Source organism: Ochotona curzoniae, unplaced genomic scaffold (assembly GCF_017591425.1).
Source record: "Ochotona curzoniae isolate NIBS_2020 unplaced genomic scaffold, NIBS_Ocur_1.0 contig_3819, whole genome shotgun sequence".
Taxonomy (NCBI): Eukaryota; Metazoa; Chordata; class Mammalia; order Lagomorpha; family Ochotonidae; genus Ochotona; species Ochotona curzoniae.
This window is the reverse complement of record NW_024466004.1, coordinates 16,483,354-16,554,850: the sequence shown is the minus strand read 5'-3', so window position 1 is coordinate 16,554,850 and position 71,497 is coordinate 16,483,354. Positions and strand designations below refer to the sequence as shown.

General features: G+C 45.2%; 1 protein-coding gene across 6 annotated transcripts; it reads left to right on the top strand.

The window, feature by feature from the left end:
• Positions 1-16,895: 16,895 nt before the first annotated feature.
• Positions 16,896-62,975, top strand: GCLC (glutamate-cysteine ligase catalytic subunit). Of its 6 annotated transcripts, none has more exons than XM_040983561.1 (16): positions 16,896-17,415; positions 39,959-40,071; positions 40,934-41,116; positions 42,387-42,500; positions 44,261-44,319; positions 44,405-44,538; positions 47,395-47,469; positions 48,243-48,359; positions 50,312-50,450; positions 50,871-50,983; positions 51,544-51,636; positions 51,954-52,058; positions 58,671-58,752; positions 58,829-58,932; positions 59,008-59,128; positions 61,635-62,975. In XM_040983561.1, exons 1-16 carry the CDS (start codon positions 17,266-17,268, stop codon positions 61,844-61,846), a joined length of 1,914 nt encoding a protein of 637 aa, XP_040839495.1. In that variant the 5' UTR covers positions 16,896-17,265; the 3' UTR covers positions 61,847-62,975. The 6 variants fall into 6 exon arrangements, with proteins under 6 accessions (XP_040839495.1, XP_040839497.1, XP_040839498.1 ...); XM_040983560.1 differs by having other exon boundaries at positions 17,007-17,415; positions 58,826-58,932; XM_040983565.1 differs by lacking the exon at positions 16,896-17,415 and adding an exon at positions 27,347-27,478 and having other exon boundaries at positions 58,826-58,932.
• The last annotated feature ends 8,522 nt before the right edge of the window (positions 62,976-71,497 follow it).

Sequence of the window (71,497 nt, the reverse complement as noted above, 5' to 3'; positions counted from 1 at the left end):
TACCTGATCATTCCAAGGATATAGCAGTTCATAGCCTAGAATAGCGAGAGTACAAATATTATAAAAAGAAAACCACACAGTAAGCATCATACACCACACCAAGCAGAAATAATGGGAAAATTAAGAATTGAAAATAAGCCCAACTTAGATGGGTGTTGTGATGCAACACGCTAGCTCGCTGCTTGGGGTTGTCTACATCCCATTTTGGAGTGCCAGTTCTGATCTGTTTCTTATCCAACTCCCTGCTATTGTGTCTGGAAAGAAGCAGACAACAGCTCAAGTATCCAAGTTTCTGCCACCCACTTGGGTGACCTGAATGGAGCTGCGGGCTTCTGGTTTAAGCTTGGCCCAGCCATGATCCAGCTCCCTGCCACTGTGCCTGGGAAAGCAGCGGAAGATGGTCCAAATCTTTAGGCCTCTGCTACTCATGTGGGAAACCCAGAAAAAGCTCCTGGCTTCTGACTTTGTCTTGGCCCCAGCCCCAGTCATTGTGGCAAGTTGGGATACTAATCAGCAGATGGAAGATCTTTCCATGTTCAACTTCACCTTTCAAATAAATTTTTAAATAAAAATTAAGCACAACCAATACTGCCAAAAGATGACAATACTGGGAAGCAGGAAAAAATTTGCCAAGTGGAAAAGTTAGATATTAATTAAAAAGAAGTATTTGAGAGAAAACTACATGTGACAAAGGGCAAACTAGACAACTGGAAAGGAAAAAAATGTAAGCAGATGGTGGAGATCTCCCAGAAGGTAGAGCAGTATAAAGAAATAGGGGCCAGCATGATGGCTCAATGGCTAAATCCTCACCTTGCAGGCGCCAAGATCCCAAGCGGGTACCAGTTCATGTCCCAGCTGCTCCACTTCCCATCCAGCTCCCTGCTTGTGGCCTAAGAAAACAGTAAATAACGGCCCAAAGTCTGGGACCCTGCACCCGTATGGGAGACTGGAAGAAACTCCTGGATCCTGGCTTTGGATCAGCGCAGCTCCAGCTATTGCGGCAAATTAGCGAGTGAACCAGGGAATGGAAGATCTTTCTTTCTGTCTCTCCTCTCTGTAAATCTGATGTGCCTCTCCAATCAAAAAAAAAAATTTTTTTTTAAAGAAAAATAGACACAAGGATAAAAACAGGTACGTTGACATCCTGAAAACAAGAAAGAACAAAGTGAAGGGAGAAATGCTACAGAAAATAATACAAATAAACATCCCTGAATTACAGATGAACGAATCCAGCTAGAAAGACTTGGTGTCAAGTAAAAGAGATTCAGTAAGGTTCTAGAAAGAGTATGGTCAATTTGATCACATCAAACAGAAAAAAGATGATGTTATAAGCTTCCAGAGACAAAGAACATATGTTATACAAAGGTACAAGAACTTTTATTTCTTTTTAATTTAAATCCATTTAATTTCATTTAATTGGAAGGAACGAAGCAGAAACAGACCAAGGTTTTCCAGCTACTGGGTCACTCCTCAAATACCCAGAGCTTTTGGGACCTGCCAGGATGAAGCCAGGAGCTTAGAATTCAGGTTGACCTTCTTAAAGGGGTCCATGTATGTGAGTCACCCCCTGTTCCCTCCAGGGTACACATTAACAGGAAGCAGAACCAGGACCTGAACTCAGGCACCCAACATGGGATGCAAATGTCCCAAGCAGCATCCTAACCATCACACAAAACACATGCTCCCAGCATTAGATTTCTTAACAAGAATACAGAAAGTAAATATTTGAGGGTTTTCAGATATTGTTCTGTTATTGATTTCTATTTTAGTTCCACTATGATCTGGAAACACAATTTGTTTGATCTGAATCCTTTTAAATTAAATGAGGCTTGTCCTATTGTCCAAAATATGGTCCATCTTGAGCACACACTTCAGCAAAGACTGACAGATGGCAGAGACCCACTTGAAAAGATGTTCACCATGAATCATTTAGGAGATTGCAAATTAAAACCACAGCAAAATACCACCACATACTAACCACATGAAGTGCTGCCAAGGAAGTAGCATTGCTAAAGATCTATTTAGCTGCTGACTGGAATTCTACTATGAAATGACTTAACCTCTTTGGGAAAATGATTTGGAACTTTCTTAAGAAGTGAAACATACATTGACAGCACGTTCCAACTATTTCATTCTGAAGTACCATCCAAGGAAAAAGAAAGCATGGGGGGACAAGGAAGATTTTGATCAGTATTCGTTCACACAAATTAAGATAACTATTTCTAAAGTTGTCTGTCTAAGGAGTTTTTAGTAGGAAACAAGGTGATAATCCCTATCTAAAAGGTAACAGGTAAGGTGCATATTTTATTTTTTATTTCAAAAAAACCATTCTGGGCATTTTATTACAATGGCCTGAAAGGTGTCAAACTTCCATCAATTTCTTGACAAAAAAAAAATTACTCGTGTCTCTCTTTGTAAATCTATCTTTAAAAAAATCTTGAGAGAGAGAGAGAGAGAGAGAGAGAGAGAGAGAAGGAGGGAGGGAGAGAAGAGAAACCCCTTCATAAACAGTTATTAACTTTAAAAAGTGATGAATTCTCCAAAATGTGCATTGGCTGGTGGTGAAGATTGACCAAATCTGACCCTGCACTACTACACACAAGCAAGAGTCAAGTCAGGATTTCCCAGGAGAGGGTTCTTGGGGGACTGTCCAGCTAGACCACAGAACTCAAACCCTGGCCTCAGGGGAACTCACAAGATACATGGTTCAACTTTGGAATACAAATATTAGGACTGGAAATTCTCAGTTGCTAATGCCCGTGCAACAGAGAACATATCCAGATGCACACAAAAAACATGACAGCCAGCTCATCTGCACCAACAGAGGATATAGAGTACCTCACCAAAAGAGGGAAAGCAGAACAGATAAGACAGCCCTCTGGTCAGGTTTTACAGCAAACAGAAGATCTGAGGATACTTCTGAAGCAGACCTGATCAGCCAACAGACCTTGGAAAGATTTTCTTAACTCTGCTGCAATGTAGCTGAAATCTCAGAACCATCAAGACCATTCAAGCATACCCTAGGAACATTTCTTTTCCATATCAGAGTCTCAAAGACAACATCAAATGATCGTATCTATCCCTGGGTGCTGACATAGTTTGACAACAACAATCTGGTTCCCTTTTCCCCCCTACCCTGAGAGCATAGGAGGAAGAGAAAAAAGAACCGCAATGTGTGTATTACCCACCTACCTTGATACCTCGGCCCTTCCCACCCTGATCAGAGGCCCACGTGGGCATGCAGCCTTCTCAACTACGTCAACAATATTAAAAATAAAATTTAAAAAGCGGTGTTTATCGTGACCTTACCCAGGTAACACAAAAATAAAATTTCTTTCTTAATTTCATAATTAAGGCATTTATAGAAATACCCTTTTTCATTTACAGTTTATTTTAAAGGCTATGGAAACTACATGAGGCATAAAAATGCATTTCCTGAGCCTGGTGCCGTGGCCTAGCGCCTAAAATCTTTGCCTTGAATGCACCAGGATCCCATATGGATGCCGGTTCTAATCCCAGCAGCCCAGTTTCCCATCTAGCTCCCTGCTTGTGGCCTGGGAAAGCAGTCGAGGACAACCCAAAGCCTTGGGACCTTATACCCGCATAGGAGACCTGTAGGAGGCTCCTGGCTTCTGGGTATGGATTGGCACAACACCAGCTATTTTGGTCACTCTTGGAGGGAATTGTCATCAGACGGAAGATCTTCCTCTCTCTCTCCTCCTCCTCTCTGTATATCTGACTTTGCAATAAAAAATTTTAAAAAATAATAAATCTTTAAAACATGCATTTCCTAGCATTAGTTGCAAGTTTCATCAGAGGCTAATAGCTGTATCAATTTAGAAACAATATTATAAGTTTTTCAGTATTCAAACCTAGTTTATAAACATTGAACACTTTCTCAGGTGTTTTCTGAAACCTCCCAAACTATACCTTCCTCTCCTGTTCTTGGTCATTGCACTCTTGTTGTCCTAAAACATAATTTTAACATGTGCCTTAACTCACATGTTGTTTCTAGCCTTAACGCAATCTCCTCCTACCCAACTAGACTATGGTTCATTAGTTTGTCCTGGCAAAACACATGGCATTCAGCAGGCACTTACCAAATACTCATTAGATCTGTTCCTCTTTCCTGAGTCTCCTTACAATATTCATTTTCCCTCATCTTTTTCTTTATTGAACTCCCTAATTTCCCATCTGCTCCATTAACACCTGCCAAATAACTCTGACTGCTGGATCTAAGAGAACAACCCTTAGAAGCAGGAATGGACCAATCAGCTGTACAGGAAACTGTCCTTGTCCCATGACCCAAGAAGATGCCATATCACAAGTGGCAAGGAAAAACAGGAGACACTCCACTACAGTGAGTAGAGAAGGGGCGGGAACAGAAAGCTCGCTGAGCCTCCGAGCTCCCTGGGTCCCCTGGGGCCAAAGCTGGCTTCACAGGAGAGCCCAATGTCAGTACTGTCTTTGTAGTTGGCAAGAGATGGCCATAAGAGGTGCCTAGAGAAATGGATGTGGAACAGCTCAAAGTGAAGACCTGTATTTGAAGTGGAATTCAGCTACCTTGCCAGATGTCCAAATTATTCAAAATATACATGAAGTCTCAAAGGTTACTTCTTCCAAATGCAAAATGGAGAGGTTATTGTCTGCTTCATATGGGTGTAAGAATCAAGTGAGGGGAGGTTTATGAGCCTGAACAAAGTAACAGACTGAAACTATTGTTAACTATTTGATCCAGGTCTATGAACATTCAGAAATTGCCTCACATAAATAAGCACTGACGGGTGAATCAGTTGCCTTGATCTTTTTCCCTTCCTGTAGAATGAATCATCTACCCAACTTCTTCCCAAATAAGATATCATATCTTAGATACGCAAAACAGTAGTTTTGTTTTATCAAAGAGATGTTCTGTTCCTATTGTACATTCACACACTCAACTTTGGATTTTGAGACCTCTACAAACCTCTCACAAGAGGTTGTTGTCATTCATCTTGCCTGCTGTGCTACTGGGCCTGAACCAGACTTGCAGACTGCATGAAGTGCCCAACCATGGTTCCAGCATTAAGATAGCTACTTGGCCTGTGAGCCTTTTACTATTCTGTACAGAACTTTGTTCTGCAGGGAATTTTCCTTTAGCACTTTTATATATCTTACACTGTTAAACCCTCAAAATAACTCAGACATGGTCAGAATTATCATCCTTTCATTTCTTTTCTTATTCCCCTCTTCAGCCCCTCCACCACAACAACAACAACAAAAAATTGGACTAAGAAATTAATTTATGTGCCAAAAGTCTTACCACTACTAGGGACTATTGCAAAAGAGTAAGGCAAGCCACTCGTTCAAGACCCGAGTCTTTCCTTCTCCCTTCCCATTCTTTTATTGAATGATCCATACATTTATTCCCTGTAATTCTGGAGGGCAAAACTAATTAGATTACTCAAATGTTAAGCCTCAGAGAAAACAAAACACAGTAGTTTTTTGTTTGTTTGCTTGCTTACTGTTGTAAGGCCCAGCCAGGGTGAGTGAGAGGCAGTCCAGAAGGAGGCTGAGAAGGGTCGCTGACAAGGCCATATCTGCAGCACGCAGCTGAGCAGTGATGTGGATTCACCAAAGTTGAAAGGAACCTACAGCACTCTATAGCATCATATAAGGCACATTCCTTTGTCCCCCAAATCTCACCTCTACAGCCCTCTAATAAAAAGGACCCCTCACGTCCCCAAGGTGTGACTTCCCTGACCCACTGTCTGTATCGGACCAGCGAACCTTGCCCCGGAGTGCTCCTAATAAAGCTTGTTTTAAGCTGAACTTTATTCTGTGTGGATTTCTGCTCCTGAACATGAACTTAAGCCTTACAACTATATCAAAAATATTTTAAGACAAGCTTTTATTAATCATGCAACAACATGTTTTCTGAATTCAATCACCAGATTTTCAATGTTAAGGTAAATATTTGGCAGCCTTATGTTTGCATTTCTTTTGGCCTTTTAAGTAAGTCACCTTAAAAACATCTGAATATAAAACGTACTGAAACTATCTAAACTAGTCATAACTTGTAAAGTAAAACTAGAAACCTCAACCATTACTATAGTTAAAATGTAATGACCCTGAACTAATCTTTGCATCTAGAAACTTCATGAATGGATAAAGAAGAAACCCTTATTGAAAAGTCCATTTTAAAGTAGAGCTTGTTGTTTCCTTATGAGAGGAAAAAAACACAAGATTTATATATAACCTTGAGTGTAATATGGTTAATATGGATGAAATTAATTTTTACAAATCTGAATTAAAATGAGGACTTTTGTGCTTTTATCCTCTTAATTTTCTATTCTGTGTATCTCTCACTACTCTGTATCCCTCTAAAATACTATAGAGTAATATCAAAGTTATGCTATTAATTTAGCACCAACTCAAGTCAATTTTTGAAAATAAACTGTAATCATATAGTTATGTAACATGAGTCTGTTTAAAGCATCAATTATTCTTTGACATTTTAACATTATTTTGGGTTCCTCAAAAAAAATCTCTCATAAGTCCTTTTAGTCTTCAACCTAGTGGCTAACGTCCTCGCCTTGAACACACTGGGATCCCACATGGTTCTAATCCCAGCAGCTCCACTTCCCATCCAGCTCCCTGCTTGTGGCCTGGGAAAGCAGTCGAGGATGGCCCAAAGCTTTGGGACCCTGCACCCGCGTGGGATACCCGGAAGAGCTCCTGGCTCCTGGCTCCTGGCTTTGGATCGGTTCAGCATCAGCCACTAAAACCATCTGAGGAATGGACCAGTGAAGAAAGATCTTTCTGTCTTTGTCCCTCTTTCTCTCTGAAAATCTGTCTTTCCAATAAAAATAAATAAATCATTGAAAATAGAAAAAAAAATCTGGTAAGGTGTATTGCTATGGACTCTACAGATTCATAATAGAAACTAGGGACTAGGGGAGGGGTCTAAAAAACCTGCCTGTCCTAACGGTGCATGCTGATAATCTCTGCACTTAAGGAAGAAGCTCTAAGCCCTACTTACAGGGACATGCAGCAACAGTATCTCCTTCAGAAGTTTCTTTTTCTTTTCTTTTTTAAGATTTATTTTTATTGGAAGTCAGATTCTGCAGAGAGAAAGAAACTGTCACTGGTTCACTCTCCAGGTGAAGCCGATCTGAAACCAGGACCAGGGGTTAGGAGTGCAGGGTCCCAAGGCTTTGGGCCATCGCACACTGCTTTCCCAGGTCACAAGCAGGGAGCTGGATGGGAAGTGGAACAGCTGGGAAACGAACTGGTGCCCAGATGGGATCCCAGTGCATGCAAGGCAAGGATTTCGCGAGTAGGCTACCATACCAGGCCCCAGCTGTATGATTTTTTTTTTCCCCAGGGGTAACAAAGAGGAAAATTCTTGAAGACCTGATTGTTTTTTGGATTCTTAGTGAATGACACTGCAAACAGGTACTAAAAAGAAGTGCCCTGCTTTACTTCCACGGGTCTACTACCCTCAGAATACTGTCAAATCACAGCACCTGAAGCTCAATCACTAGCAAAACCCAAAGGACAGCCAAACACATGCAAATCAGGACAACAGGTGTTGCTCAGAACGCCATCTGCAATAATCGAATTTAGCTTAATTTCTGCTTCTGAAGGACTGCATTGAGAGCAGATATGTTACCATGTCATTAACCTAACACTCCAGAGATCAGAACCCACACAGAGAGGGGGTTTACTTAATATTGGTTCAATAAACAAGCACAAATTACAAAAACATGTGACTTTCTAGATTGCCTAAACCTCCCCACCAAGTTCCTGGTAGTAACTTGACAGCTAATTTATGAAAACACTTAGTCCAAGTTATTAAATATTAAAAGACATCTGTAAAACATTTACTTCTTCTGCATAATGAAGCAGAAAGATAGTGCCAAACGTAACTCCAATGATACACTAATCGCAAGGACAATCTCACACAGCTGTCACCATCACCACCGCAATAAAGTTATGACTCAGTAAACTACCAAATTTCCTCATCGCACATGGCAGCCACTGCATGGCTTCGTCCCTGAACTTCTTGAGGACAGTATAAACAGTTTAGTTTCCTGTATGTGGAAATGGCTCATGAACTGCCACAAAAATTACATTTAGTCTTTCTGGGCAGGAAACAAGCTGCACGCCTGAAAAAATATTCTGGATAAAATGTCTCATTTTCAATACCATGAATTTTCATGAATGATGTTGCCAACCGGTATTAGAAAAGAAGTGACCTGCTTTACTTCCATGGATTTACTTTAAGGATCACAATGAGAGAGGCTTTTCTTCCAAACACAAATCGTTTGAAGGTCATCTGGCTCTACCAACGCCCAAGCTACTTCCGACTTTACGGCCAAATGACTGGCAAATCAGCTTCCGGTCATCCTTCTGGCCTATCCTTATGTCCTCCTCCATTAGCAAAGTATGTAGCTATTATTTCAAGATTCAAAAGTCATAGACAAAGAAATCAAAGATACATACAAATGTATAAAATTGAAAAATACCAGCTTAAGAGTTCCTTCTGTACAGTCTGAACACAGTGAGGACTACTCTCATTGTGCAAATCTTTGTGGGTCAGGTTCTTTTTAAATTTTTTCATTAAATTTAGTTATTCTATTATTTTATAATACAGTTCCATAGGCTCTGGGATTTCCTTCCTCCCCTCCCCTCAAGCAAGGAAGCGCACAGTCTGCAATCACTTAATCCCCAACCTCATGGGACACTACATGAACATCCGATGAGCACACACTGTGGAATTGGGCCACCCCTGTTGCTGATTCTGTATGGAGTGACAACATACTGAGATGCACACGAAAGACAGGACAACAAGCCTCTCCAATTCAACAGAGGACAGAAAGAAGAGCAGGTTGAACAATGCTACTGGCCAAAATCTCCACCAAGCATCTAAGGCTATGGAAGTACTGAGACATACACAACCGTCAAATATGGGAAGTGATACTTCATATCTGGTGCAACAAAGCCAATACTATTTTAAAACAATCAAGACTACTCAAATAATACTCTCAGGACAGACATCTCCCCATCAGGGACCATCTCTGTCTCCTGGCGCTGATGTGATCTGGCAGCAAGAAGCAGCACAACATCTCCCCCCTCCCCCCCGGCTTCCTGCATTCCCACCGCCAAGGTCATCAGAGGGATGATGGGGTCTCAATACCTCATCCACCTCCTATCCCTTCCCATCCCACACAGAGACCTCCATGGGTCAGTAATCTCCTCACCTACATAACAAACACTTAAAAGTAAATTTAACTCTTAAAAAAAAAAGACCAAGACTATGTGCCCACACTTAGGAATAAGTGAAACTGTTATAAGTTAATAAGACTCCAAATGTACAGCACCAGGTGCTTTGTTTACATCTATAGAAACAGTCCTTCCCTCACCTCTTTCCCCCTGCTTTTAGTCAAAGCACTTTGTAAGTTATCACAGCTGATTCTGACTCCAGGCACCAATGTTTGTATGGTTTGGTTTGGTCTTGAGCAATGAGAGGAGAGTGGAATGAACTTGGACTTTGAAGGCAAACAGTGCCTTGAAATCAAAGCCCGATTTTTTTGTTTGCAAACACAGCCTTTTGTCAACGTGCTTCTCCACCTGTGAATGTCAGCTGCCTCCTCCGTGTCGCTGGAGTCTACCCCAAGCTTTTCCATGATACTGTACACCTTGAAAACAACAGTATTTTGACTGCATAATGCTGCCATCCATGGCAAGATCTTCTTTGCCATCATAAGGGAGAAAGGGGTAAGCATTTTGCAAGGCTCCGAGCACATTCTTTGGGATGTTCTGCCTTACTCAGTTCATGGGCAGAAACATAAGCCTCCCTGGTCATAACAGATACTGCTGGAATTATTAGTTCTCCTTCTTTCTCTACACCAAACATATACAGCAAGCAACTTACTTACCTGGTGGTGTGCCCACTTGGCTGACCACTCATCAGAAGCAGGCAACAGTCTGACTGTGCAGGGGCAGAGCTACCCTCACCAGGGGAGGATTCCTGCGGCCTCTCTTTTAGTAAGGAGCTCACTGGCCCACTCTACCACGACAGTTGTGCGAAACTGTGGGCAGTTCCGCAAGGCCTGCACCTGAAGCCATGCATGTTGTCACTTACTAGCAAGCTGTTTTCTACTTAGTTTTATTTCTAAACAAAGGGGCAAGGGAAGAGCCAGGGAAAGTTTGCCTGAGACAGCTGAAGAAAAAGCACTGGCAGCAGCCACAGAACTTTAAAAATTGAAGTGGTGGCTTTCAGTGGCCAGATGATAGCCTTTCTTTCTTTCTTTTTCTTTTTTAAGTTTTTTTGTTTGGTTTTTTTTTTTTTTTTGAAAGTTAGATTTACAGAGAGAAGGAGATAACAGAGAACCACCCATTGGTTCATTCCCCAAGTGACTGCAACAGAGAGAGCTGAGCTAATCTAAAGGCAGGAGCCAGGAGCTTATTCCTGGTCTTCCACATGGGTGCAGGGTCCCAAGGCCTTGGGCCATCCTTGACTGCTTTCCCAGGCCACATGCAGGGAGCTACACGTGAAGTGGAGAAGATATTTAAGGAAAAGCTCCCGTGTAATAGTTGAAGTATGTCCTGATGCTACAGACTAGGTTTCTAAACCTGGATGCTGTGGACATTTTGATCTTAAAAGTCATTGTTGTGAGGCTGTCCTGTGCATTGTAAGATGTCCCTTATGAGTGAGTTTTTCCCCCCCTAACATACCTACTTCTACTAAAGCATTAAAAGAAGTGGCAGGGGAGTCATTCTAAGGGATAATACCTCTAAGAAGTACAATTCTGTCATGTGTGTGTGCTTGTGTTTTGAAATAAGATGATCTTAGCTAAGCAAAGGTGTTTAATATTGAATACAGCTGACTTTCCACATCTCACATCCAGGGACCATAGGTTGCTATGTGCCAAAGATCACTTATTTGCTGTTATCTAATCTAGGATGATATTTCCATGTATTTATACAAACTAAGGGGAGCAAACTAGGAGGAAAAAGGAGGAGGCTAAGGAATTCTTGGAAAGGAGAAATCCATGCCTTAAACACCGAAGTCACCTCTGACACTTGGCCTACTTTAACAGCAACAGTCATCTGTCACAAGCTGTTAAGGAAGTTTAACCATGTAACACACACAACTTTTTTATGTTTTGTTTTTCAAATGCCTAGCTCCATAACGTAACCAATAACTAGGTAGGCTGGAATAAAAACAACTGAACATCTACTGTCTCTAATTGCAGGCTGAAATTTTCCCAGTAAAGAATTAGCCTATTGCATACTCTTTCCCATTTTCATGACTCAACCTCAGTATATACTCAACTATCTTGCATTCCTCTTTCTTCAATCTTCACTTAGAGCTAAGAGCTCCTACTCCAATGCGATTTTTTACTTTTAACAGGACAGGTTAAGTAACAAGATGTGGTAACATCAAAGATGAGGTTGTTATTATTATAGTGTTCTCTCTACTTACATGCTTGGTTGGAAAATTCCCGTAATAAAAAGTTGTGCTGGACCTGGCACAATGGCACACCGAGGTTAATCCTCTACAGCGCCAGCATCACATTAGGGTGCTGGTTCGCGTCCCAGATGCTCCTCTTCCAATTCTGCTGCCTGCTAATGCTCTAGGAAAGCAGCCACGGATGGGTGTTCCTGCACTCGTGGGAAACCTGGAAGAAATTCCTAGCTCCCCACTGTGGACCAGCCTGGCTCCGACGGTTGCAGCCATTATGGCAGTGAACCAGCAAGCCAAAGATCTCTGTTTCTCCTCCCCATTCCAACTCTGACTTTCAAGTAAAAATAATCTTTTTTTTTTTAAAGTCTTTAACAAAACAAACCTATGATTTATCTAACCATACTTCAGTGGGAAGTCTGTGACCTCCTCCACAACCCTTCCCAAACCAAGACGTCATTTTAGCAACCTTAGCATCTCTCAAGAAGACAATAATAGTGGTCCCAAGAGGGAATAAAACAGCACTTCCCGGGTGTTCTAGACCCCACGAGGCCCTCTCTCCCGGGAGTTCTTTGTTCTAAAGTTTTTCTTTTTCTGACCCCCACAGCCTCAATGTTGACCCCTGTGAACTCCCATCCATCTTCTGAGCACATTCAATTCTCTTCAACGGCCGGGTAAACCTTCTGTTACTCTACCTGAAAACATTATGTTTGTGTGGGTAAACGCTGCATCCTTTGGGAGTGCCTGGTTTCAAGACCAGCTTCTTCCCAAATATGAACCCTGACAGGCAGCAGGTGGTTGGGCCCCTGCCTCCCACGTGGGAGCTCCGCAGCCCAGGCTGTTGGGTGTATTGGGACTGACACAGTCGACAGAAAATCTGTCTCATAGAAAAATAAGAGGTAAAAATGGACTTTGCAAGCAAAAAAAAAGTGTCTGCTTCTGTCACACTATATTCCACGAGCATGTGTTCGCAACGCTGCCTAATGCAAAAATGGTTGTACTTTTACATATAATTTAGTACTGTATCGGCAGAGAACACTTCATGAAGCTGGAAGGGAAACCTCACGGCTTGCACCTGTTTGGTGGTTTCCTCCTGAGCGCTGCAGAGCCGCTGACCCAAGCGAAGCGCTGCCTCACGACCACAGAAAAGAGGTAGCGCAGTCTTCTGTCCGAGGGGTCTGGCGTGGCCGCTGCGGTGCCCGCACCCCAGCTCCGGCGAGCCACGCGGCGGGAGCGGCGCCCCGACCCTTGGCCCGGAGCGGGCGCTTCCCGGGGCGGCCCTCCGGCGCCCAGCCCGCACGCAGTGCTGAGTCACGGTGAGGCGGCACGGCGCGCGGCAGTCACGTGGCGGGGGCTGGACCACAACAACGGCGCGGCGTGCAGCGCGGGCGGCTGGCGCCCTTCCTCCGGCGACGGGCCGCGCTCGGAGCATGCTCGGCGGGGCCGCGTCCCCGGCCGCCGCGTCCGGCCCGGGTTTTCCGGCGCTCCCGGAGCCGTGCTCGTGTTGTTGGCGGGGCTGGAGTGCGGTTCTCTGACCTGGGCTGAACTCGCACGGGTTCCGGACGAACCCTAGCGTTGCATTCTGCCGCGGGAGAAATGATCCGCCTGTACTGATGATTAGCTGATTCTGTAAGATAAGAGCTTTTCCTGTGTTGCCCAAGTCCTGGTACGGCTGAGCCCTGAAACACCCAAAGGTAGAAATCCGGCTGTGGTTGAAACCTGCAGAGTGAGATCGCGAATAATTCTGCCGCATTCTAAGTAGATGGAGAGAGGTGCGGCCGTTCTTGACTGGGACCACTAGATCTGCAGCGGGCTGCTTCCTCTTCTAACAGAGATTGCAAACAATTATTTAAAAAAAATAAAATAAACTGCCAGGATTCTGCTTTTAAATTCGACGCAACTGCCGAAATGAGTGCAAATCATTTGAGGGTACTGGTTCCGAATTCGCGGGCGGGGTTGGGGTGGGTAGTGTGGACAGGGCCCTCATGAATGAATTCAGATCTTAAAACGAATCCTCTCCACGTTCAGCATCTGAACCTACACTCGCTGCCCCTCCCCAGAGCCTGGTTTTGTGCTTAGGCAATGGCAGCTCTCTGTGGGAGAAGTGTGCTTTCAGTGTGAATGAAGCTCTGATCAGCACTGTTTCAATTAAGTGGAATGCGAGCTACTTAGTCGCATGCAATCTTAAATTTCCCAGCAGCCACCTTTAAAAATGCAAAAGGAGCAAGTGCGTGGATCCAGTCACACCGCATCTCATGGAGCTTGATGTCTGAAATACTATCATGGGGGCCTGGCGCGGTGGCGCAAGTGGTTAAGGTCCTCGCCTTGCATGCCCGGGATGCCATGTGGGCGCCGGTTTTATCCTGGCAGCCCCTCTTCCCTTCCAGCTCCCTGCCTGTGGCCTGGGAAAGCAGTCGAGGATGGCCCAAGGCTTTGGGACCCTGCACCTGAGTGGGAGACCCGGAAGAGGCTCCTGGCTTCGGATCGGCATAGTATCGTCTGTCGCACTCACTTGGGGAATGAATCATCGGACGGAAGATCTTCCTCTCTGTCTCTCCTCTCTGTATATCCGCCTTTCCAATAAAAAAAAAAAAGACAAATACTTATGAAATACTGTCATGGGCATTACCACGCAATCCACATGAACTTTTTAAATGTTTGCCTGCTCCTTTGTGTTATCAAATCTGCTGGTTACACTCACAGCATACCTCAAAGGGCCATTCAGTTTCATTAGAAACTCCTGACTTGCACTTGGAGTTCATGAAATTCACAGTTGAAAAAAATGAACCTACATGCCAAAATTGCAAAATGTACTTAAAACATTTCCTAGTAAACAAAGCTGGGATGGTGTGGACCGTGTCCCATACTGGAGCACTGGTTCAAGCCCAGGCTGCTCAGTGTCTAATCCAGCCTCCTACTGATGCACCTGAGAAAGTGGCAGCCAATGGCCCAAGTCCTTGGATCGCAGACATCCAAAGGAGAGCCCAGGCTGGGCGCAGTTCCTGGCCTCTGGCTCCAGCTTGCCCCATCCCCAGTCATTCTGGCCGTTTGGGTAGTAGCAGCAGATGGAACATCTGTCCTCTGTCACCCTACCTTCAAAAAAAGTTTCCTAAAAATGAATCGAACACCAATTTTTAAATTCATATTTAAGTCAAACAATAACTCAGGTTAGCCACATTCATTAGCCATGTTCAACCACATGTTGAACAATGCCAACTATGAAACATGAGACTGTGAGAATAACCAAATGACCCTTTCTTTGGATGCTTTACCTGTTAGTAAAGTACTATTTCTCCCATGCACCCTTCCCCCCCCCCCATCTTCTGCTTTTCACACTAGCATTTATTAACTACTTTCCTAGAACCAAGGCCAGAAAGCCTGAGACATCTCAGTTCCAGAGAAAACCACTAGTCTGGCTGTGCTTTTGACATGAATTCTATAAAGTGTATGGAGGCAAGCACAAATTTAATCCAAAGAGAGCAGTAACAGGGACTCAGGCAGGAGGGTATCAGATGGAGAAAAAGAAGTAGAAAGCCAGGCAGGGGGAGGTCTCGCTACATTGGTGACTAAGGCATGAAGGTGGAGCTTCCAGCAGCATCCTCCTCCATGCATAACACACCACACCGCGACAGTCACAGCCGGGCCTGCATAACACACACCTCACCGCGACAGTCACAGCCAGGCCTGCATAACACACACCTCACAGCTACAATCACAGCCAGGCCTTCTGTGTCCATGACCCCCGTCCTGCGATGAACACTCCAATAAGAAGGCTGTGAAAGAAGACACTACCCAAGGCTCACACCTTACAAAGGGCAGAATGGGTGCACTCTTTCTGGCCTTGGGAGAAGTCTGACCTGGTTGCTGTCACTTTGCCTCTGACCTGTCATGTCGTTGCTCTGTCAACAATCATTGAACGGACCCGGCGGCATGGCCTAGTGGCTAAAGTCCTCGCCTTAAACAGGCTGGGATCCCATATGGGCACTGGTTCTAATCCCGGCAGCTCCACTTCCATCCAGCTCCCTGCTTATGGCCTGGGAAAGCAGTCGAGGATGGCCCAAAGCTTTGGGACCCTGTACCCATGTGGGATACCCAGAAGTTCCAGGATCCTGGCTTCAGATTGGCATAGCATCAGCCGTTGCGCTCACTTGGGGAGTGAATCATCGAATGGAAGATCTTCCTCTCTGTCTCTCCTCCTCTCTGTATATCTGACTTTCCAATAAATAAATAAATCTTAAAAAAAAACCCACAACAATCATTGAACAATAATTTGGGGAGGGGAGGGCAAGGTACCTTCTTTGCCCCCTTTCCCACCAGGACTGAGGCAACTCCACTTGCTCCTGGGATCCTCTGGCTCCACAGCTAGCTCACCTGAGCACTATTTTGATCCTTTAATGGAGGAAGCTTAGGTCTGGAGCAGGATATGAAGGAAGATAAACTCAGAGATGATTCTTTCCTATGATCCATCGCGAGGTGTAGATCAAGCCCCTTTCCCCTTATTTTTGCAACAAGTGACCATCCAGGAAATAAGTTATCAAAACAGTTGACACCAATCATAATACTCACATATACCTAAAAAGCTCCTAGCCAGATGGACACTTCTTCATAGCTGGCTCCATCCACTGTCGGCTCTATGCAAAACAATTCTCTGTCAATCGTTACAACATCCTTAATTATATTTAAAGATTTATTTATTTATTTTTATTGGAATGTCAGATTTACACAGAGGAGAAACAGAGAGAAACATCATCCACTAGTTTACTCCCAAAGTGGCTGCAATGGCCAGAGTTGAACCGATTAAAAGCCAGAAGGCAGGAGCCTCCTCTGGTCTCCCATGAAGGTGCAGAGTTCCACGTCTTTGGGCCGTCTTGGACTGCTTTTCCAGGCCACAGGCAGGGAGTTGGATGGGAAGTGGAGCAGCTGGGACACTGGCGTCTATAAGGGATCCTGGCTCATGCAAGATGAGGACTTAGCCACTAGGCTACCGCGTTGGGCCCCATCTTTAAGCCTTACTTATCCAGGTTTGGAAATAACTTGCCAAGATTAGTCAAGTCCCTCTGTACCACATACTAGAGTTGACCGTGTGTTTCATCGGACTCCCACCTTATTATTTTTCTCAAAGCGTTTTTGCAGTTCTCATCCAGTTCTGTCTTTGCATTAGGAAAACGGGATGGTAACGCCTCGCGTGCGCCCTAAGCTCCGCAGCCCGCAGCCCAGCGCCGCGCACCCAGCGCCCCGGCTCTGACCTCGTCGGGGCCACGCCCGCGCACCCCTTCTGCTCCTCCGCACCCCGGATCTCCACGCCCTCCCGGGCACGCCTCCCCTCCTGCCCCGCCTCCTCTCCCCGCCCTCGCCCGCAGTCTATAAAACCTGGAGCGTGCGGGTCCGCGCTCGGAGCGGCGGGCGGCGGCACTGGGCATGCTCGGCGGCGCCGCAGGCTTTGGTCACAAGTAGGAAGAAGCCAGTGAGTGCACGACACCGGCAAAGAGAAGCGGGAGCGGGAGCCGCTGCGCGTCCGTGGGGACCGTGGCCTCCGCCTCGGAGCAGCAGCAAGGCGGGACGGGCGAGGGGCGAGACCCTCGGGCCTAGAGCCGCCCAGCCTGCCCTGCCGTCTCCTGGTGCGCCGGACCCCCGCGGCAGTCACCTGGGCGGCAGGGACCTGTCCCCGCACCTGGAAGCCGGCGCGGACGGCACCGTCCCTCGGCCGACAGCGTCTCCAAGGCCCCCCTTGGGGTGAATCGTCGCCGCCGCCTTGTGCCGGCCCCCCGGAGCCAGCGGCCGCCGGCACCTCCGAGGAGTAGGAGGAGGGGGCGGCCATGGGGCTGCTGTCCCAGGGCTCTCCGCTGAGCTGGGAGGAGACCAAGCGCCACGCCGACCACGTGCGGCGGCACGGGATCCTCCAGTTCCTGAACATCTACCACGCCGTCAAGGACCGGCACAAGGACGTGCTCAAATGGGGCGACGAGGTGAGCCGCCCGCGGCCCTTGCCCCGCTGGACGCCTCTGGCAGGCCACCCCGCGCTGCCTTTGTTCGGCCAGGCTGGACTCGCGCCCCCTCCCGCCCCGGCCCCATCGCGGTCCGCGTCCTGCCCTGCGCCCCGGGCGCGCCACCCTGCCCTCGCCTGGCGGGCGTCCAGGGCCGTCCGGACCGTGGGTCCCCCGCCTGAGCCTCTAGGCACACCTGTCTCCCTCCAAGTGCGTTCCATTCATTCATTAGGGCTTCTCCCTTCAGCCGCCGCGATGGGCTCTGGGATGGCGTGAGCGAGAAAAAGTGTTACCTGGACCAAAGTCTGGTGTCTATCCGCCGGCTTCAAAATTGGCTCTGTGATGATTGAGAAAGGGACTGATTCGTCCTTGGTAGGCCCCTTGCTGTTCGAAAAGAGGTCTTGGAGTGTTCGCGTTTGCCTTGCCTTGCCTTCTTCAGGTGTCTGCAAAATCCTGTCCCTCCTCCTCAAGCTCTCACGTTGGCCCCCCGACCACAGCTGATAGCTGTGAATTCTAACTAGCTTTGGAGTAGTAGCTGCTTGACCCTGTGTAATTCTAAGTGGGAGTGCTTAGAGCTTCAAAATATGGATTTGCTGGTGCTTTTCCGTGGCCTCATTCCAATATCTAAACTTGATGGCAGATGAGTTGTCTGTTGTCTCAGGACGTGGGACCATTGTTTGTTGGAATGATGTGGAGAGCAGCTCTAACAGTTGAAGCTGTTCGTTTTAATCTCTTCTGCTAAAGCTTGTTGTGCCCTCCCTATTTTGAAGAAATGCAATATGCAGCACAGACAGCTAGCTCATTGGAAAATCCGTCTCTTTTTTGAATCTTAGCTTTTGTTTGCCTGTGGATGTAGTGTGTCTTTTGCCAGCGTTAACACTAAGTGTGAGGATCCTGCTAAGCCACTGCAGAGCAAGTTACAAAAAGTTAGCTTTTCTGTCTCTAAGATGGGACAGTTGATGTGGATTTGGAAAAAATAATGACTGGTAATTCACGAGTCTACAGAAGGGGTTTGTCGCACTTAAGACACAAACACAGCCATGTCCGATGATAGTTTTTCAGTTTTCATCTGAAGCTCATTTGTTAACTGCGTGTAATGTTTTTGTGCATTCGTTTGTGTATCATGTGTCACAGGACTCGGTCAGCCCAAGGAGCAGGGGGCATTGCACCATTTGTTCACTTGTGCCTTTCTGGAGTTTAGGCTTGTGCCTACTGTAGTTTGGTATCAGGTAATTGTGGAACCGTGTGAAGTGTCATTAAATTTTCCCATTGTGAGATAATTCACCACCCCTGAGCCATTGAAAATTTAAGTCTTGTTTGTTCCCATTTTGACTCTGTCTTTGTGGTGGTCATTGCCCCAGGAAGAATTATGCCTGCTGGAGACTGGCTGCACTGGGGGACCCCCATCCTTCTCCCCTCCTTGTGCCCCCCACTTCCTGTCCACCATTGGGCCATTGGCCGTGTTCACACTCAATCCTCCTGGAGTCTGGGGTTCTTACACTTCTGTGGAACTTCTTCCCGTGGACAGGGAGAATGGTTAGGACTTTGTTGCAGTTGTTAAGTGAGAAGAGCTCAAGAGCAGGGCCCTGATGAAGTACAGCACCCTGGAATGTGTCTCCCCTCTGATAAGCGTTTTTGGAGAGAGGGTTGGGGATTAGGCTTTCTTTCCATCCCCACCCTGAAAGCTCAGGGTGTTAGAAGAGAGTAATAATGTACTTGTGTTTTTGCTTCTGTGAAGTAGACTCAGCATTTCAGCCAGGTGATAAAACTTGGGAAGATTGTAGCACCCAGATCTTTTGAGAATTGAACTTGAGTGTGTCTTAAGGCTCTAATGATAATTGTTTAGCGCTGCTGTCTTGTTAAAATGTGTTAAACAGGATCCCAGGAAGGGTTTCATTTGTTGCTGTTGACTACATCAGCCAAATTCTTGTTCCAAATATTGTTTCGTGAGCTACAGAGCTGTAAACTGATTTGTCTTTAAAATCCTGATTTTAGATGCTTCCTCTCACCAGCATTTGAATCTTTATGATCTGTCTTCTCTAGGCTCCTAAATTTTTTTTCTTCCCCATCCCTGATTTTTTTCTCTCCACTAACACCTCCATGTCCTTTGGAATGGGAAGGTTACTGTTTAACAGAAACATGAAGTAGAAAAAATAAGAACATTCACTGGCTGCTTGTTTGTTATTACTTAAAGATGTATTTATGTGAAAGGCAGTTATGGAAAGAAATTTTCCTTTCTGTGGTTCATACCTTACATGGCTGGAGCTGCCAGGGCTGGGCCAGGTCAGAGGCAGGAGTCGAGAACTCTACGTGGATCTTCCACACGTGTGTGTAGGGACCCATGTTCTTGGGCCATACCATGTACTGCTTTCCCAGGCTGGTTAGCAGGGACCTGCGTTGGAAGTAGAGCCCGCAGGCCTTGAACCTGTACCCATATGGGTTGCTGGCATCCCAGATAGCAGCTTAACCAGCCACACCTTATACTGGCCTCTGCTTATTTGTTACTGTATTCTGCTTCAGTTGTCTGGTTAGACGGTGGAAGATTCAGGAATAACATTCCTGCCTTCAAACATTGACAGTTCAGTTGGAAGTAGGCAGCTGACATGGGAAGAATTAGGATTCTGAAGAATGCCCAAGGGGGGGAAGCCCACATGAGTTTATTGTTGTTTGGATATTTTTAAATTTTTATTGGGAAGTCAGACACACAGAGAATGAGAGACAGGAAGATCCTCCGTCTGCTGATTCACTCCCTAAGCAACTGCCACAGCCAGAGCTGCACTCATCCGAAGTCAGGAGCCTGGAGCTTCTTCAGGGCTCCCACTCAGGTGAAGGGTCCCAAGGCTTTGGGCTGACCTCAACTGCTTTCCCAGGCCACAAACAGGGAGCTGGATGGGAAGCGGGGCTGCTCGGATTAGAACCAGCGCATATGTGGGATCCTGGAGCATGCAAGGTGAGGACTTTGGCCACTAGGCTACTGTGCCGGGACCTATTTTTAAGATTGATTTATTTTTATTGGAAAGGCAGATCAGTTTTACAAAGAGAAGGAGAAACAGAAAGATCTTCCATCCACTGATTAATTCCTCAAGTAGCTCCCATACAACTACAGAATCCCAATACTTTGGGCCGTTCTCCACTGTTCTTACAGGCCACCAGCAGGGAAGTAGATGGGAAGTAGAGCAGCTGGGACATGAACCAGTGCCCATATGGGATCCTTGTGCCTCAAAGGTGATGATTTAACTTGAGCTATTGTACCAGGCACCCACACAAGTTTTATTGCTAAAGCAGCAGGTCAGGGAAGCCTTGGGATCTAATTGGACTGATCCTCTCCCACCTGTGGCCTGTGGGATGCAGAGGCTAATGCTTGGTTGTATCTGGACCTTTCTCAGGGGGTCTAGAGGTGTGCTTTTCTGGGGGTGGCTGGGCTTCTAAGTACTTCCTGCTTCTGTTATGTAGCCGCAGGCCCCAAGTCATCACCCTTTCATTGGACAGCATGTTTTTCCGTCTGCAGATCATGCGTGCCCCATAGTGGGAGGAGATTCCACTTAGGACTTTTGGGTGTGGGTGTGATGAAAGCACTTAATAAGAAATCCATAATAGTTTTATCAATTGCAGGAATGATAGAGTTCATTCGTCTTGCATAATTGCAACTTTTATGCTTGTCAAGATTTGCTGGAAATTTTTATTGTAGAGTCAGATTTACTGAGAGGAGAGACAGAAAGATTTTCCATCCATTGGTTCATTCTCTAAATGGCCACAATGACCGGAGCTCAGCTGATCCAAAGGCAGGAGCCAGGAGCTTCTTCCAGGTCTTCCATGTAGGTGTAGCATTGCAAGGCTTGGGGCCATACTCTGCTGCTTTTCTAGGCAACAAGCAGGGAGCTGGAAGGGAAGTGGAGCAGCCGGGACACAAACTGGCAACCATAGGGGATCCTGGTGCATGCAAGGCAAGGATTTTAGCCACTTGGCAATTGCTCTGGGCCCAACCTTATGCTTTTGATTATCTATTCATTTCCCCCTTTCCCAGCTCTTCATGTCTGAGATATGAGAGTTGGACTGCATTAGCAGTCTGCCCTTCTGGAACTGGTTTATTTCTAATAGGTAATGTCCTCAAAGTTCATCCAAGTTCTCTTGGGCTACAGGTTTCCTTCTATTTTTAAGGCTGGATAATATTCCATCATTCCTTTGCACCAGTCTTTTGTCAGTTAACATCTTGGTTCTTTCCACATCTTGCCTGTCATAAATAGTGATGCATAAACGTTAACATTATCGTCTCCCTGCCAACCAGGTTTTAAAAAAAACTGAAAGAGAATGTGTCAGATACCCAGGAAGAACATGAAGTCATACTTTGCGCTGTGTATTTAGCAGAGTGTGTGAATAGGGCTGCACATTGAGTTGCATCTTTTTTGGCTTGGAAGAGTTTGATGGCTTAACAATCTCAGATTCATCTAGGCAAGCTTCTGTGATGAGATGAGCCTAGAGGAGCTTGAATCCTGGCATACACATAACAGAAACTCACTTTTGCCCAGACAACTCTGAAGTCTGAAGTCGGCCTGGGACACCCAAAGGGCCAAACGGCCAATGAGCATGTGTGTGTACAGCTCACTGTATCAGCTTATACACAGATCACTATATACACAGCACATGTATACAGCAGTCATGGGAGTAACTGAGAATGAGGTGGGCTGATAAATGTAGATGAGGGTGTGGTGGGCAGTGTGGCCCCCAGAGATGAAGAGTGGCAAGCAGAAAGTAGTGTTTTGGGTGTGGTCTGTTGAGCTGCATTGCCTGACACGAAAGTGATGCTTTGCTTGGTTTGGTGTTGCACTGATGCAGTCGCAGCCTGAAGGAAGATTCTTCTGTGACTCTAGGTGTATTTGGAAGCCCTCTGCCCCACCCATTTGGACATTATTTGGAAGGCAGAGGAACAGAAGATTTTTCTTCCATCTACTGATTCATTTTTCCAAATGCCCACAACATCCAGTGCTGGGCCAGGCTAAAGCCAGGAGCTTGGAACTCTCTCTCAAGTGAGTGACAGGAATCCAAGTATTTTGCCATCAGTCACTCTGCCTTCCAGGTGTACCACCAGTGAGCTGGATCAAAAGCAGAGGAGCTGGAACTCAAACTGGCAGCTTTTCCCACTCTGCCACAACACCTGGCATGGGGCAGAGATGTCCACACCAGAAGGAGCCCAGGATGAGGGTCCAGTTTGGGTTTTCGCCAAGGTCTGCCAAGTTGCCTGTGTAATTTTGAACCTTGGTGTTGAGCTTGGATCCCTTCTGGCCCTTGCTAGTTGACTAAGTACCATTTCAATAAGATTACCAATAATGTATGCATTTCAAGCCAGAATCTGTTAGCTCTTTGAGATTCATCTGGAGGTAACTTTTTTTGACTGCTGAATAATGAGAAGGCGCAGCAATAAGGGGACTATATTATGAGGCCATGCATGTGCTAGTTTTCTAAAATTCAAAAATATATTTCTGTGAGACTTGTAAATAGGAAGATGCCCAGGTCAGCCTTCAGGTTCCTTGCAAACCTTTAATATTGAAGGTACAAACCCTATTCTACCATTATGCCATTTCTGTGGCATGTGGAGGTTCTGTCCTCTAGGTGCCAGGATGTTACCCCATTTTGCCCCCAAACAGGAGGAGGTAGTGGTGGAAAATGAGACATTTATTCTGGGATGCAAGAAAAGTGAGCACATCCTTCTTAACAGGTGACACATACTTAGCAGATGAAGGTTTTGTTTATAACTTGGTGTGTGCACATGGAAGGATAATAAGGAAAATAAGTGATTCAACTTTTCCTGATCACTCCAATGTTAGTTACTTGCTAGGCATTTTCAGCAACTTAATGGGAAAAGGCATTAACAGAATTGAATCTGTCCACCCTCCCACCCACCCACCCCCTTTTTAAATTTTCAGTGGAAATGCAGGTTTGCAAAGAGGAAAGTCAGAGAAACATCTTCCATCCCTTGGCTCACTCCCCAAATGGCCACAATGACCAGGCCTGAGCTGATCCGACGCCAGGAGCTTTTTCCTGGTCTCCCATTGGGCCATCCTCTGCTGCCTTCCCAGGCCACTAGAAGGGAGCTGGATGGGAAATGGGGCATCTGGGATTTGAATCAGCACCCATATGGGATCCTGGTGCTTGAAGAGGGAGGAGTAGGCAGTGAGCCATTTCTACACCAGGTCTTGGATTATTGGCAATGCATGAATTTTCATCAATTTTTTTTTAAATTGGAAAGGCGGATATACAGAAAGGAGGAGAGACAGAGAGGAAGATCTTCCATTCAATGATTCACTCGCCAAGTGAGCGCAATGGCTGATGCTAAGCCGATCTGAAGCCAGGATCCAGGAACCTCTTCTGGGTATCTCACACGGGTGCAGGGTCCCAAAGCTTTGGGCCGTCCTCGACTGCTTTCCCAGGTCACAAGCAGGGAGCTGGATGGGAAGTGGAGCTGCCGGGATTAGAACCATATGGGATCCTGGTGCGTTCAAGGTGAGGACTTTAGCCGCTAGGCCATGCCGCCAGGCCCCAATTTTTTTTTTTTTAACAGTTTAGCTATTCAAGTTGTAGAGATCTCAGAAAACAGTGCTGAAAAAATAAGGACTTTTGCTCGTTCTTAATTGTCCTCTAATTGGCAGAAAAGTCTATGTAAAATTTGAGAGAAAAGTGCTACTGTAATATTTTTGAGTGTTGTTGATAACACCAACATGAGGGGCATAATTTGGCTCAGTGGTTAAACTGCAACTTAAGACACCTGTTTCCTTACTGAAGTCTCTGGTTCGGGTCTTGGCTCTGCCTTTAGTCTGGCTATCCTTTGATGCACATCTCCGGAGACAGCAGATGATGGTGAAACGCGTATATCGTGTCACTCGTGTGGGAGACTCCAATTGCCCAAGTTCCTGGCTGCTTGCTTCATGCTAGGCCAGCCCCCACTGGAGCGTCAACAAGCAGAGGGTAGATTTCTCTCTGCCTTCCAAATGAGTACAGTAAAATTCTAAAAAGGATGTACAAAGACTTTTAAAGTCCCGGCATGTCATCTGTTTAATTTGAACTTCAGGTTTGTCTATTTTAGGATGAGTACTTGACCTTTTTAAAGAGATTTATTTATTTAAAGACTGATTTTTTTAATCGGAAAGGCAGATCGGCAGAGGGAAGGAGAGACAGAGAAAGTGGCCACAATGACCAAAGCTGAGCCAGTCTGAAGCCAGGAGCTGCTTCCCATCTCCCACAGTGGGGTGCAGGGTCCCAAGGCTTTGACCCATCCTCTGTTGCTTTCTTAGGCCATAACAGGGCAGGGAGCTGGATGGAAAGTGGAGCAGCCGGGACATGAATCGGCACTCATATGGGATCCCAGCTTGTGGAAGGCAAGGATTTAGCCACTGAGGCCCTCTTCAGGCTCTCAGTATTCCTCCCTCCGACCCCTCCTGTGTCCTCAGGGAAGGTAGAGGGAGGGGTTACTCCTTGCTGTCAAACTACATCAGCACCCAGGGCTAGGTGGCAGTCTTTTGATGATGGCCTAGATACCCTGATGTGGGAAGAATGTTTTGAGGGGTTGTTATTTGAGTGGTTTTGATAGTTCTGAGATGTCATTAGCTTCATTTCAGCTGGGTTGAGAAAATCTTTCCAAGGTTTGTTGGTTGACAAGGTCCATCTTACTGCATCCACAGACCTAAGGAACATACTGCTGACTTTCTTTATTTTATTTATTTATTTTTTTAAAGATTTATTTTTTATTATTTATTTAATTGGAAAGGCGGATATACAGAGAAGAGAGACAGAGAGGAAGATCTTCCGTCCAATGATTCACTCCCCAAGTGGGGATTCACTCCCCAAGTGAGCACAACGGCCGATGCTATGCCGATCTGAAGCCAGGAGCCTCTTCCGGGTCTCCCACACGGGTGCAGGGTCCCAAAGCTTTAGGCCGTCCTCAACTGCTTTCCTGGGCCACAGGCAGGGAGCTGAAAGGGAAGCGGGGCCGCCGGGATAGAACCGGCGCCCATCTGGAATCCCGGGCGTGCAAGGCGAGGACCTTAACCACTTGCGCCACCGCGCCGAGCCCCTGACTTTCTGAGAATTGTCCAACCTGTTGTGCTTTCCAGCTTCTGATGAGGCACTTGACATCCCCCCACTGGCCTAGATGAGCTGGCTGTAATGTTCCCTGAGTGCATCTGAGCATGCTGTCCACCTCACAGGTATCAGCAACTGAGGAGGCCTAAACCCAATACCATGCACTCCAAGGTCAGACCACAGACCACACATCCTATGATTTTTCTGGGGTAGGTGGAATCTTAGTCCAGGTGTCTAACTGGGGAGTCCCCTAGTAAACCCCACTTGGGGTGATGTCAGACTGAGTGCCAGCCAGCGCAGGGTTAGATTTGGTCTGGCACCTGCACCAGCCAATGCACATACTAATGGTTGCAGCTGCTTGGTCAGTACCGCCTAGCCCCATGTTTCTCATAAACCAATGCATGCTGCAGCCAGACCCAGTCAGCCCACCCACCCTACCATGGACCTGGTCCTCATGCATACCAGCAGGTGTTGTGGCCTTGCTTGGACTTGCTTGCCCCAGCCCCAGCTCTTGTGCTTCCCAGTGAGAGCTGTGATCTAGTAGGGGAGTTCCCCAAGTCTCCATACCAGGCCTGCTCCCAGCCCTGGATCTCACACGTACCAGCAAGTGCTGCAGTCTGGCCAGGCCCAGCCCCCTCCCAGCCCCAGCTCCTGTGTGTGACAGGTCTGTCATCCAGCCTTGGTCAGTCCCCACCCCCGATTCTCCACATAAACCAGTGTATGCTGCATTCCTCAGAGATGAGCCCACAATTCCTGTACAGAATCTGCCCTCAGATCTGATTCTTACATTCTGGTGTCTGCTGTGGCTCAGCCTGACATGGCTCACCCCTGCTCCAGCATTCAGGCATGTAGGGAGGGAGGGGTGGTGAGTGGTACTGCAGTCCAGCCCATCCAAGCTCGACCCATATCCACAGCTTTTGCATGTGTCAGTAGTGGTGGGATATGCTCTTTAGCCCAGACCAGATCTCCCATGTTGGCGGGTGCCTTGACTGACCCTGTTTTCCGCCCCCTAACCTGCCATGTCTCAGCTCCCTTGCTTACCTGCAAGTGCAGTGGCCTGGTCTGAGGAAGCCCCTAGAAGTTATTCCTCCCCTGGCAAATAAGCCTTTATCCTCTCCCACTCTAGCACATCCTCTGGGCAATCTGCAGCTCTCCCCAACTGTGTCCCAGCCCAGCATTCCCCACCTTCCCCACTTATCTTTAAAAAAAGAAAAAGATTACAGAATAAGCAAGTATACTGGCATACTGGTATAGTTAACACAAATTTGGCATTAACCAGGCCCAGAGTGCACATCAGCTATTGGCTGCTTTTCTCCCAGCAGTGTAATACTTGCCTGGGTACAAGGGGGACATTCTTTATGTAGGTTTTTTTATTTCCCAGTTAACTGAAGTTTGCTCTTTTAGATAGACTTGTTGTATTAGTGATTTTTAATGGTATTTATAAAGTGAATTTTACATGTTTCATTTATTTGTAAGGTAGAATTAACACAAGAATAGAAATAGAGATCTTCCATCTGCTGATTTCCTCCCTAAAATGACTGCAGCAGCCTGGGCCTGCCTGTGAATCCTGTGAATCACCCATGTGGGTGACAGGGGTTCAAACCTCTGGACAGTCTTCCACTGCTTCCCCATGTGCGATAGCAGGAAGCTAGCTAGATTGAAAGTGGAGCAGCCAGATCTCCAGTTCATGTGGGATGCTGACCTCATAGGTGGAAATCCTACGTACTATACCACACATTGCAAAGATTCTTGTTTCTTCTGCATATCATCCTGTATTCAGCCGGCCAAAAGGCAAAATGATTGCATCTTTATCTCCCTGGTAAAATCCAGAGAAAAAAAGAGATACCTTTGGCTTTTTGTTTTGTTGTTTCAGAAAACTCTGTTGAAGATTAGGATATCAGATGACTAACCCTACAGAATTGAAGCTGAGAGTTCATGTTTGAGTTAAGCAGGAGTTAAATTACTACTTTAGGTGATTATATACTTTTTTTTTTTCCTTCTTGTGCTTTATTGTACTACTTGCTTTAGTGTGACTTTTCTTTTGAAGCCAGTTTCACTGAGCTGTAATTTCCACACAAAAGGAAATATACATTGTAAGTGTACTGTGTAATGACCTTTTTATCTGTTTGATAAAAGTGCCCTATCTTCTGGTTCACTCCACAAATGCACTCCTGTATGGGATGCCAAATCCCTGGCTTAACTATAACACTGCAATAGTGTCTTACTTTTTCAGAAATCATTCTTGAAACTTTATTTGAAAGGCAGAATTGCAGAGAGGAGGGACAGAGTGAAAGAGATCTTCCATTTGCTGGTTCACTCTTAAGTGGCTGCAATAGCCAGTGGAGCTGAGCCAGGAGCTTCCAGGTCTCTCACATGGGTGCAGGGGTCCGTGGACTTGAGCCATCCTCTACTGCCTTCCAAGGCCACAAGCAGGGAGCTGGATAACAAGGGGAGCAACCGCGACAGGAACTGGTGCCTGTCTGGGATGCTGAGAACACAGGTAGAGGTTTAGCCAACTATACCACGGTGCCAGGACCTTTGATAACTTTCAGTGTAAATATTCATCTGCAAACCGGTGTCTGCCTCCACAGTCAAAATATAAAGCATCCATATGTGTAACACTTCTTTCACCCCCCTACAAGTTCCCTCTTTTCTTGGTGGATGTACATGTGTATACCCGTGTGCTTGAGAGAAGCGAACATCAGCTGTCCAGGTGATTCTGATGCATCTTTAGTGATCACCTGTGAGAAACTGCCTTTGGAAAGCAAGTCATTCATTTGTTGGCAAGAAAGGAATGCATTGTAGGCAAAGGGTAGTGTAAGAAATTTTGGAAAAGATGAGAGGAACCCCTGGATGTTACTGTGGTTGGAATGTGATTTCCCCTCCCTCGACTTCATAAGAAAGGTAAATCTCCAGGTATTGCATTAATAGAATTAAGAGGATAGAAAGGAATCTGACTATGCTATTTAGAGGTGGGACCTTTGGAAAGTGATCCGTGGGGCTCATGAGTGAATCCTAGTGACTGCAAGGAGAGGAAGCCAGATGCCCTGTCTCCCACTAGGATGTGATGTCATTTGGGGTCTCTCAAAAACTTGCGCCATGCTACTTAGACCTTGTACCTCCTGAACTAAGATCTGAAACAGGCCTCTTCTGTTTATAACGTAGCCTGCCTCAGGTTTTTTGCTATAGTAGCAAGAAGCTGACTTGACCAACACAAATTATGTGTGAACATATGTACTTTGATGTTGTCAGTGAAATTAATAGCTATGGCGAGTTTATAGAAATCTTTATGTAATTCAGGGTGAGCACTAGATTTGCTATACATTAGGAGCATGAGGGAAGCATAGTGGAAGGGAAAGGTTTTTTGTTTGTTTGTTTGTTTTTGTATACCTGGCTTTTCTAGAAAAATCGTCCTGGGTATGTAAGTCAGTTACTATAATCCTTCCATAACTGTTGAATTTTCATCCCTGTGAGAAAGTGGTGTCAGCAGGTGTATCACTCATTGATCAACTCTGCCCCGCTGCCTGCCCCAGCTCCATTTTGAAGCATACGCCTGTAACATTCAGTGAGATCCCTTAAGTTGAGAAAAGGCATCACAATGTTAATTGAACATGTAACATCAGAACTTGTTTCTGCTCATTATTGTATACTGAAGGCATCCAAATATTTTTAAAGTTAGAAAAGTGCATGGAGTATTACTAATATTGCTGGTATTGTTGGATAGACCACTATCCTAGTGAGCTTGTAAATTGGTTTTCTCTGTTCATACATTAATGATTTAACCAAGTTGTCTTTAAATATGTTAACAGCTTTATTGATAAAATTGACATACAATAAACTTCACATATTTAAAATATGCAATTTGATAAGTTTTGATATACATTCACCTATGAAATAAGTTTATGGACATACCCTTCTCCAAAAATTTTAAGTCTTACCAGATATACTTTGCAATTATTTTTTCCCCCCAGCTTGTTCTCTTGCTCTTAACAAGTGTCTTGAGGAACAAAAGTTGTTATTTTATGAAGTCTACTTTGTTTATCTGTTTTATGAATCATGCTTTGATACAAATCCAGGACAGTGTTGCCTAATTCAAAGTCACAAGTTTTCTCCTCTTCCAGAAGGTTTACTACCTTAGATTTTAAATCTGGGTTATCCATTTTGAGTTTGGTATATTTTTGTGTGTGACACAAGATACATATCAAGATTTTTGGTAGTTATTGCATATTGCTCCAGTACCATTTGTTGAAAAGATTATCCGTAGTCCGTTGCCAGAGATGTGCTATTTTTTATGCATTCGTCTGCTATCACATGTGTAGATATGTATCTTTATTTAAGGATTCTTTGTACTAATCCATTGATCTGGGTGTCTTCATGCTGCAGGTGCTCTTGACTGCTGTAGATTTAAGTCTTGAGGTCAGGTAGTAAAAAGTATTAGCTCTCGAACTTTGTTCTTTTTCAGTTGTTCTTTTTGGCTGTTCTAGATACTTTGGGTTTCTTCATGAGTTTTAAAACTAAGTTGGAAACTTCAGGCTAACCCGAGCAACCAATTAACCATTGGGATTTTCATTGGAACTGCATTTAATATCGATGAATTGGGGGAGGATTCACAACAGTGCTGACTCTTTATATGCATGAAAATTCTCCACTTATTTATATCTTTAATTTCTCCTGAATATCTTGTAATTTTCAGGAGACAGGTTTTTAATAACTTTTTGACAAGATTTACCTCTGAGAGTTTTTTCTTTAATTTTATGATACAGTTGCATAGGCTTTGCCTCTGAGGGTTTTTATGTTTTGATTCCATTTTCAGGAACATTATTGTTTTAATTTCTGTTTCAGATCTTTCATCGTTTATGTACTGAAATAAAATTGTATTTTTTTGTAGCCTTAAAGCTTACTGAACTCACACTTTAGACATACAATTCTAATAACTGTTTTAATATCCTTGGCTGCTAATTCTGTATCTTTTTTTTTTTAAAGATTTGTTTATTTTTATTACAAAGTTAGACATACAGAGAGGAGGAGAGACAGAAAGATCTTCCATCCGATGATTCACTCCCCAAGTGAGTGCAGTGGCGGTGCTGCGCCAATCCGAAGCCGGGAACCAGGAACCTCTTGACTGCTTTCCCAGGCCACAAGCAGGGAGCTGGATGGGAAGTGGGGCTGCTGGGATTAGAACCAGCGCCCATATGGGATTCCAGCGCATTCAAGGCGAGAACTTTAGCCACTAGGCCACGCCGCTGGGCCCTGCTAATTCTGTATCTTTGTCATTCCAGTCAGATTCACTTGACTGATTTTTCTCTTAATTTTGAGTGTTTTTTCATGCTGCTTTGGAAGCCCAATAATCTTTCTGAATATCAAACTTTGTGAAGCTTTGTTAATCTGTTTATGCCTATAATTATTTTTAAGCTTTACTATTAAAATATTATTATTTGGAGATAGTTTGATCTGTCAGGTGCTGCTTTGACAATGTGGACCTCTCAGTTTAGGGCTAGCTAATTCTTTTGAGATTTTTTTTAGTTGGAAGGTCATATTTACAGAGAGGAGAGAGAAAGATCTTCTATCCGCTGATCCAATTCCCAAGTGGCTGCAACAGCTGGAGCTGAGCTGATCAGGAGCCAGGAGCTTCTTCAGTGTCTCCCATGCAAGTGCAGGGTCCCAAGGCTTTGGGCCTCTTCTACTGCTTTCCAAGCCACAAGCAGGGAGCTGGGAGGGATGTGAAACAGCTGGAATAGGAACCAGCACCCATATGGGATCCTTGCTCATGCAAGGTAAGACCTTTAGTCGTTGGGCTACTGCACTGGGTGGAGTGCTAATTCTTTTCTAGTGAGGCAAGACTTTTGTGAATACTCTACCCAGTATATGTCAATTAATGGTTCCTGTGGCTTGTGGAATACACCCTGCTGCAGCCATGGGTACTTGTCTCACACGTGTGAACTGCCAAGTTCAAGAGGAATCCCCTGCAGTTGCCTGCGGTTTTCCTCTTGCTGCTACTCAGTCCTGTGGACTCTAATGAACTTCCCAAAACTGTGGCTTCATTTCTCACATTCAGGAGATCCCCTAAACTTTTTATGACCCCCCCATGCCCATGATCTAAGACTCTCTTCAGGCAGGAAACTGGAGCAATTTTAGAGTCAGTTAATTTTTTCATCCCCACATTTCAGAAATTTCTGCCCTTCATTAACTGATAACCAATGTTTGAAAAAAATGTTCTTTTCTGTATTTGGATTTCCTTTATCCTTTTTGGTTGTTTTCAGTTACTATTATTTCAGGTCTTTTACTTTATTTTGCTTAGAAGTAGAAAACGTTTTCCCACTTCTTATATTATTTTTAGCTCCATTCTCCATTGTCTACAAACATTGTCTAAAGTTAGCTGCTCTAATGGTTGCAAGATCCCTGTCAGCAGCCAAGATTTAGTGAAGATTTTAAAACCAAGGTTTTCTTTGCAGTTTTATTTCATTATTTAGTATCACTGTTATTATTTTATGGGTGTTTGGTAAAATGAGGATTACACACAATTTCAAAGTTTGCATGCATTTTGTGAATGATCTTAAGACATTGACAGTTTAGTCCCAAGTGGTTGTTGTAATCAGAAACAGAACTTAAATACTCTATACTAGTTTTCTCATCTATAAGGGTAATCAAAAGCTCCCTCATCTGGTTTTGTGTCATATATTTTGAGTTTTATTTATTAGTAATTCCTAATTGTTTTAGAATGCTCTGAACTTCAGCACGCCCCACATGCAGGACTCAGAAGGTCTCACCTCACCTTGTTGCTTATCTTTTGGACCCGCTTTGGCAAAGTGCGGTTCTGGGCTTTTGTGTCTGCTGCGTTCAGGGTTTGGTGTCTGGATGTATTTCAGCAGTAGGATAACAAAAGCATCACCACAAACCTGTTTCTGATTACATGGACCTCCAGGCAGACCGATAGTGAAGTTTATCTACTTCCCTCAGATTCTGCCTTGAGTCCTTTGCAGAACTGGGTGCTGATTCAGGAGAATTAAAGTAAAACCATAGGACGAGTGACTCCATAATCCTTTTCCTGGAAACTAACAATCTGGGTTGTTACTCTGCCTCACTGGATTAACCACAGACAGCATGAATGGAGGTGTCCAGAGCTTCCCGGCACAGGAGGAGCTTGAGTTACTGTTTACGGGGCCAGGGACTTACCTGAAGAGTTCAGAGTCAGAGGTTGGAGCAGTGACCTTCAGCACCTGAGAGCATTAAAAGTCTTGTTCTGTTCTCTGAGACCTGGCAGCCCACCACCCTGACAGTCACGTGGCTGTGCTCCTCTTGGCTCCCTCTGCACCTGCTCACGTGTGCGCCCAGGGTCAGTGTTGAGAATCTCTCGTCTAGTGCGTGCAGCAGCAGTCCTGCCCGTGGGCCGTGCGTGGAAGCCTCCTGGCTGCCCCTGCAGCTGGGCCCAGGTTGTGCTCTGTTGACTGTGCTACTCAAACAGAGAGCAAGAACGAGGAAGCACATGGAAGCGCTCTGGTCAGAGTTCATGCACTTAACTCCCAGGAGCATAGCCAAGAGCCATTCCCAGAGATCACTTCCTTCACACGCAGTTCCTACACGCTTAGTCATCTGGTTTCTCCACTCAGGACGAAACTGCAAGCAGAAAGGAGAGGAACCAGTCCAAAGAGCAGCTACGAGAAGCAGGAGCAGATGTGAGCTCCTTGTGAGCTTCCACAGGCCTGTGCTCTGGGTGACTCCAGTTAACTTGCTGATGAAGCCTGGAGCGCTATTAAGAGGTGAAAGTGTATGTAGTGTCTTCTTATAGATCGTTTACAAGGATGTGATGGCATTAGAATGGTCCACATACTGTACATGGGCATTTTTAAAACAGGGCGTGTTCAGAACAGGTGAGGTGTAGGGGGTAGTAAGACACTGCTCTTGAGTAAAATTATCTTTCCGGCAATACAGTGAATCACATGTTGTATCTGGTGTGAAAGGGAAAGAAAATGAATGGCCTTGGATTAAACGGATTTCGAAGAGTTTAATTCCAGAAACAGTCATTTAGGACTGGGAGGGACATTTGTTTTTTTCTTGTTTTACAGATGATATAAACCAAGGCCCAGAGACTAAAACACATTGTGAGTGGTTGTCCTTGGAGGACCGCCCTGGGCAGGAAAGCTTTGTCCAACTCCAGGAGGTGCTGTTGCAGCTGACTCTCCTTGGGGGTAGGGAGGGGAAGGGGTGGGCCACAGGGCTGTGGGATCAGGCACGGTCTCTCTGAAGAAGTGGCACTTGACTTGAGGCACTCAGGGGCCAGCCCTTGAGGGGCTGGGCAGAGGGTGGAGCTGTGCAGCATAGGCCCAGAAGCCGTTGTTGGAGACAGGAAAAGCTAGTGTGGCTGCACTGTGGGGTGGAGTGGGGAGTAGAGTTCGGGACAAGGCAAGCCAAGAAGTTCACTGGAAGGATGTGGGGCTTTTCGCTGCAGGTGAGCCATTGAGTTTTAAGGAAGGAGGTGCATTGAATCTGCTGGTCGCTGAGTTAGGCAGTGAGCATTCCACCCTGCAGCTTTGTCTCAGGAACCAGGCCTGTGCACCTGGAACAAGTGCCCTGTGTGTGCAACTGTATTTCCATGAAATAGCAATTCCCTTCCTATAAGGAACACAGGCTATTTACTTTTATTCCATTTCCTGAAAAAGAAAAGGTTTTGGTAGGGGATAACTAATGTTGATCTCAACCCACCATGGCCCATAAGGCACTTGGAAGACACTCTTGTCTTCACAATTTCATAGAGCTAAGAAATAATCCTGTGTTAGGCACTTTACATGTGTTATTTTCCGTAGTTCCCAGGGGACCCTGAGGTAGGCTTTATCCCAGTTTTACATAAGAAAAAAAAAATAAAAGGAAGCACCGGGCAGAGACCACAACTCTAGCTGATGGACCCCAAAGGATACACGCTATGCTGCACCCCCCAAACATGTTGCTTGCCAAACAAGCAGAAGCTAAGGAGCTCTGGGCCTGTTTTCAGAGGCGTCCGCTGGAGATGTGACCCAGGCTGGGAAGGCTGGGGAGGGGGCGATAGCAGTGCAAGAAGCAGGCTTGTGAACGGGAGAGAGTGTGTCTGAGAGCCACATATGCAGGCTTTAGCACCCTTCATCCCTGGAGTGCCCAGAATTCCCTTGAGATGCCAGCTCTTTTTCAACAGGACACTATTGACTGTGCTTGTTAACCTTTCTCAGTCCACAGGACGAAGGCTAACAAGGTTAGCCTGTGACTGCCGCCTTCTCGGCTCACTTGCCAGTATCTTGCCCTGTGTGGAGAGGCAGGTGTAGCACAGACCCTTGGTAAGAAAATTGGGCTGACCTCACCTGATGGTCAAGTAGCCCATGGCAGCATAATCCATGAGCTTTGCCTTCAACCTCCTGAGGTTTTCGCCTTTGAACCCGAGTCTCAGATCAGGCAAGGCTTTTGCATTCATCAGTCTAAATCTTCCAGATCTACTTTTACATAGTTTGGAAGTTTTCTGGGGAGATCTTCTGTGACAGCCAGATACAAATCTGAATGAGGTCTCCATGCACACTCCATGATACAGGATCATGAAAGACTGATGCCAGATGGTGTTGAACTTGGGGATCCTGAGGCACTGTGATCCTGCCCCCACGAGGGTGCAGGTGGGTTCCTCTGTCTCCAGCGGTCACATTATATTTAAAATTGCCATGCTTTAACCATGGCTTTCACTTCTGGCACTTCAGAAAGCATTCCCCGCCACCTCCCAACCCTCCACACACTGCTCTTTCATCGGTGGGTCAGTCCAACACCATTTCCCAGGAACTTTAAATTTCTCATATTTCTCAAGAGTGAGTCCTTGAATTTAGAACAACCTCACTTATAAACACTGCCTTACAAGGGAATGTGCTTGCTCCAGCCCCAGAGCACATCAGCCACTAAACTGGGCACCCACCACTCGTGGGGCTGGGGAGTGCGGTTCCTTCAGCAGCAGTCGCTCCCCAGGCTACAGGCCCAACTTCTGCATCTCCTCGAAGGCATAGCAGAGATTTTCTAGTTTCTCCTCTTCCCTACACTGCCCCGACTCCCACCCCAGCTAAAAATGCTGCAGGTGGTTGACCCAAAACCACTCCCAGCTGGGGACCAGGATTTCCTCCTCCTGGTGGCTGTCCTGTCTTGCATCCCAGCAGGGGAGTGTGTTGTCAGGAAAGAGCCAAGGAAATTGCTTGTCCTTAGAGGCCAGGCACTGCCATCCTGAAGTGCAGGTGCTCTGTTGTAAATACGAGCTGCTCGTGGTTACAGTATTGTTCCTGTAAGGAAATACCCTGTGCTGTAGGTTTCCGAATCGCAGTGTGTCTGTGTCGTGTTGGTGACCACAGCAAACATCCGTAACTCAATGCGTTGGCTGCCCTTCCTGAGGGGATGAAGAACCTAACCTGGTTAGGTTCTGCTAGATTGAGTTCAGAAGGAAGGAGTTTCGTGATGGCCTTTGTAAAGCCCGTATGTTTTGCACTTGGGTCTCCTATCTATAATCTAGGCATGCTTTCTCCAAGTGGACCAAGATGTGATTCAGAGAGTCATTTCATGGACTTCTATGCAATGTTCAAATGGAGTTTCATGTGATATAAATAAAAAAGCCTGTCTGTAAGCAAAAGTCCTAGTTGATGAGGCTAACAGAAGACCAGGTCAGGGTGAGGCCATGTTTATTTTGGTTTCCAAAAATGTAAATTTTTCCCTAGAATGTATCATGAGTTAATAAGCCTGTGGCATGAATTGGCATGCAATGTTTTAAGAATTTGATAAAACTTTAGACTAAACTACTCAAATGCTTCCTTTTTGTGAGAGCCAGCTGTCTTGAGAGTGCAGGGCCTCATGGCTCTTTGTCCCTAAAGAACTTGAAAGTAGGGTCCTTCTCTGCAGAGGTCAGATGCAGGATGGTAGCTGACACACCTGCAAGGGGGAACTTTGTTAGATCAACACATGAACTGAAAAGGCACTCTCCCAAACTTCAGCCTTTCTAAAGCGGGGCCTTAGATTATTTTCTGGCCACGCATGTTCTCATCTCCAGGGAGCGGAAACAGCAACATTCGTTTCTCAGGAAATTTCTAGTCCTTCAAATTTAAAGGTTCCTGGAATCATTATCCTCAAATTGGAAAACAGAATGCATAAAAACTTTTTTTTTTATGCTAGAGGCAAGTGCCATTTAGACTTTGCAAATGTCCTAAAATTTGATGCAAGCTATTGTTAACTTACTTTAAACTTCAATAGCACAGGTACTTTGCCAGATGTCTACACTGTATTCAGCAGGGCACTGCATTAAGAGTCTTTATTTGTATTGGCCTAATTTCAGATGCACATAAAGCAGCCTCGCCCTTGTTCAAACCTGCATCCAGTGACTTCAGGATCATTGCGTCCAGTTGGTTCTTAGCAACACTATATAACACATAAAGCAAAGTATATTAGAGGCTTTGTGTCTTTGTGTTTTCAACAACTTAGATGGGGATAATAGAAGTCTAAGAGGATTTTAATTCAGATTTGTTGAAAGCATGCATATTTGAAATGTGAATATGAAGCACAGTGGTCAGTTGTTTTTGCTGGGCTGGTTTTCCGGTTCTCCCTTACCACGAGAGCCAACCGTCATTCTGAACCAGCACTGTCCCTAGGTCACATCTGGGGAGTGTGATCTGTGTGCCGTGGGGAACCGAGCTCAGTCACTGGTGCTTTGTCTTCTTGCTGCTTTGTGATGTTAGTTAACCACAGGAAGTTGAATTAGTTACTCTGCAACCCCTTTATAATGCTTTTTGAGTAAAAACTTGTAGGGTTATATGTGTATGCAGCATATGCACTGGAAGTCAGGGTTGACAAGTTATTCAAATCTCAAAAGATGATGGCTGTCCGTGGACCCTTCCCCCGACTTGTTTTAAATTACCCAATAAATGCTTGAAAGCATGAATAGGGCACAATACTGGATCTTTTTTTTTCCTATAGGTACACATCTGTGATAAAATTTAACTTATAAATTAGGCCCTTGAGGGATTAACAACAACACCGCAGCAGTAATAAAACAGATCAATTGTAACAGTACACAGCTACTTCAAAAAGCTTGTGGAAAATGGAATAGAAAGGTGAACTCCATATAGGTTGTTTATAGTGCACGTTTTCAGGAACTTTTGGAAGTCAGGCCCCTTGCTAGTGTAGTAAAAGATATGTGAATGTGGTCTGTTTTGTGGCAAAGACAAGTGTTTCTGTTTTTGGACCTGAGAAACAGAAACCACAGAAGAAGCAGAGCCCACGGTAAGGGGCAGATGTCCTGGTAACCCTCCCAGACAGCCTTGTGGAGCAGAAGGGCCTCCGTATCCTGTTCTGCTGTTGCGTCTTTGGTCAGTTCCTCTCACCTTCTGTGTGCAAAAAGCAAGCGCAAGTTGGGGACCAAAATCCAAGTTATTGTGGTTCTAAGTGCTTTATATTGAGACAGTACTGTTACAACATATCACCTTTTTTAAAAAGTGTTTTTTTTTTTTTTCTTGAGGTCAGTGAGGTAGCATAAGTACCTTAATCAGCCAGCCCAGCATTCTGTATCAGTGCTGGTTCGAGTTCCAGCTGTTCCACTTCTGATAGCCTGCAGAAGCAGCAGAGGATGACCTGAGACCTGGCGCTCCTGCACCCACATGAGGGATCCAGAAGCTCTAGCCCGGATCTGGCTGTTTGGGCTGTTTGGGGGAGTAAAACAGTAGATGGAAGATCTGTCTCTTTGTCACTTTCTCTCATACTCGCTGTGTAACTCTTATTTGCAGTCAAATTAAAAGTTTTATTTTTCCTCTTACATTTTGAGAGTTAGAGAGGGCTTCAGTGCACTGGTTCCCTTCCTAAATGTCCCAGGTTCCAGGGGGCCAAGTGAGAACTCACTCCAGATCCTTCTCTTGGGTGGCAAGCTACCAGTTACTGGTCACCTCTGCCTCCTGGGCTATCCTCCAGGAGCTGAACCCGCATTCCAAGGTGAGACCCAGGGACTAAAAGGCACCCCAAGCACTGGGACAAATGCCCATCCTTGGCATTTTTTATTACCATTCGTTGTTTGGGTCACTGAGCCAAACTCCATCTCGGCTCTGGTTTGTGTTGTTAAAGATTCATTTATTTAGTTGCGGTATTAGTGGACTAGGAAGTAAACACAGATGTGTTGAGTTAGCAGGGGAGATTGAATGACAAGAACCACGAGGTTACCGAACCCGCTTTAGGAGGCCTTGAATGTGTGTGTGAAATGTTTAGGAGATTCTTAAGGCTTCCCACAGAACTAACCTTTTTTATCAAAAAGGTTTTCTTTCTTTGGTGAAGTGGGTTTTTTTTTTTTTTTCCTGTTTTATTTGTTCAGTGAGACCATCCAGTCATTATTTTTTTAATTAAGGAGAGTTTGGTTTGTTAGCATTTAAATGTCAACCATTTGGCTGTTATTTACAATTCAAAATGAGTTAGAGCTTGTTGCTTTTTTGTCTTGCCATGGGCTAGGAATGATTTTGAAAATAAATTTTTTTTTTTTTGGTTCCAAACTACACTAAAGAAATTCACTGCAATTTAACTTACATGAGGGGGTCTTCAAACTGTTCCCGGAAATGTGTGTTATGAGAAAAAAAATCAGTGTATTTCAAATTTCTTTACCCCAAAATAAACTAGTCTCTGAATTCCTTTTTTCATGCACATTTTTGAAGTCTCACAGGTTTTTACCTGTGAGTCTCACCTTTTTACATATACAGATAATGGGTGTTTCATTTGCATCACAGATCCTGGTTGTGATGGCTTTTCATGACCAACAAAACTATAAAACAAGGAGGCTTGTCCTGGTTCACCTCTTAGAAAGGCTCACAGACCAACATGAGGCAGGCCCTTTGGGGTTGGCCTCTGGGGACAGTGTTTTTAACCTATGAGTTTAACCAGAATTCACTCCCTGCTCCTTGCATTGTAGATTTGATGGTTTCAGAGTGGAAATGTTGCCTGAAATTATTCATGGTAAATCAAAACCTTAGCATAACATCTCTACATTATGGAGGAGCTCCACATATGGAAGACTTGTGTTGGGATTACTATGAATTCTACCAGCAGGGAAGCATACCTTGGCTGAAATGCCCAGGTTAAATCTTTGTTAACCTTTGAGTAAGACAACTGAGGGAATAAACAAGTACAATTTAGATTGTAGCTTTGAAATCCACCTTTTTTTTGCAGTATAATTTGTCAAAATAACCATCTTGACCGTTCTCTGGATCACTCAATGGAACCGGAGCAAGGGAAGGGATAGTAGAGCAGCAGTTGTTCTCAAACACTGCCAGGATTGCCTGACCCTCTTGGCAGGTGGCACCTGTCCCGTGCCTTGGTGGAAGCAGTGTGCCTGTGCGTGGTCACGTGGATTCCTTGCAGTCTTCACATTTTCCTGCTGTCTTCTAGGAAGGTCACACAAGTCTGGAGAATGTTAACCTTTTTTGCTCTTTGTTTTCCACAGGTGGAATACATGTTGGTATCTTTCAATCACGAAAATAAAAAAGTCCAGTTGGTCCTGTCCGGGGAGCAAGTCCTTGAAACGCTACAAGAGCAAGGGGAAAGGACAAACCCAAAGTAAGCTGATGCTGAAGGCTTCGTGGGTTTCCTGGACTGCTCATACATACCCCCCTCAGCTTCCCGGGAGGCAAGGTGGCACAGCAGTTCCAAATCCTGATTTCTCTAATGGTGGCTGAGTGGCTTTGGGCAAGCAGTTTAACCTCCCCATCCTCAGTTTTCTCATTATAAAATTAATAATAGCTAATGCCAAGGCACTGAGATTCGATACAATAATATGCATAAGCACCTGGCACAGTAACAGTTGGTTACACATTTGTTAGACTCCATCATTGAAATGTACCTGGGATCCCAAATGATGGTGCTCTATATACCATGCAGACTGAGTTTGTCCAACTGGCATGACATTTTTAAAGTGCACAGAAGTTGGGCAAAGGATCAGCACAGTGTGGGGCTGGATGGCAGCATAGTGTGGGGCGGTAGGCTAAGCTGTCTAGTACCGTACCTGCATCCATATTATTGCACTGGTTCAAGTCCCAGTTACTCTGCTTCCACTCCAGCTGGAATGTCCTTGTGATGGGCCAAATTACTGGTTTTGGAAAGCCACATTTGAGCTTGGGTGCCAGCACTGATCTGGAAGCATCCCTGAGGTTTCATCTTCAGTCCTGCCAAGCAGACTAGCTTGTCCCGGCCAGAGAGTGTTTTGTGTACATTTTCATTTATTTGTATATATTTTGGACCCTGTTCTTTTTAATCCTTTTGTAGTTGAAGAGCTATAGAAGGTTAACAACTTTGAGGAAGCATAAAGGGATTCTTAGCTTCATGATTACCTAATGGTTTCAAAAACTTTGAAGCAGCTTTGGAAGCTGTGTGGACCGCAGCAGAGAGAATAAGGTAGATCTCCACTGTTTCTTCTCTGCAGCCACCCCACCCTTTGGAGACCAGAGTACGGGAGTTACATGATTGAAGGGACCCCTGGACAGCCCTATGGAGGAACCATGTCCGAGTTCAACACCGTGGAAGACAACATGCGAAAGCGCCGGAAGGAGGCCTCTTCTCTCTTGGGAGAAAATCAGGCTCTTTGCACAATAACGTCGTTTCCCAGGTTAGTTTCTGAATTACCCTGCCCCAGCAGATAAAACGAGAGCTGTTGGCAAGAAAAAGAGCAGATTACAACCCAGGCAGGCATTCCCTGCCGTAAGCGTCGGGCTTTGTTCGTAGTTGCATACTGCACGTGCTGCCTTTGGTAGACTCTAATGTTCATTCCTTTTGTGAAAGCCGGTCTCCTCTCCAGGACTTCAGGAAAGATCCCAGGTGGGTGAGGGTGGACAGGACTTGAGTCATCTTCTGGTTTTCCAGGCTATAAGCAAGGAGCTGGATGGGAAGTGAAGCCAGGACACACATTGATGCCCATGTGGGATGCTGGTTCTGGCAGGGAGAGGTTTGTTTTGACTAGGTTTGGGGACCACCTTTTAGAAGGCAATGGGGAGGGGCAAAAAAATCATTGAGCCCTTACAATAGCTGAAAATTGTTTTCCAGATAAAAACAGCACTTCAGTTGTTTACAGATGACTATGGACACAGGTTAAAGACGGGGCTAAACCAAGGCATGGGCTAGCCTTGGCCTGCAGGCTGCAGCTTCCTGCCACTTGTCTGCACCCTGACAAGAGCCTCCCTTATTTTGGTTTCACTGTGTCAGTGTTTGTCTCCTTCACAGCACACTTAACATTGACCTTAGCTGCTAGCTTGGCAAGAACTGTGGGGATGTTTCAGCTACTTTTTTTCTGTATGGAACCCAAGGCCATCCTTCAGGTCAAATAATGAAATAGGGCTGGGTGTCAGACTGCAGAGGGTGCTCTCAGGGAGGGACAGGGGCACCTGAGGTGACCTGGAGGGGCACAGGAGAGCCTTACCACCTTACAGCAAAACCCAGCAGGAGGGTGGGAGCATTGCTGATACGTATCCCAGGGTCAAAGATCATCCAAGCTTAGAGCCAGTCAAGGAGGCAACCTCAGGGGCTGAGTGGGAAGACACCAGTGAGCTGAGAACACGCATCTACCCTCAGGAAGCAGCTTCTGAGCTGTGCATTCCCGTCAGAGGAGCAGAAGGGAAGGCCTGAGTCAGTGCTCTGAAAGGTAGGTGAGGGGAGACTGGGAAAATAGGCACGTTAGGAACTAGACTCCTGCAGGAGCAAGAAGAGGAGGTGAGTGGGAGCAGCTGTGAGGGGGCTCGGTGTCTGAAAGCACAAAAGCCCTGCCAGGACCACCACCTGCCAAAGGGAGTGATCAAAATGTTTGACAGGTGCAGGGATGACGAGACTCCATGCAGTTCATTGCTGAAAACACTTCCCATCTATTTAGTTCTTCTTTGTTGTAGATTAGGCTGTCCTGGGTTCACACTGCCGGAGTACAAACCCAACCCAGTCGAAGGCGGAGCTTCCAAGTCACTCTTCTTTCCAGATGAAGCCATAAACAAGCACCCCCGCTTCAGGTGAGTTTGACTTGGTGTTGAAATGCAGTTGCCCTGTGCACAAATCTGTCTTCCAGAGCACAGCGTGCCTGTCCTGTGCGGAATGCTGGCTCCTTTCCTATAAACTGGAGGAGATAGCAGACAGCCACCTGATTCCAGTCCCAGGATTCCCATGTCTGCTTGGTTGTTGCTCTTTGCACTCAGACTCTCTGGGTCATCTTAAAGTCCTAAGTGTGGCCACTGTCCTCCCCTCTAATGGGTACTTGATGGAGTTTTGACCCTGGTTCTTTAAACATCTATTGTGTGTCATTTTCCCCTTAATTATTGCCTTTTTCCCCCTCCTAAGTTACCACCAGTGTCTATGATCTGCTCATCTCCCTCTCCATTCCTTGATAATAAAACACATAGAACACCCAGTGTACATAAAAGGTACTCTCTTCCTGTGTTCTGTTAACTTTTAGGTCTACTGCTTTGTAATGAGGTCTTAGGTTTGAAATTACTTCAGGTCTGACCCTAGCTATGGACCTTGAATGCTCACTCATCACCCTGAGGTGGGCTCCTGACCCACAGTTAGAGACACTCGGGGGCTTCCTCACAGGCCCACACATCAGCTGTACATGGTCATCAGCTGTACGTGGTGTCTTTGAGGAAAGATAAAGACTTATAGAGATCGTTTCCAGCGTTAAATGTTAACGTGCTTAAAATTAAACTGTTTAGCTACAAGAAAAGTTAGATGGTGATATATGTCAAAATATGCCAGAAATCGTCCTTTGAGAAAGGAGTGTGCTGAGATCACAGCAAGCTTCACCAAGGGGCTTCACCAGCTCTGCCCAGTGCAAACATGCAAGCCACCAATGTGTAATTGTATATTTTTCTAGTTGTTATGCTAAAGTAAGAAATTGAAGAGATTAACTTCAGAATGTTCTAACAGTTGTCCATGTCCAAAATGTTATTTCAACATGCAATCAGTATTTTTAAATCATTAAGAATCGTTACTCTTTCTTTTTTGTATTAAGTTTTCACACTCTGGTATGTATTGGATTGTCACATTCATGTTTTCATCAGTGCTCAGTAGCCCACAGTGTGCCTGGTAGCCTGTGGCCTAGTACAGGTCTGAAGGATGAGTATTAATGGTGCCGATTAGTGGAAGGCAAGAAGGAGACACGAGGCACAGGCCTCCAGAGCTGCCTAGGGGAAGTGAGTACTAAGGTTTGACTCCAGTCTTGGCAGTTAACATAAATGTTAGATTGAAACTCAACCCTGAGCACTTATACTCGATGTGGTAATCAGGAACCATAGGAGCAAGAGCTGAGTTTGAAGTATTCAAACTCAGGCAAAACCTTTCAGAGTAGCTAGTCACATGGTTTCAGTGGAATTTTCAGGGAGAATTAGTTTGAGATAGATTTCATTCCATTTACTCCCTCTGTGCTTTATTTGAGTCAGAAAGCGAGCACTCCTGTTTGTTGTTCCATGCTCTAAATGACTGCAGTGACCTAGGCTGCACTGAAACTAAAGCTGGGGGTCAGCAATCCAGCAATTCAATCCAGCTCTCATGTTGGTGGTAGGAACCCAACCATTTTCCTTGCCTCCTGTCGCTTACAAGGCCTGTGTTGGTGGGGAAATTGGCATGAGAAGCTAGAGCTAAACCTCAAGAGCTTCCGTGTGGTTTGTGGGCATCTCAGCTACTGAGCTAAACACTCACCTCACTTACTTGACGTAATCAGCTTACTTAACCTTCAGGGTTTGGTAACCAATGTATGCCATTTGGTTGTCTATTTTAGTACCCTAACGAGAAATATACGGCATAGGAGAGGAGAGAAGGTGGCCATCAACGTGCCAAGTAAGTTGGCAGAGAGGTGGGTGGGAGAGACCTGTGGAGCTGTTGTTTAATTCTCAACTCTCAACTGTTTCCTCACTTTCCACAGTATTTAAGGACAAGAACACACCATCTCCATTTATAGAATCATTTCCCAAGGATGAGGAGACAGCAAAGGCTTCTAAGCCAGACCATATTTACATGGACGCCATGGGATTTGGAATGGGCAACTGTTGTCTCCAGGTACTATTTCAAATATACAGAGAGGTTAAGTTTCTCCATCCACTTGTGTTTAACTACTTTTATTAAATATACCTGCACGTTTCCTGTCTTTAGAAAAAAAAATCACATTTTAAACAGGTTGTGAGAGCTAGTATTTCAGAAAGCATTGGAATCATTGTAGTGCATTCCTGGGGAGCCATCTCTTAGATGGAGAGCTCTGTAGAACAACCTGCAGCTCACCACAATGGCATGTGTTTGTTTCAGTAATTTAAAATGCAGAAGTGTCTCAACACTGGCTCCATTCCCTTACCACAGGCGTAATTTTTTACTGCCATCTAGTGACAGGCTAGTAAGGTTGAACAGTGTAAAAAGAAAAAAATAGCAACTCTTGTTTGTTGGCCTTGGCACTAGCCAAGTTGCCTGGGAAGTAAGGTAGCCTTTCTCTGTTGACTCACTTGGATTACTGATGCCCCCTGACTAAAGTGGTGCCCAGACTGGCCGAGAACTCGTGAGGCAGAGCGCAGGTGTGCAGTGGAGTGCTGGCTTTGCCCCGGCACGGAGCCTCGGGTGACACCTTTTGCTACTTTGAGCTCAGTTTTCCCATAAACCTGCTTGCCTGTGTCCAGTCTACTTGTTCTCTAAAACTATCATCCAGATCCAACAGCAGAGCTGCTTTTCTCATTCTGAATGCTGAATCTGTTAAATTAACATGGCCAGTGAATTCTTTTACTGTTTTCATGACATGCAAATAGTTTGTTTTAAAACAAACACAGGCCAGTAAGTTTGCTCTGAAATGATCACATTTTTCTTAAAGTCACATTTTTTCCCTAAACCTTTTTACTTTTAACTATATATCTGCTTTCTTATCTTAATTATACGTGTTTCTAAAGAGAATCATTAAGCTCTAGAACTTGAAGTACATGACTTTGAAATTGCAAGTGCTATCAGAGTACCATTTGCCTTTGCTTAGTTTAATATTTAGCCAGGATGTTCTGCCAAGGATCACAGAGTGGGCTGTAATACAAGCTCCAAAGTGATAGTCTTCTCTTGAAACACTGCTTTTGTATGAATAAATGTGCCCTAATGGGCATTTTTGTTGCCTGAAAATACAGCTGTCTTCAATTTTAGTCACAGGTTTAGGATTAAGTTTGTTTTTCCCCAGTGGCATGTCCACTTTGACAAAAATCGTTAGCACAGATAATATGAAGTATATGTCAAGTCAACTCCACAAAGAGCTTTGCATCCCTTTAAGTAAAACACCAGAAACTGCTTATTACAATAAAGCAGAAAAAGAGGTTTCAGAGTACTTTTAAAAAATTATTTAATTTTATTGGAAAGGTAGATTTTTACAGAGACAAGAAACGAGAGATGTTACTACTGCTGGTGCACTCCTAAATGGCCACAGTGGTCAAAGCTGAGCTTATCCAAAGCCAGGAGCCAGGGGCTTTTTCCAGGTCTCCCACATGGGTGCAGGGGCCAAAGGACTTGAGCCATCCTCCACTGCTTTTCCAGACCATAAGCAGTGAGCTGGATGGGAAGTGGAACAGCTAGGACTTGAATTGGTGCCAATGTGGGGTGCCAGTGTTGGAAGTGGAGGATTAGCCTGTTGAGTCACTACGCTGGTCCCTCAGAGTAATTTTCTTAGGGCTAATAAAGAACTTTACTATGGAAAACAGAAAAAGATATTAACCACATTCAAATTCTTGACCTGTTGATCTTTTTGGGAATCTTATATAAATTAGCAGTAAGTTCATGATATGCTATGATTACTTTTTTCCCTTAAGAAAATTATGTGGCTTCAAACTTAGGTGAATTTTTTATTTGATATTTAGATTTCTAACATCCACTTTCATTGTGCTCCCTTTTTCTCTGTCTTTTCAGTGTCCTAGTTACATTGAGTCTCTTTATCTGATGCTTTAAAAGGATACCAGATCACGGTTCCTCATCCGTGGGTACTGGGATATTTAGAAAGTCATGTGTGGCTTTCCCCTTTGTCTCTCCCCTTCCCCCAGAAACAACAAGAAGAAATTGCAAAATTGGAAACAATGAGTTCACCCAGTTTCTCTAAACCTTGATCGTTCCCACCCTGCTCAAAAATGTAATCATTAGATTTTTTTTATTAGGTTTATTTTTTATAAAAGATACTCAAAAGAGCTGGCATGTGGCACAGTGGGTAAAGCAACCACCTGCGATATGGAGCATCCCATATGGGTGCTGATTCTTGTCCTAGCTGCTCTACATCAGATGCAGCTCCCTGGGAAAGCAGAGGAAAATGGCCCAGGTGTGTGGGTCCCTGTCACTTATGTGGCAAACCTAGATTGGAGAATGATCTAGCAAATAGAAGACCTCTGTCACTGTCTCTCCCTTTCTTTCTCTCTGTGACTCTTACAAATAAATCTTTTGAAAAAAAGAAGACATCAGGAGCCAAAAATAAATAAGCTATTACACCTTTTCTTTGCTTCTTAAAGACATTGTCCATAGTGCCGTCCTGTTTGATGTGATGGTCACTGCCTGTCAGCCCTAGAGTGAGGAAGGTGGTTACCAAATTCATCATTTAAATTACCTAAGTTACTTCACCGAAGTGAACCGAACTACCAAGCTCCAGTTGCTAATTTTCTTGAAGCATACTTTTCTAGGGTTTGTGTATGAATTGCCTCCGGTATCCTAGGCCATCTAAGAGAAGCCAAGCAGAAAAACTGGAAGGGAAACATACTCATTTTACCCACAAAAGCTTTTAGCTAAAACTCTTGCATTGCCTGTTGTCATCAGCAAAACAGCAGGCCTGACTTTGGCCGCCTCTTTCCCAGCCTCCTTCCTGCTCAGGCACTACCAGCTGATGAGTGTTTATTTCATTAATAACTTCTAATTCTTAAACAGGTGACATTCCAAGCCTGCAGCATATCTGAGGCCCGATACCTTTATGATCAGTTGGCCACAATCTGCCCAATTGTTGTAAGTAGAAATTCCACCTTTACTTAAGTACTTCTTTGTATAAAAGAAGATTGTATGTATAGAATTTGCTGATTTATACTAAGTCAAAATGTCATTTAAAATCAATCTGTATAGTAAATATATTTGGAATTAATGAAGCTGTGCAAGTGTACCATCACTGTAAAGCTTATATGTATTCACGTTCAGGTTTGAGTGTGGCCATTTTCTCTGGCCTGTCTGCACAGGATAAGGGGGATGATTTAAATGGCCCAAGCCCAGAGGTTTGAGTTGCTTCTGATGTGCCTGCTTCCTTACAGCGAAATACATCTATGATTTTTCTTTTAGGGAGTAAATTTCATGTTCATATACTTAACATTTCCAGCATTTTCTATAATGAACTGAGCAAATGAAAGAATTATACTAATGGTTTGTATGGCGCTGTTTACAAATGTTACAATATCCGTCATTTTGGGGTTAGTTTTGAGTTTTCTACATGTTTTTCCATGTCTTTGCATACCTTTTTTTATTCATTCATTCATTCATTTACTTATTGGATGCCAAACATTGTAAATTTTCACTGTGTTTTAGATTTTTTTTTCTCATAAATGTTCTTGACATTTACTCTGCAACACAGTTAAATTACTTGGAAACTGATATAAAAAAATAATCAGGTACAAGTATATATGGTAAAACTGGTATGGTTTGCATTGTTGTTAAACAGAAAGTAACTGTCGGAGCTTTTCCAGCATGTAAGTGATGCCCTGAACCTAGAGCTGACTTCTGTCTATTTCTAGATGGCTCTCAGCGCTGCGTCTCCTTTTTACCGAGGCTACGTGTCTGACATTGATTGTCGCTGGGGAGTGATTTCTGCATCTGTAGACGACAGAACTCGGGAGGAGAGAGGCCTGGAGGTGGGAATGGTCTTTCCCTAATATCCCTTCCTTAGTAGGGTCATTGTAATGACTTCTCTAATATCTTGCATTAACTTAGTAAACCTATCTTTGTTTTAATACTTACTTATTTTTATTAGAAAGTCAGATTTTACAGAGAAGAGACAGGGGGAGAGAGAAAGATCTTCTGTCCTGGTTGACTCCCCAAGCAGCCTCAATGGCAAGAGCTGAGCCAGTCTGAAGCCTGGAGCCTCTTCCATGTCTCTCACTTGGGTGCAGGGTCCCAAGGCTTTGGGCCATCCTCGACTGCTTTCCCAGGTCACAAGCAGGGAGCTGGATGGGAAGCAGGGCCACGGGACATGAACCTGGGCCCATATGGGATCCTGGCACAAGCCAGGTGAGGACTTTAGCCACTAGGCTACCATGCCAGGTCCAGTAAACCTATCTTTATTTCACTGTGAGTATGTGGGGTATGTGCTTTGGTTTGGATGGGGAATTAATTTTTAAATTATCATTTGTTGCAATCTGTGTTTTGATTTCTTTTAACATTAGTAGTGCCAGTTTTCTATATTTTGAAAGTTGGTGCTGATGACTAATTTTATCAAAATGCTTCTTGGGGCTATCAAAGTACTTTATGGATGCTTTCTGCTGAGAAAGGGTGATGTCACATTCTTTTTTTTTTTGTTCCCCACAGAAAGTGTTAGGATTTGCTTAATAAGGATAATTAATGTGCCTGGCATGATGGCTCAGTGGCTTAATCCTCACCTTGTACATGCTAGGCTCTCATATGGGCGTAGATTCATATCCTGGCTGCTCTACTTCCCATCCAGCTCCCTGCTGTGGCCTGGAAAAGCAGTAGAGGATGGTCCAAATCCTTGGGACCCTGCACCCACAAGGCAGACCTGGAAGATGCCCCTGGCTTTGAATCAGCTCAGCTCCAGCTGTTGTGACCACTTGGGGAGTGAACCAGCAGACAGAAGATCTTTTTCTTTGTATCTGCTTCTATCTATAAATCTGTTTTCCCAATAAAAATAAATCCTTTTTTTTTGTTTTCACATGAACATTTCTTGTTTGCTTGTGGTATTGTAACCCTGCATTTCTGCAGCCAAGGGTGAATATCTGAACTCCTTGTAGATTTTAAATCAGACACCAGGCCCCATTCTAGACCAATAAATAAGCATTGCCAGGACTGCGACCTGGGACAGAGATGTTTTTTGAAGAAAGCTGTCCCACAAGTAAATCTGATGTTCACACTCCAGGTTGTCCTGCTGCTGCTCTGTGGCCTGCGGGGGACAACGCACATCCAAAAATAACTTGATTAAAAGGAGACATTTCTTGGGGGAAGGGGCAAGAAGAGATCTGACTTGGACGCGTCCATCCCTAAAGTCTCAGGGACAGCACCAGCTCGGCCCATTGCTTGTTCAGAGACCTTCCACCTCCCTCTGACTTTGGAATTTGAAACCTCTTCCCTTTGCTATGCAGGGGACATGCTTCCATCAGTTGCTCCCCCCAAGTTCCACAGGATTCAAACTGGCACTCCAACAGGGGATGGTGACATGTCCAAGTACCACGTTAAGTTACTCTTAAGTTGTTGAATGTGCTTTATAAGTGGAAATAAACTTCAAAGGCAAGGTCTTTTTCATCAACAGCCCTGTTTTATAGTATGGGTTTATTTTTACTTCTGACACTGACATTTGTTTTCTTAACTTGATAGGATTGAAAAATGACCCACTGTAAAAAGTATCTAAATCATGTCAGAAAATAAAAGGATACTTAAATTGCCCCCCAGATTTTTATAAAATGTGATTTTTCCTAGTAAGGCTTTCTAGGGTTCACTAACTTTTTTCATTCTGATTTTAAGATTTTTATATTGTTCTATGCAAATATATAGTATTTTAATGTAGTACATTGGGGTGTTAGTCTAGTTCCAAATCATTTCATGTTATTCAATCGTATATATTTTTAAATTTTAGCCACTGAAGAACAGTAAATATAGGATTAGTAAATCACGATATGATTCAATAGACAGCTACTTGTCCAAGTGTGGCGAGAAGTATAATGACATTGACTTGACGATAGATAAAGAAATCTACGATCAGCTGTTAAAGGAAGGTGAGTCTCCATGCCTGTTGGTTGGATGGTACGCCTTTAGTTCTTTAGCAACTTTGTGTTTTGCTGACTCCTGATCCAATTTCTGTTTTTAATGAGAAGTCTCTTAACTTTCTTGTTAGGCTGTTTGTTCATAGTTTCCAAGTTCCAAATTCTTGTGAGACGATCTTGACTTTTAGCAAAAGGAACCTGCTTTGGAGCTCTGTGTCTAGGTCCACACCAGTGCCCAACAGGCATGGTGTATGTAGCAACAAAATCGCTGGCTCCTCCCCAGTGCCCGTAGGAGAAAGGCCCAGGCGAGGTGAGAACGCTGAACAAGCCAGCCGTTGCCCAGGCGCCTCAGTCTCCCTGCCTTCAGGTTGTGTGCTGGGAGGAACTGGTGCCCTGCCCTTGGCAGTGAGCACACGTGCTCTGTCTTTGCAGGCATCGATCATCTCCTGGCCCAGCATGTGGCTCATCTCTTCATCAGAGACCCCTTGACTCTGTTTGAGGAGAAAATACACCTGGATGATGCTAATGAGTCTGACCATTTTGAGGTATTTCCTCTGTTTTAAATACATTGCCAAGAAAGAAGTTGTTTTCTCTACCTGTGAGAAAGTAGTGATGGTGGAAATCTAACACACCATTCATCCCCTAGAGCAGTAAAGAACTAAGAACTAAAAATTCATTGTGAATACTCAGTGTTGCAGTTCTGACTGGATATCTCCTAGATTTGGACATATATTCAGGGCAGTATTTTCTGTTTGCCAAGAGAGAAAGGGTTCTGATGTATGCCTCTAAAAGTCTGCCTTTCCAGTAAAAATAAATAAATCTTAAAAAAAGAATAAATAACCATTAGTTATTTTAGCACCACAAACACCCCGCCTGGTTTTTGTGAAACACTTGCTGTTTTGTTTTCTTAGCACATCACCCTTCCAGAAAATCTTACAACGTGGTTTTTTTTTTGTTTTTTTTTGTTTTTTTTTGTATTTGTAAATTGGGGAGTGTTTGGCATGGACGCTAAGCAGGCTCCTTTCCAAGTTAAATGTCAGAACATCTTAATGTGTTCCTGAGCTTGCAGAAAATTGTTTTTTATTTTCTCTACTTGTTGTTCCAGAATATTCAGTCCACAAATTGGCAGACAATGAGGTTTAAGCCGCCTCCTCCAAACTCAGATATTGGCTGGAGAGTGGAATTCCGACCCATGGAGGTGAGACACATGCTTTGGTGGGAGATGACATAAAAACACTCTTCTTTATTCAGGACCCTCCCAATACTTGTATCAGGAGGTTTTTTAATTCATAAGTCTGTGAAAGTGAAGTGTGTGTGTGTGTGTGTGTGTGTGTGTGTGTGTGTGTTAAGCAAATCCAGCAGCTCAGGAGGGTTGAAGTGTGAGAACAGTTCTAGGCATGGGATTTCCAGACCTTGGAGATGGCTTAGGAATGACATGATATAAAGGGCGGGTAGGTCTGTCAGGAGAGCGCCACTGTGTTTTTGGTCCATGACTCTGGACTTCTGCTTGTTTAGGTTCAGCTAACTGACTTCGAGAATTCTGCCTATGTGGTGTTTGTGGTGCTGCTCACCAGGGTGATCCTCTCATACAAACTGGATTTTCTCATTCCACTGTCCAAGGTAAGCACTTCATAGTGATGGGTACACAGACCTGTGGATCTGTTTACTCGCTTATATGCATTGTGCATTTCAAATCAGACATCATTTAGAATCTTTCACACTTCAGAATGAAGTGCTTTTTCTTCCACTTGATTTTATTTTTCATTATAAACCTCAACATTATTTCTCTAGAGGTTTTCCATTCAAGATAATCGATGGCTGGAGATAGCCCCACGTGTTCATTACATGTTGATTTCATCTGCCTAAAATTCCATTTGATTGACATGTTAAAATCAGAAGGAAGGTTAGCAGGGGAGGGCAGGAATGGAGAGAAGTCTCATGCCTTTAGAACCAAAGTTGGGATGTTTTGGAGGGCATAGATGTCACCCGGTTGACAGGGAAGCAAATGGGAGTTGGTTCAACTCAAGCCCAGCAAAGACCAGAAAAGGAGCTTCCTGGGAGACGTGTTCCAGTGCAGCCTTGCAGCAGGCTCAGGCTGGGAGACTGCAGACTATGGGCCCTGGAGTCCTTAAGGCAGAAAGAGCATCTGGGAAAGACTGCTCAGCACTGGGAGTGTCTCAGGACCAGAGAAAGGAAACAGAGCAGCCCTTGAACAGCAAGCATGCATGGAAGATTCCAACTGCATGGACCCAGCCTCTGCCGGTAGGGTGCCTCCTTCCCTGGTACCCCACAAATACGTTGCCAGCTTAGGTCCCTCATCTCTTCACTGTCTCCTATGGAAGTTGAGCTCTCAGCCTGCCCTGCCTGCCCATCACACCCAGGCTAAAAGCAACCTGTAGAATTTTACGTTCTTGTGTTACCCCTATGGGTGTACCTGCTGGAAAAACCAAAACCCAGCTAAGGGCAAGTCTAAGCTGTCTGACCTAAGACTTTAGAGATCTGAGGGGCAAATAAATCAAGAACAATTAACAGTCTTAAAGAGAAGAGCCTGACCATTCAAGAACACTGGAAGGTCTTCCTAAGGAAATGCTACCTAGTATAAGGTTCTAGAAAAGGGTCACACCTATGGGGTGAGGAATCATGATGAGCCAAAGGTTTGGAGACGAGGAATCTGGGAAGCAAGGAAGCTGGCAGCAGCACTTCTGACAGTATACTCACCAGCAAAGCAGGTGTTGTTGAAGGCTGACATAACGGTTTAGGAGATCAATGAAGATTCATCCCGGTAGGAAAGCAAGCAAATGGAAATTATGGAAAAATTAGAACATGGAAAATTGCTCTGCAAAGTTTTATGAATGGCAGCCAGAAAAGAATGATCTGTATAGAAAGAGATAAAATACACCAACCAAAGAAATAAGAGTTTGCCCTTAATGTAAGAGTTCCTTCAGAAATATGAGGGTATTTTAAAAGGTTTGTGGGAAAGTGATACAAATCATTTTTGAAATTAGTTTCTCCATAATACACATTTCCACAAGCTCTTTGAAGTGTCTTTATATCTGCAGATGTTGTCTGTATGTCAAATAGAGAAAACCAGTGTGGGCAACAGAGAAAATTAGGCAGTCTGCCACCAGAAGGGTTGGTGGAGAATCAGCTGCTCTTAGGCATCTGTCATTTAGAATGTTACATGATGCAAGAGGTGCAAAGAAACCTTCAGAATCCTGAGACGTAAGGAACTGGCAACCACAGAATCCTCTTCTCAACCAAAGTGTTGGCAATTCTGAAAAACTAAGTAAATGACGTTTTGGCACTGAAGGTATATGCCCTAAGTCTTAGTCTGATCAGGCTGCTATTAACAAAAGTATTACAGATCCATTGGCTTATAAACAGCAGGAGTGTGTCCCTCAGGGCTCTAGAGGCTGGGGAGTTGAGGGTTATACACTGCAGATTCTGTACCTGGTGAAGCCCATTACAGCGGACAGCATCTTCCTGCATCCTCCCATGGAGGCAGAGCAAGCTGACTCTTTGGAAAGGATCCTCCTCCTTTCATGACAGCAGAACCTATGACCTGATCCTTCCCAAAGACCCCGCCCCTTCATGGCTGTCATTTTCAGGATTAGGATTTTATGATTTTTCAAAATCATAAAAATCAATTTTTTAAAATTTTGACAATCTTTACATAATTAATTTGGGTAAAAAGGGTCAAGGGCTATAGGGAAGTGGGAAAGACTATTATTTCCATATTGTTTCCTTCATGTATCTGAGGTAAAGGGGGATATTGAGGGAGAAGCCCCACCTGGTTTCCCACCCACCCTAGGTCCCAGATGTGGGGCATGCTCTGAGATACTTGCTTAAGTGATTTTGATAGTTCACCAGTTTTGTAATTGCTGCCAGTCTTGCCACTCCAAACACGATGAGGTTGTTGAAAAATCCACTGCTTGACATTGTCCATCATAGCGTCTCTATTTGCCCGGTATTTTGTTGCCAACCTATAGCTGAGGTGGTTGATTAACTTGTTCCATCTTCTGTCCTTTCATGGTTAGGGTTCTGAGTCTGGCATTTCAAATGAGGAGATCGCCAAAGAAACTTCGCCTGAGGTGTTCCCAGGCCAGATACTTGTATGCACCAGCAAGCACTGGGCCCAGCACAGTCCATCACCCCGGTCAGCTAGTAGTTGCAATTGCTGTGTTGGTTCTGTTTTCAGCCCCGCCTTCTACTGGAACCAATGGGTGTTGCAGTCCAGCCTGGTTCTGCACAGCGCATACTCGGCCCTCACATAAACCAGTGGGAGCTGCAGCCTGGTGAGAGTGACCCGCAATAACCCCCACCAGGCCCACTCCCTACCCTGGTTTGCCAGTATGTGTAGCAGACCAGTCCAGTCTGTCTCACATCCCCCTTGGCTCTCGTACATGGCAAATGGCATTGAAGCTTAGATCCATCTAACCAGCTCAACAATCAAGCCCTCATGGGTGTTGCTGAGTGCCTGTCTGTCTAGCCACCCCAGCCCCTGTCCTAGTTTTTGTGCCCTCCCGTGGGAGTGGTAACCCAAGAGCGGGGGAACCCACTATTTCCCTCCCAGGTCTCTCACTCCCAGATTGTGCACTTTCCAGGTGGTTCTGCAGTTTAACTTGACAGAATTAGCCCCCAGTACCAGTTTCTGCCAGCTGATGCTGCAGCTATGCCCAAACAACCCTCACCCACTCTAATTGTAGATTGCACCAGTAGGAATAATCAGCCCAGCCTGGCTTTTCCCTGATCTAGTCCACATGAGGCTTACAGGTGTTGTAGCCCTGCTTAGTCTGGTCTGCTCCCATCCCAGTCCATGCTCTCCAGTGGTAGTAGCTGTCCAGCAGGGGAACCACCCCTTATTCCCCTGCTGGCTGTCCCCTCCCTACCCGATTCTCACGTGTGCTGGATGGGCACTGCAGTCACATCTGGTACAGACATCCTCATCCTGGCATTCTGTAGTGTGGACTGGTTTTTATCGCAACCAAACCTGGCTCGACCCTCACTCTGTTCTGGTGCTGGGATTTGCCAGTGATGATGTTAACTGATTCAGCCTGGTCTGCCCACAATCCATGCCTAATGTATGCCAGTGGGAAACTTCTTGTGGGCTGCTCTGGGCTGTTTCCATTCATGCTTCTTGCACTTTTACCCGTGGGGTCTGTGTCCTGCCAGAGGAGTTGCCTAGGCTCCTCCATCAGAACCTCTCCCAGTGCCAGATTTTGTGCATACCAGTGGGTCCATGAGCCAGCCCTACTCAGTTCCTGACTAGCCTTCAACCCAAGCTGGTTCTTGTTGTTGGATGTTTCAGCCCAGCCACGGCTCATCCAGTCCATTACCACATACGGCTCACAAATGGTTCAGTAGGGGTTGCGACCTAGCCTAGTCCATCCCATGTCTATCCTGGTCCTCCAGGAACACCAGACAGTGCTGGGGTCTGGTCCAGCCTGGTGCGTCCAGTCCCAGTCCACACTTGTGCCAAGGGAGGTTTCAACTGTTACCTGATCAGAACACAGCCCCCATTCTAGCCCACGCGCTCGTTGGCGATAGCCTTAATCCAGTTAGTGTGTGTACTGGACAAGCCCCGTGCCATAGCTTTAGCATGAACTGGTATTTGGTGGTCAGCATTGCTAAGTGATAACACATTCTTTAAAGGAAGAGTAACTGTCATTGGGAATCTGTAGGATATATTCACCTTACAGAAACACATTGGGTTCATCGTGGACCTACATAAGCAGCAATTGAAACCACCAAAATCCCAGAGCTTTCCTGCCAGGCGGCCAGCAGGCAAAGCCTGGCACCAAATGGTACACTGGCCGCCCAGGCCCAGCTCACCACATGCACAAGATAGCGGGCTTGTGGGATCCGGGCATGAGACGCCCTGTCCTGGGACCCACCCGCTGCCGAGAGGCGGCAGGAAGTGTAAACTGTAAACTCCCAGGCCCAAAGTTGCGCCCCACCTCAATCCTGTCCGCCGCCCAATGAGAGCGGCGGGTGGGCCTGCCTAGCCCTGCTCCAGAGACCTCCACCCTCGGTCAGTGTACTCACCCCGAAGGGAGCAGCCCTGGAGCCCAGGCAGACCCAGGCCCAGCTCACCATGTGCACATGATGGCGGGCTTGTGGGATCCAGGGATGAGACGCCCTGTCCCGGGACACACCCGCAGCCGAGAGGCGGCAGGAAGTGTAAACTCAGGATTAGGTTTTAAGCATGAATGTAATGGGCGATTCAAAGGATGAAATAGGCTAGATAGGAGATGACATACACAGTGGTGTATGTTATTTACATGATACCTAAAGCAAGGACCATACTGACATGAACTAGCTACATGAAGACCTTACACAAGGATACAGGAGTAATAGACAAAAATGGGAGGTAGATAAGAATCAGCTCCTCAAAGATGTCAGAGCTGTGGTTCTTGGACCCTAAAGTGCAACAGCTTAAGCATGCAAAGAATTTAAGAGGATGGGTCAGATATAGTTTTGATGAAATAAGTTAGATACATGAATCCCTTGCAGTGAATTGATAACTCTTTAACCCTCATAGGTTACTTGGTTTCTGTGCCTTGTCTGCCATGTGTAGTTGGAGGTAGGCAGGCTGTTGTGAGCTCATGTACTAGAATGGGAGATGAACCACTTAGCCAAGTACGTTGTGTGTTGCCCAATACTGATAGGCTAAGTACTGGAAGAATGAGATGGGCAACAGGGGAATTAAGTGACACGATTTTCAAATGCTTCAAAAAAGATGTATAAAAATTAATGAGCACTTTTGTGCCTCACGAGTAGACCTTGTATAGGATACATTCCCATGAAAATTCCACACAAAAGGTGCTCAAGGAAAAAGTTTATTGGAAATTAAAGATATATTTCCTAATAACTGCCAAATTAATCACAACTATAATTGAAGATTATTTAGGAAAACAAATAGAAGGTTACCTCAGATCTGGTCAGAATCGTGTGTTTTCACAAAAATATTAAAAATAAAGCTAACCAGGCTTGGCATGATAGCCTAATGGCTAAAGTCCTCGCCTTGCACATACTGGGACCCCATATGGATGCCAGTTTGTATCCCAGTTGCTCCACTTCCCTTCCAGCTCCCTGCCTGTGGCCTGGGAAAGCAGTCGAGGATGGCCCAAAGCTTTGGCATCTTGCACCCATGTGGGAGACCTGGAGAAGGTTCCTGACTGCTGGCTTAAGATCGGTTCAGCTCCAGTCCTTGTGACCACTTGGGTAGTGAGTCTGCTGATACAAGATCTTTCTCTGTGTCTCTCCTCTATGTAATTATGACTTTCCAAAAAAAAAAAAAAATGAATCTTAAAAAAGAATTAATCGAAGTCAAATAAAACCAGTGGTCATCATGAACAAATGTTATGAAGAATTAAGAGATGCCCAAGTCACAGTGGGATTTTAGGCTATCTGAATGCTCTTAGAAGTGTCTAGTCTATTCAGAAGGTCCTGTGTGTGTCTTTCAGAAAACAGAACGATAGTAGCAGTGGGACCCCTCCCATGTGAGGCTGGATGGAGGTCAACTAATCAAGAAAAGCCATGCTTTCTGTGCCATGTCAGCCTGGGCCTCTCACCAGGGTCTTTGATACATTGAGGTTCCACACATAGAGGGTATGTGTGGAAAGCTCTGCTTCGAGGAGCCTAAAAAGGGACATTCACAAAGCTTTTTCAGGCTTATGAATGTCAACATGGCCAGGGCCACCAGCTGTGCAGGCCACTTTGTTGACTGGACCCTTGGGGGACCCCTGTTAGCTTATTCCTGGTCTGGCAGCCTGATAGCTCTGCTTACACAGAGGAGGCAGTCTGGGAGGGCTGTGAATGAACTGTAAGGCAGGAGAACTAGAATGCTGTGCCGTCCTTCCTTCCTTCCCAGGCCTTCTGCTGAGCCACAGGGCTGTGCAGAGGAACGCAACCACTGGTCCTCCCAACTCTGCAGATCAGTGGCAAGGCGCAACACAATGCTGCCAGAAAATGCAGATACCCTGCCTAAACAGACTTTTTTTGTTGTTTGTTTTTTAAGGTCTCTAATATTCTTTGCTTGTTCTTAATCATTGAGCGAAACAGACCCCACCTAAGTAAAAGGGGACCTGCTCTTTCACTCAGAGACTGGCTACAGGGGCAAGGGGCATCTTTCGCAGAGTGAGCCTTGGGTGAGGGGCAAGGGAGGCAGTGGCGCAACTCCTGTGGCCAGTCACAGCTGTCGACTCAGTCGGGATTCTCTTGCCCCCTTAGGTTGATGAGAACATGAAAGTAGCGCAGAAACGAGATGCTGTCCTGAAGGAGCTGTTTTATTTCAGGAAGGATATTTGCAAAGGTATGACTTCCTCTTGGATTCCTAAGGGCGGCTTTCACCACAAGCAGCCCCTAAAGCACCCCCGCCCTCCCAGCAGGTGGCAATGCAGTGGTGGACGGGTGTGGCAAGGCGCAGAGCAGCACGGAGCCGGAGGCGGAGGAGTACGCGCTCATGAGCATTGACACGATCATCAACGGGAAGGTGGGTCCTGGCCAGCCCCTGGCCACACTCCCGGATCGGCAGTGCCCTCATGCTGGGTCCTCCTTCTTCCCACAGGAAGGTGTGTTTCCTGGGCTCATCCCCATCCTGAATTCCTACCTTGAGAACATGGAGGTGGATGTGGACACCAGATGTAGCATTCTGAACTACCTGAAGCTGATTAAGAAGAGAGCATCTGGTACCATAGCCATTTCTTTTCTCTCTCTCTCTTTTTTTGCCTTAATCTCATAGTATAGGTAAGAGCTACACCATCTTCCACTAACCTGTTACTTTTATAAAGATTTTAATTTTTCCTGGCGAGCTAGAGGCAGACAGAAAGAGCTCCCATCTGTTGGCCGACTTGCCAAATGTCTACAACATCCAGAGCTGGGAACTCCATCCAAGTCTCCCGAAAAGGTGGCAGGGTCCTAGTCACTTGAGCTGTCACCGCTGTGTCACAGGGTCTGTGTTGACAGAAAGCTGGAGTCAAGGGCTGGAACCAGACCCTGGGATGCAGGACCTGGGCATCTTGCCTACTGAGCTCAATGTCTGCTCTCATATTTAGCTATTGAAAATACCCTTTTATCAACTTATTTTAAATATTTGTTTATAGAGAGAGGGGGAGATCTTACATCTACTGGTTCACTCCCCATATGACAACTGTTGGAGCTGGGAAGGCTGAAGTCAGGAGCCTGCCTGGACCCCCAGTATGGGTTTCCCTTGCAGGTGACAGGGACCCAAGCACCTGGGCCGTCTTCCACTGCCTTCTCAGTTGTATTAGCCAGGAGCTGGATCAGAAGTGGAGGAGCTGGGACTAGAACCAGCACGCATATGGTTTACCAGCATTGCAGATAACAACCGACTGTGTCCCCTTACGTAGCCTTTTAAGGTTTATTTTCCCCATGCATACATTTTTACATTTTGACATCTCTGCAGTTTTGAACTCTTTGACAATCAGTTTGGAGCATCAGTGTCTTACTTATAATATGGTACATTTTTAAATCAGACATCTTAGACAATAGACTATGGTGTCTGGATTGTCTGTCACGCGTGTCTAGTTGGGGTCATTGCATGTCACTATGGCACTTTCAAGGCTAAGTAGCTGCTTAGTAGGCCATCCACACCTTCAGCCTGGCTCTGTGTGGGGGCGTCCTGAGGTTCCGCTGTCTTTGAGGAGACCGCACAGGGTACTCTCAGCTGTTGCACGCAGTAACAGTGGGGCAGGCCTTGCTGGGGCAGTGGGTGGAGCTGCTGCTTGGGACACCCACTTCCCATTTCAGAGTGCTGGTTCAAATCCTGGCTCTTCCATTTCTGATCCAGCTTCCTGCTAAGGTGCCAGAAATAGCAGATGGTAGCCCAAATGCTTAGTTTCCTGCCACCTCCATGGGAGACCAGGGCTTCGGATTCCTTCAGACTGACTAGGCCTGGCTGTTGCAGCAATAGTGGATGGAACCCAAACAACTAGACGCCAAACCCCCTGCCATCACTATTCAAAATAAAGTCTTTAAAAGAAAAAGTAGCAATAGTAACAGCAGTAGTGTCTGTATTTTTCTTGAGTCTGCTTTGAATATTCTGGAATCTGGATGGATAGCTATAGAACCCTTATCACAACTCAAATGGTTTGTCTGCCAGTTTCTCTTTTCACCCATTTGCACAACTGTTTTGTTTTGTTTTTCCTTTTCCCTGAACTGTGCTTACACTAAGTACCGCTCTGTCCTCTGCAATGGCCTCATGGCCTCACAGCCCAGAGTCATGGAGTCTGAGTACCCTGGCCTGGCCTGATAGAACATGTCTTTTTTCTAAGATTTATTTTGCTTTTTATTGGAAAGGCAGATTTACAGGGACAGGCTCTTCCATCTGCTGGCCACAACACCTGGAGCTGAGCCAATCCAAAGCCAGGAGTCGGGAGTCTCTTCCAGGTTTCCCACATGCCTGCAGGGTTCCAAGACTTTGGGCCATCTTCTGCGGCTTTCCCAGGCTGCAAGCAGGGAGCTGGATGGAAAGTGGAGCAGCCAGAACTTGAACCAGCACCTATATGGGATCCTGAAATATGCCAGGCGAGAATTTAGCCAATGAACCATTGTGTCCAGCCCAGGAGATGTACTTCTGTATAGATGTGAGCTCCTGTCTTGTAAAAGCTGGCTGCGTTGGCACATGGCTGGCAGCTTACAGATGCCAAAGGAATCAAGTCTGTAGATTCTCATTATCTGTAAATTAAAATCCTTTTCCAGGGCCTTGTTATAGAGCTCAGTGGGTTAAGACACCCACTACCTACAACACTGGCACCTACGAGTGCTGGTTTGAGTCCTGGATGCCTTGGTTCTAGTCCAGCTCCCTACTAATTAGATGTGAAAGCGACAGCGATGGCCTGGGTGCTTGGGCCCCTGCGTCCCCACTGAAGGTTTGGACTCCTCCCTTCAGCCTGGCCCACCTCTGGCTGTCATGGCTATTTCGGCAGTGAACCAGCAGATAAAAGATCTGTTTCTCTCATGTCACCTTTGAAATAAAATCTTTAAAAAAATTATTTTCTTTGGTTGGGGGGGAGGTTCTTAAAACACTGTGAAAGGCAGACTTTTACCCACTCCTAGCAGTGTGTCCTTTTGGTGTAGACACATGCTATTTTTTCAGAATCATACCTAGCGCTAGTTACTAGATGTCCAATTACTTAATCCCGTTAATCTTGTGTTCTCAATTTTGTTGTTCAGGAGAACTGATGACGGTTGCCCGGTGGATGCGGGAGTTCATCGGGAGCCATCCTGACTACAAGCAGGACAGTGTCATCACCGATGAAATGAACTACAGCCTTATTTTGAAGTGTAACCAAATTGCCAATGAATTGTGTGAATGCCCAGAGTTATTGGGGTCCACCCTTAGGAAAGCAAAGTATAGTGGAAGCAAAACCGACCCTTCCATCTAGACCTTCTCTAGAAGAACTATAGGTCGCTGCTCCATTGAAGAAATGACTGCAGGACCATGATGTTCACGTGTATGGTGTGGAGACCAAATACTAGAACTGGACCAGTTCCTGGGCCAGAAATGGACTTTCTTCAGTAGGCAGATCTTTATCTGAGTTTATACAGTATACATGTACATAGTAAAGTATTTTTATGATTAACAATGTATTTTAATAACATTGTATCTAAAGTCTATGTGAACTGGCTTGTACATTTTTGAATTCTTACTCTGGAGCAAATACTGTGGAAGCAGTGCTATAAAATGTACTCACGATTGCATTCCGGGGTTTAAAATGTTTACTGTAAATTTTTTGTTCCTTTAAAGACTACCGGGGGCCTGATTCACTGAGATTTCCCACATAGGAAGACTTGCTCATGCTTTGAGTGGTCTCCTGGGCTGTGAACACAAACTCGGCGAACTTCAGGTGGAGGGGCTCCAGGACTCACCTGGTCCCCACTCCTCACCTGGGCCGTGTCTTTGGCAGCTGGAGTAGCTGACCTCGGGACCAAACAAAACCCACTGGTCTCCGATGGCAGTTGCGAAAGGGCATCTCCTTCTTGTGTGACTTCGCTAACTCGGGTCTTAAAAGATAGCTTTGTAAGAGGAAGAGAATTATCTGTAATGATTATCAATCATTCTTTCCATGCATACTGTCCAAAATGACATCCACTCTTCTGGGTCTGATTGCCACAGTCTGCTTAAAGATCAAAAGTAGTTGCTGAAGTTCTGGGGGTTTTTTGATTGTGTTTTTTAGTTGCTCTTTCTCTGGTTCCCAGTTTCCATATTGGACTTCCTTCTAAAAGCCATTCACTCCAGACCGCCCCTGGAGAGCATTCTGCCTAGAGCTTACCTTCTCGGTGAAACTCAGAAATCATGAAATGCACTAAGTGTTGTGAATCAGGACCCTAAATGTTCTAATTGTAAATAATTTGTTTTAAATAGTTGTTACAGCTTTGTGTTGAAGCTCCCCCCCTCAATTAAACAGTCTTAACTGCTTCTAAAAATAACTGTATTATACATTATGCAAACCTTAGCAGACCTAAATATTTAAACTCTAATGCTAATTTTAAAAGATTGCAATAAAGTTACTTCAGCTAAGCCTGTGCGTGTGTTTAAATACTAAGATTTGTTCTGTGTCATGCATGCGTGCTTATTTGAAAAACAGTTTTTACAGAGAGGAGAGACAGATCTTCCATTTGCTTGTTCACTCCCAAATGACTGCAGTGGGTAGAGCTGAGCTAATCCAAAGACAGGCGCCTTGAGCCTCCTCTGGGTTTCCCGTACTGGTGCAGAATGTCAAGTCTTTGGACCATTAACTGCCTTCCCAGGCCATGAGCAGGGAGCTGGAAGGGAAGTGGAGCAGCTGGGACACAAACCAGCGCCCGTATAGGATCCCAGTTTGTACAAGACAATGATTTAGCCACTAGGTCCAACCCTTTGCTTTTAACTCTGTATCTACATCCAAGTCTTATGGAAACCAGATAAGAAGCAAGCCCAACTGCTTTCATAAACTTTGTCACCAGAACATGAAAAAGTGGGGCTGGGGAACAGAATCGCAACCACTGAAACGAGCAAGAAGTGTTTTTTCCTTAGTAGAGATTCCTGTAGCTGAGCCCAGATGTCAGACCAGCAGAATGCAGCCAGCTGTCCCTCTCCTAGCCTCTCTATCCCAGAACGCAGCTTCCTCCCCGGCAGGTGCTACTGCATCAAGAAGGTTTCCTCTTAGTCCCAGGATGCCTTGGCCACTCCGCTCCTCTATGAGGTGGGGACCTTTCCTCTCACAAACTGAGTGCCTTGGCCTCTTGAGACCCCACCACCTGGTGGCAAAGCTTAGCTGAAGGTCTGGGGAGCTGCTGGGAGTTCTCTTGTGAACCCGAAACAGGAGAAGATAGAAATATCCTTCAAATCACTTGTGGGGCTCGACATGGGAAAAAGCCAGAGAGAAGTGGCCCTGTGATGCCAGGGTCTTCCAAAGCTTGGCTAAACGAGGCAGCCTGCCAGTAGTGTGAATGTGCAGGTTAAGAGGGGTAAGTTTTCAGAGGTTCTGCTCTTGAACTTGCCCGGGAAGGCAAGACCCACCCTTGAAGATAAGTCACTGAAATTTGTCAGCTGTTTTCCATTATGCTTTCGTGTGACTACTTTGTATCAATGCTTCTGGAAGCATGCCTGTTGATATTTGGGAAAGTGAATTAGAAGACAGGTGTGTTCATTTAGGCTGCTTTGGTCATGCATGGATGACATAAATAGCAGCTGTTTTTCACCTTTGTGGAGGCTGGAATTCTAAGATCAGAGAGCCAAAGGCACTGTCAGCAGATGGAGTTCGTGCTGAGGGTTTCCCTTCTGGTTTGCACAGAGCCACCTCGACATAACCTCACATGTTGGAAAGAAAGGTCATCTCGACTCCTTAGAAGGTTGCTAACTCCAACAATGACTCCACTCATGCCCTGATGACCACCCAGTGCCCATCTCCCAGCATCAAACACCATCACAGTGGGGTTTGAGCCATGATACAGAAATTTTTCTTTTTTAAATTTATTTTACTCCTCTAAAAGGCAGAGTTAGAGACAGAGATGAGGATGTGGAGGGGAGGTTCCTTCCATTCACTGGTTCGCTCTCGGAATGGCTGTGACAAACAGCGCAGGACCAGGCAGAAGCCAGGAGCTTCATCCAGGTCTTCCACGTGGGGGCAATAGCCCAAGCACTTGGGCCACCCTCTTCTACTTTCCCAGGCACATTAGCAGGGCACAGGATTGAAAGTGGAGCGGCTAGGACTTGAACTGCTGTCCATATGGGATGTCAGCATTGCAGAAGACTTCCCTGCTATGCCGCAACACAGCCCCAATACAGAAATTGTTATGGGAATACTTTCAGTCCATAAAAGAAGGGAATTTAGGATTAGTTAGGATTAGAGTGTTCTAAAGTGAGGAGCTCTTGGTGGGCTACATTGGCCAGAAAAAAAAAAAATTGTTTGAACTACCACACATTGGTAAGAAGCACCTGGGTAGTTCCTTAGTCCTTTGTGCTCTATGAAATGAAAAATTGCAAAAGTGTGGACTGTGTAACAGTCATCAGAAGACTACAGACAAGGCATGGATCTCGCAGATTTCATGTTGAGTGACTACATTTACAGCTCAAAAGCAAAGCTAGCATCTGCTGGGCAAATGCTGCTAGTGGTGACATCTGGATAGGAGCGAGCGAGCGAGCGCTGACAAGACATAAACCTCTGGGTTGCCTGGCATGTTTCAACTTGCCTTGACTTGATCACTACACACTGCATTATTGAATTTGTGTAATGTATCCTACAACTATGAATAAATGCTAGAACTTTATCATGCCTGTGTTGGTATGGGATACAGGTACTACAACATAAAAGTATGAGTATAAAGGATTCCAAATGCTAACATTTACAGACTTTTACGGAGTGATATAACCTTAGTGTTTCATCTTTTGTTTTAATTTTTAAAGGTTTATTTGTATGAAAGGCAAAGAGAGAGAGAGAGATCTTCCACACATGGTTCACTTCAGTTCCCAATAACTGCGATGGCCAGGGCTGGGCCAGGCCAAAGTCATGAGGCAGGAACTCCATTGGTGTCTCCCATGTGGGTAGCAAGGGCCTGAGTATTGCAATCCTCCATTCCTTTCCCAGCTGTGTCACCAGGGAGCTGCATTGCAAATGGAGCAGTGAGGTTTGAACCAGCACAAATACAGAATGCTGTCACTGCCCACAACCACCCACGGCGCTGCACCACAATACCAGCTCTTAGAACCTTTTGTTCTGTCCAAAGTAAAACCAAACATTTTATATGTTGGACTTCCTGCCAAGTAGAGGATCCTTGGATGCAAATGAGAGAAACACAGTACCCAGCAAAAAAGGACATCTCCCAATGTGCACAACCGAAATGGCCAGTGGTTGGCGCCAGATTGAAGCCGTTTATCTGGCGCTCACTGTCGGACCTACAGCTTAAGTGGCTGCACTCTAGCAGGCTTTCTCCGCAGAGTATCCTCTCGGGCGCCCTAGGCCCTGCCCGCCGGGCAGCAGCCCCAGGACTGAAGGCCTTCATCACACCCGGGACACTCCACACCAAGAGAAACCAGGCTCCCATCACCCAAGTCCACAGGAGCATCCGGCTTCACCTCTGGCCTGGGGAAGAACTGCCATGTGCTCTCAAGCTAAGAAACAGACCTGCTTCTGTCTCCAAGATGAACCCTGGGGTGAAAGGGATCAGTCACTTGCTTGTTCTGCTCCTCAGTGCTGTCATGCAAAACAGAGGGCCCTAACTACCGCAGGTGTGCCCCAGAGCCAAGCTTGCTGAAGCATCCACGCTAACAGCTTTCGCCCCCGGACACTAGCCAATACTGCCGCCTAGCGGTCTCTTCAGCAGCACGCTTTTCCTTTAGTTTCCCTGGCTTACAAATTTACTGCACAAAGCAAGTACAGTGGTATTTTTTGATTCAGATTTTAAGATATAAACAGGCTTGTGACTTTAATACAAACAATTACAGCTGTGGGGTCCGGCACCGTAGCCTAGCTGCTAAAGTCCTCGCCTTGAACACCCCGGGATCCCATATGGGTGCCAGTTCATATCCCGACAGCTCCACTTCCCATCCAGCTCCCTGCTTGTGGCCTGGGAAAGCAGTTGAGGACAGCACAAAGTCTTGGGACCCTGCACCCGTGTGGGAGACCTGGAGGAAGTTCCTGGCTCCTGGTTTTGGATCGGCACAGCTCCAGCCATTGCAGTCACTTGGGGAGTGAATCATCGGATGGAAGGTCTTCCTCTCTCGCTCTCCTCCTCTCTGTATGTCTGACTTTGCAACAAAAATAAATAAATCTTAAAAAAAAATACAGCTGTGGTTTTATTACCATTTCAGATGCTTCCTGGTCATCTTGTTGTGTTATATTTTTCTTGTTGAGTCAAGATATTTTCTGATATTCATTGTGATTTCTTTTGGACATAGTTATGTAGTAATGTGCAATTTCATGTCAAAAGCTTCCAAATGCTGGTTCACTCTCCAGACTGATGCCAGGAGCCAGGAGCTTCTTCTGGGTATTCCAACGGGTCCAAGGGTCCAAGGACATCAGCCTGCTACTTTCCCAGTCCATAAGCAGAGACCTGATGGAAAGTAGAGCAGCTTGAACTCGAATCAGAGTCATCTGGCAGTGCTGGCATCCCATAAGGGTGCCAGTTAATGTCCTGGCTGCTCCACGTTCAGTCTAACCTCCTGCTTGTAGCCTGGGAAAGCAGTGGAGGATGGCCCAAGTCCTTGGGGTCTTGTTTTTATATGGGAGACCTGGAAGAAGTTCCTGGCACCTGACCACAGACCAATTCAGTTCCCACCATTGTGGCCATTTGGGGAATGAACCAGAAAATAGAAGATCTTTCTCTCCATCTCCTCTTAAACCTGAAACAAACAAAATTTTTTTTAAAAGTCTTTTAAAAAACATCTTAAGAAAAACGAAGGCAGTTCAAGAAATCCTGTGACTGTAGAACTGTTAGCATTTTAATTGTGACAGCGAATACATAAATCTACAAGTGTGATAAAATTAGATAGATCTTTAAATACATCCACACATCCACATCCATGCAGACAAGTAAGACTGGAGAAATCTCAATAGGATTGGATGACTACAGTAATGACAATATTTTTATTATGGGATTTCATTACAATTTTGCAAACTGTTTCTATTGCAGAAAAATTGGGGGTGGGATAAGTGAGATCTCTGTATTATTTTTACATAATATTTTATTTATACAAAGAGAACATTTTGATTATACAATTTTAAGAGCACAACAATACTTCCCATTCTTACTTCCCCATCTCTCTGGTTCCGCCCTGCCCTCCTTCCTGTCTTCTTGAGGTTTGCTTGCTGTTTATAACCCTTGTCTCTCCTCCTGGGGAACAGTGGTTTTCCTACTTTCCACTTGTTGAATTCTTTAGAAGATGGTTAAACTTGTGATTATAGAAGTAAATTGAAGGCATATGTATCTCATTGTATTATTCTTATAGCTATCTATGACTCTATAATTATCTCAAAATAAAAAGTTTAGTTAAAAAAGGACAATTGTATAGGTACCAAAATAGAAAGAGGTAACAAATGTTCCCTCCATTAAAGAGTTGATCACTGATGCTAGCATTGGGATGCCTGTGATGTCAACATCCCGTACAAGCTCCAGGGTGGGACCTCCACACTGTGCTCCACTTCTCATCTAGTTCCCTGTTAATGTGCCTAGGAACACAGCAAAAGGTGACCCAAGTCCATGGACCCCTCCATCCACATGGGAGACCCAGATGGAGTTCCAGTCTCCTGATCTGTTCCAGCCCTAGCTGCTGTGACCATTTGGGGAGTGAACCAGTACATGGAAGCTCGCTCTCTTTCATTCTGTCTCTCCATCCCTCTGCAATTCTGCCTTTCAAACAAATAATACTAAGAGAAAGAGTTAGTTTACTGTCTTGATGACAGAGTAATTCAATGATTTTAAAGATGGAAAAGGTCCATTAACCACATACAGGAGACAGCTTAATTGTAACAGATGTACTTGTAGCCATATAATCACAATGGTTAACATTTATTGCACACTCGCAAATGCTTTGCAGGTGACCCATCATCTTATCTTTAACATCATCCTTTACAGAGGATATATTACTGCCAATTCACCAGTAAGCAAATTAAAACACAAGCAGAATAAGTAACTTGTCCAAGTAATTCTTTTAAAGGAAAGTATTGGTTTGGCTAATCTTGAATGGCGTTACAGTACTATACAAAGTATTCTAGATTTTTTGCCCAAAATCTTGGGTTTGAGTTCCACTCTCCTACTGACTCATATTTTGAGACATGACTCAACCACTTACTTGGTTGCCCATTTGGACAAAAAAAAAAAAAGAGGCGGGTGGGTTTTTGGACCAGCATGGTGGCTTAGCCTACTAATCCTTCAGCTACAAGCACTGGCATCCTATTTGGGCACCAGTTCATGTCATAGCTGCTCAATTTCCGATTCAGCTCCCTGTTTATTGCCTGGGAAAGGAGCAGAAAAAGGTTTAAGTCCTTGATGCCCTGTACCCACATGGGAGACCTAGAAGAAGCTCCTGAATTTTAGCTTTGGACTGGCCCAGTTCTGGCTGATGTGGCCACTTGGGGAGTGAACCAGCAGATGGAAGATCTCTCTTTCTATGTCCTTTTTTTCTTTTTTCTGTAAAAATCTGCCTTTCAAATAAAGCTTTTTAAAAGATTGTTTCTAGAGTTCTTTTTTTTAAAGATTTATTTTTATTATTTTTTTATTGGAAAGGCGGATATACAGAGAGGAGAAACAGAGAGGAAGATCTTCCGTCCGATGATTCACTCCCTAAGTGAGCGCAATGGTCCATGCTATGCCGATCCGAAGCCAGGAGCCTCTTCCAGGTCTCCCACACGGGTGCAGGGTCCCAAAGCTTTGGGCCGTCCTCGACTGCTTTCCCGGGCCACAGGCAGGGAGCTGGAAGGGAAGCGGGGCTGCCGGGATTAGAACCGGCGCCCATATGGGATCCTGGGCGTGCAAGGCGAGGACCTTAACCACTTGCGCCACTGTGCCGGGCCCTGTTTCTAGAGTTCTTACCACATGACACTGTGTATTTTTGACTCTCTAAAATGATCAGTAGAAAGAATGCTTTTCTGTTGCCCCTTGGGCAGTTAGAGTCATCTCCAGTGACACAGTCCCATTTTTCCTGAACCCTCCCTGTGTCCCTGTGTCACTGAGGGTCTACTCGAGCTGAATGTTGGTGTTTGGTTTCGCTGAGCTACTGGTGCCCATCTACCGCCTTTCTCTCTTTGCACAGAAAGTTTCACTGATGTTTTCACGCAGGGCACATTTCAGGGGGTAACGGTAGTGTCATTTATCTAGTCCTCACCAAGTGTGTTAAAGATCAACAGGCTGCCGTGGTGTCACCACAAAGCCCTGCAAAGCGGGTAGTGTCCCCTTTTTACATTGGTAGCCATTGAAATCAGACTTCAGAGCCTGATCTAAAACGGCCCCTAGGAAGAGTGGCTGGAGGCAGTTCCCAAACCCTCGCCTACCTAACTCAGCATACCCAACAAGACTGTCTGTCCCTTTCAGACCTCTGCCAAGTCAGGTCTTAGGAGGTAGACTGGTGTTCATTGTAACTCTTTCACAAATTATAAAATTAAGATTAATAGTATTTAAAGTAAATAACACAATTTAAAATGAACTTGCTCACTTCCCTTTTGGAAAATTTACATTTGATACATCATTGTAACTGAACTCACACTGGCATTCCAGTAGCAACCTTATGATGGCAGTATAGCATTGCACCTGCAGCCTGCAGAGTTGGCAAGCAAACCTGCAAGCCAGGCATTTCTTCTTGGTCAGCTCTGGGGTTACATAAAATGTGAAATTAGGGCACTCTGGTGGGGGAGGCAGGAGAAAGTGTCTCCGGCATCTAAGGTTGTTGACCCCAGAAACAAAAGAAAGCCAACAAACTAGCCGAACAGAGAAAACAACTTCCTTTGGGGGAAAAAACAAAGCACCTACTTGTTGCGGCCCACCCATTTAATAACTGGCCCTGGTTGTCTTCCAGCAGCAAGCACAATAGCGCTATCCACCAATGTTTTTCCCATTTCCCCTGTTCCCTTGAAACCAAGCATTTGAGAATAAATTGTCCATTTTTCCTTTCTCAATTTGCTCCAACGGTTGTAAACAAGGAGACAACTGGTATACAGAAATGTCACATGTTTGTCTTGAACACATATGGCCTTATGAACCCCTGCCCCGGGGATTCAATGAACAGCAGGATGATTTGATCAACATTCTCAGATTGCTAGGTCAGGACTAAGAAGAAGAAAAACCACACAGCATGCATGTATTGGATCATGTCCAAGTGCAACACACACCTTTGGACTGACTTTCCAGCATACCATACTCTTTTCCAGAAAACAGTCCAAACCCTCTGTACAGATTTAGCCCCTAGGGTTCTTGTTTTCACTTTACAACTCTTGGTCGTAGCTGATTTGTCTAGAGGGGGCTGTCCAGAAGCGAATCAGATTTTCCCTCTCTTGAGAACTCCAACTAAGAGATGCAGGTAACCAAGTTCAGTCATGAGTGGACATTAGAGAGAAATGCCACACTAAGGCCGTGGATGTTCAACTTTCTTCCCTTGCTGTGGGTGCTCAATAGCCCACCCAACAACTTCACAGCTTCATTTAGGTTTATTTCAAGTAGGTTTCTGTGACAACACAGTTCCTATCAAAGCAAACATGCCCTTGTGGTAAGTTCACTGGGAGAGGATATAAAGGAATTACTGACAGGTTACCTGAACCTCTGAGGACTGGCAATCTTCTTGCAATGGAAGGACCAGACTCTCTGGAGTTCAGCTCAGTTTGGTGATCCCCAAAAGCTTGGATCTCAGGAATCATGGGAATGACACTAACAGCTGCCTAACAGAGTTGGGTCAAACAGGAAGTATGACCCTGCCTGGGCTCCTGCTGCATGTCAAAGGGACAGTCATCACTGGCCTCTACCATGCCTTGAGAACAACTCCTTGGATACTTTCAAATTCATGGCCCAGGGGCCCAGCGGCGTGGCCTAGCAGATAAAGTCCTCGCCTTGAACACCCCGGGATCCCA

Coding starts and splice junctions, on each gene's coding strand:
- GCLC (XM_040983560.1), top strand. CDS start 17,266: ATGGGGCTGCTGTCCCAGGGCTCTCCGCTGAGCTGGGAGGAGACCAAG. Junction 42,501..44,260: donor AACAAGCACCCCCGCTTCAG/GTGAGTTTGACT, acceptor TGTCTATTTTAG/TACCCTAACGAGAAATATAC. Junction 51,637..51,953: donor TGGAATTCCGACCCATGGAG/GTGAGACACATG, acceptor CTGCTTGTTTAG/GTTCAGCTAACTGACTTCGA.